The sequence below is a fragment of the Callospermophilus lateralis genome, chromosome 7 (assembly GCF_048772815.1).
Source record: "Callospermophilus lateralis isolate mCalLat2 chromosome 7, mCalLat2.hap1, whole genome shotgun sequence".
Taxonomy (NCBI): Eukaryota; Metazoa; Chordata; class Mammalia; order Rodentia; family Sciuridae; genus Callospermophilus; species Callospermophilus lateralis.
In genome coordinates, this window is record NC_135311.1 from 126,574,157 (window position 1) to 126,643,740 (window position 69,584).

General features: G+C 53.7%; 1 protein-coding gene across 2 annotated transcripts; it reads left to right on the forward strand.

Annotated features, from left to right (window-relative positions):
- The first annotated feature begins 1,014 nt into the window (after positions 1-1,014).
- Syf2 (SYF2 pre-mRNA splicing factor) lies at positions 1,015-8,305 on the forward strand. Of its 2 annotated transcripts, none has more exons than XM_076863196.1 (7): positions 1,015-1,111; positions 1,318-1,428; positions 3,963-4,088; positions 4,805-4,922; positions 5,256-5,346; positions 6,585-6,683; positions 7,849-8,305. In XM_076863196.1, the coding sequence occupies exons 1-7, from the start codon at positions 1,085-1,087 to the stop codon at positions 8,012-8,014; spliced, it is 738 nt and encodes a 245-aa protein (XP_076719311.1). In that variant the 5' UTR covers positions 1,015-1,084; the 3' UTR covers positions 8,015-8,305. The 2 variants fall into 2 exon arrangements, with proteins under 2 accessions (XP_076719311.1, XP_076719312.1); XM_076863197.1 differs by having other exon boundaries at positions 1,028-1,111; positions 1,321-1,428.
- Positions 8,306-69,584: the final 61,279 nt, after the last annotated feature.

Here is a 69,584-nt window from a genome sequence, read left to right on the forward strand (position 1 = left end):
ATTGATATTGTGGTATTGTCTTCTAACTCTCAAGGGGTTGGACCAATTTTCAGTTTTACCACCAAGGTATATAGCATTCATATTTCTCAGTGGTTTTGAACTTCTAGGTTTTTGTTTTCCCCTACTATGTTGGGAATCCAATCTAGGACTTCACACATGCAAGGCAAGTGCCCTCCACAGAGCTACACATTTTGCCACATCTTTTCCAGAACCAAAATTTAAAAACATCTCTCAAGATTCTCATGGGAGTAACATATTTATAAACTCACTTTGGCGATTTTTTTTGTGATAGTCTTCTAACTCGAAAAGATTATCTTTCATTTATTGAGATTTAACTTTGCCTACTTAGAATTTTTTTTATGTTACTGTTAGATATTTTTTTCATTTGGGAGATCACATTTTCATTTCTACATGTAATTAGCAGTTGTCAGGAAACAATAATTCATACATTTCTCTTGTACACTCAGCACCTCTTTTTGCTTCATCTTAACTTTAGCACTGTTATTAATTATACTCCATTGGGCATGTTAAGAGAACAAGACTGGATGGGCCCCAACAGTCAAAAAAAACTTTAAAGACTTGGGCTGGGGATGTGGCTCAAGCGGTAACGCCCTCGCCTGGCATTTGCGGGGCGCTGGGTTCGATCCTCAGCATCATACTAAAAAACAAAAACAAAAAACCCCCCAAAATTCTCTTTCTCTCAAAAATTTAAGACTATGGAAGGGACTTTAAAACAAGTATCAATCATGTCTCTACTGAGACAGGGCAGTCAGGAAGAACTTGATGTTCTAGGGAACAGCACGTAGGCTAGGAGATTTCCTACCTTTCTAGCCTTCCTCTTCAGAGGACTTTCCAATCCTTTTTTCCCCTGCGTCACTTCCTGCCCTCGACTCTGCAGCCTTCTGCGGCTGCGCAGAGCCTTGACCAATTTTATCAACTCGCTGTTAAAAGGGGCAGGGATTGGTCCTAAGTTCCTGAGGCCGCCCGGAAGGGGCGTGGCCTGTAGACAGGGCTTAGGAGGGCTGTCCAGAGGCTGACGGAAGTGCTCAGTGTTGTTGCCGGAAATAGGAAAAATAAGGCTGTAATGGCGGCTGCGGCTGAAGTCGAACAGGTAGGTACTGTCCGCCTTACTTGGGAAGGTTTTGTTGGTGAGTTTCGGTGAGAGGTCGGGGTGAGTGATGGAGGCGGAGCCCTGGGCGTGGGGCCAGGAAGGCGCAGACTCCGCGGGGTCTGTCGCCAGTGGGGTCGTGGCCGGGCTGACGACTCGCCGGGACTTGGCCTGGAACCGAGCCCGGCCTGAAGCCGGATTCCTCACAGCAGGTGCCGGTGGACCGCGCTGAGGAGGGGCTCCGCACAGCGGCGGAGGAACTGGCCGCCCAGAAGCGCGAACAGAGGCTGCGCAAATTCCGGGAGCTGCATCTGAAGCGAGTGAGTAGCCCGAGGCCCCTTTCCGACCTGCCCCCGTCCGGCCCCGCACTCGTTAGTCAGACCACAGAGAAGGATCTTCCCCCGAAACGAGAGGCCCGTCCCCATGGGGGCTCCTGACCCTAAAGCGCGTTGAGATGGCTCGCTCCCCGTCCCGCCCACTGGATTTAACTTGCCTGGGCTGAGTTTGGGAGCCTGGTACTCGTGGCCTCCCTGCTCTGTGGTTCTAACAAGCGCTGCATTTTACTTAAGGAAATATGTAGAGTTAGAAATTGGAAGAAACCTGTGTCGTGTCATTAAGAGCTTTTTAATTTGACTAACAATCAACAAACCGCTGAAACTCTACAGTGTTTCAGCTTCATCTAGTTCAGCTAGATGAAGGCCTCTTCTGAAGTAGAGAACCAACCTTATTTATTTATTTAAGGACAAAACCTTATAACCAGAAATTATACTGCAGTAAATGCAGTTTTGAGGTAGGAATAAAGTGCCTTGGGAGTGCAGAGGAGAGATTAGTGTGGCTTTAGGGGCTCCAATGAGGTGACACTAAACCACTGTTTGAAAGAATAGGACATCGGACAAGTAAAGGGGATGGAGGAAGAGATACTCAGCGGAGGGAGCACATGCAGAGGAGGAGAATTCATATTAGGGATAAGAGTCCAGCAAACAGCTGGCTACAGTTGGAACTGGGAAAGGAAAAAATCCCCTGACTTTGATCTTGGAGTGGCCTGCCTGACAGCTAGGCCATGTTTCCACAAAACCTCGGCATCACTCCAAATATTGTAGTGAGACAAAATCAAGAAGACTGTTTAGGTCGTAGAAGTGACCAAACACCACTGACTATATTACCATACATATATATACTATATATACATACATTACCATACATACAAATACTATAGTCTTACTCTGTTCCTCCTGTCTCCTATCTAAAAATTGAAGCTACTTCATCCTAGAATGCCCCTGCCTTTGACAATGCCCAAATCAAAGCCTGAATTTGAACTGTAGTCATCTGATACAAACTCATATTTTGTAAATATCTCTTTTAACATCTTCTTACTGAAACGTTCCCCTTGGTTTGTGCTCTCCTTCAATGCAACAAATACAACTTTGTTTGATGGCAAACCAGAGGGCATTGCCAGAGCTAAGAGTGTATGAGAGGTGGAAATTGAGACCAGTGTCTCTCTTGGCACTTGTTCTATTTTGGTGGTGTTGGGGATTGAACCCAGGGCCTTGTGTACACTAAGCAAGTGTCCTGCTACTCAACTGCACTGCCAGCCCCAGGAGTATCTCTCTGTGTCCAGAAAAAGTTGATTTGATAAACACATAAACATGCTTAAGTATTTACTTGGATTGATTAATGAAAGCTTATCTGGAATCTATAGGAAATATGGCTTTCTGGACTACCTGCCACCATCCTGTGACCTAAGAAACATCCAACTTCAGTTTTGTATAAGAAAATGTACTTATTTTGTTTTATGCATTTATTTTTGTTTTAAAAATCGATTCTTCACTAGTACTTCAAATGGGAAGTTCCTTTTATTGTTTTCAATGTAAATAAACTTTTAAAATGTTTCAAAAGTAGGGGAGTCTTAGAAATGATTAGGATATTAAGAGAGGTATTAAAGTTCTTAAGCCCCAAATTAAGTCTTTTTCTTTGAACTAATCAGAATTTCGAGGTTTAAAAGTAGAATATTTTCCAGTGCTCCTGTGGTATAGGTCTCCCACTTTGTAAAACCTTGTTCTGATCCAACTTAAGGGACCACAGGGCTAAACAGGGGCAAATCTGATATTAACCTCTAGGCTCTGGAATGGAAAACCAGTGCATCCAGATGCATTTTTCTTGATGATATGCCTCACTAGGCTGTTGTTCCCTTGCTTAAGATCATTTGGTGGCTGTTGTGGTTTGGATTTGAAAATGTCACCCAAAGAGCTCATTTGTTAGGCAATATAGCAATACTCTGAGGTAAGAAGATTGGATTATAAAAGCTGTGACCTCATCAGTGATCATTTGATGGGTTAATCATTTGAATGGACTGCTGAGTGGTAAGCATAGGGGGCGGGTATACCCTTAGAGGATTTGTCTTGTCTCTAGCTTCTTTCTCTCACCTTCCTGAGTGAACTGAACAGATTTCCTCCTTCACACCCTTCTGCCCCTTTCCTTGGGCCCAGAGCCCTGGAGTGACTGCCATGGACTGACCCTCAGAAATTGAGCCCCAAGTACACTTCCTCTCTGAGTTGTTCTTGTCAGGACTTTTGGTCACATCAACAAAAAGCTGACTAACGTGTAATGGCTGTCTGTTGCGCCTGGGGTAGAAAGGGAGTGTCAACGTGTCTTTCCTGAATTTCCTCAAAAAAGGCAAGATCTATTTGGATTTCTTTTCATATATATTTTTTAAGATTAGTTGTAGATGAACAAAATACCTTTATTTTATTTATATTTTTGTGATGCTGAGGATTGAACCCAGTGCCTCTACCGCTGAGCTACAACTTTAGTGCCTTGTTTTCGTATTTCTGATAAACTTTTTTTATGGTTTTAGAATGAAGCTCGTAAATTGAATCACCAGGAAGTTGTGGAAGAAGATAAAAGACTTAAGTTGCCTGCAAACTGGGAAGCCAAAAAGGCTCGTTTAGAATGGGAACTGCAGGAAGAAGAAAAGAAAAAGGTCAGGAACTACTCCACTGTCTTCATGAGCTACATCTTCCATCATTCTCTTGCATTGAGACAGGAACATGGTCATTGATAGTCTGGCTCCGCAGCCAATGTTTTGGAATTGAAAGCTTAGCTCTGCTCTTCAGTGGCTGCCACACTTTGAGCGAGTTATTTAACCTTGAGTTAATTGTAAATTAAATGAGTTAACGTATGCAAAACGTTCAAGATAGGGTCTGATACCTGTTTAAACACTAAAAGGTATCATATGCTCCCTTATATACCACATCAAATTCCTAGATTTCTTTCATATAGCAGTCATTTTTAAAAAAGTATTGCTTAATGTCTTTTTTCTGTTGGTCATCTGTGGACGCCCTTTTTTTTTTTTTCTTTTTTTTGGGTACTGGGAATTGAACCCAGGAGCCTTTAGCCACTGAGCCACATCCCCAGCCCTTTTTTTATATCGTATTTAGAGAGAGGGCGTTGCTGAGTTGCTTAGGACCTCACTGATTGCTGAGGCTGGCTTTGAGCTCATGATCTTCCTGCCTCAGCCTCCCATCCTGCTGGGTTTCAGGCACATGCCACTGTGTCCATCTTGTGGACACCTTTCCACACTTGTGGACAGGAACTTCCTTCCTAGCTTTACTTAATGTCTTTATTCAAACTTTGTTGATTTAGATTAAGTAATTGCTTGAATTATAATTGAGGGAACCAGTTTGTTCTTCTTTTTAGGAGTGTGCAGCAAGAGGGGAAGACTATGAGAAGGTGAAGTTGCTGGAGATCAGTGCAGAAGATGCAGAAAGGTGGGAGAGGAAAAAGAAAAGGAAAAATCCTGACCTGGGATTTTCAGGTAAAATTGACCTTTCTGAATAAGCCTGTCAGACAGCATTGGCCTCAGCCTTCTGCTTTACTGAGCGGAGGCTCGAGCTTCCTTCCTCCGTGGAATGTTTGCTGAGAGGCCTAAACCCCAGGGAAATGCACGTGCATCTTAGAGGATGGAGCTAAAAAAGGCTCTGCGCCGTCAGCCCGGTTCTTCTTTGTGGTGTCTATACCAGCATATTCCGGATAAGGGACCATGGATTAGTGTCTGTGCACATGTTGCTTAATGACAATTTGATTTTTTTCTGAATAGTAACGGCCAAACAAGGACACATGTCATCTCTGATTCTCATTTCATTTTTAGATTATGCTGCTGCCCAGTTACGCCAATATCATCGGTTGACAAAGCAAATCAAACCTGACATGGAAACCTATGAGCGACTGAGGGAAAAACAGTAAGTCCATAGGTTTTATGATGTTGTTTTCTCATCTTGGGGGCTGCGTGTATTTATGTGGGTATACGTGCACATACCTACACATACAAGGGTGTAAATATTGGCACACTTTATGCTGAGCTGTGGGTTATTAGCAGCTCCTAGGAATGGTCTCTGTTTTTTCAGCACTATTTATGATTCAGTTGATAGCAGTTAAGCCTTGTCATCCATCCCCCCCACCCCCAACACAAACACTGTGGGCTAGAACCCAGGCAAACGGTACCACTAAGTTGCATCCCTATTCTTTTTTTTGGAGACAGAATTTTACTAAGTTGCCGAGGCTGGCCTTGAACTTGCAATCCTGCCTCTGCCTTCCCAGTCTCTGAGGTTGTGGTATGTGCCACCCACACTCACAGGGCCTGGCAGTTGTTCACTTTGTTGCAGTTAAACTAACCACTTGTTTCTCTTTCAAGCTGGCATTCTGAGTGTTGATAGCTAAGACACAGATTAGCACAGGCAGATATTATTTATGAGGCAGAAAGCTTTAGTGCTGGGGTGGGTGAATTTTTTTTTAATTTTTTTGGTTTGAAGGATTAGACCCAGGGACTCTGTACTACTGAGCTATATCCTCAACCATTTTTATTTTGAGTCAGGATTTCACTAAGTTGCTCAGGGTCTCAGTAAGTTTCTGAGGCTAGCCTCAAATTTGCGATCCTCTGCTTCAGCCTCCTGAGTCTCTGGAGTTACAAGTATGAGTTACCATACCTCAGGTGGGGTTTTTGTTTTTTTAAATAAAGGACCAGATAGTAGATATTTGGAGCTTTTCGGGCCATGTGGTCTCGTTCATAGCTGCTCACCTGTGCAAGTGCAATGTGAAAGCAGCCATAGAGATCTGTGAATGACTGAATGTGTCCCAGTAGAACTGTTTTCAAAAACATGTGATGACTGTAGCTTGAAGGCTGCTGCTTTAGTGGAAAGAGACCCAGAGCTCAGAGCTCTAATCCCAACTCTGCAGCCTTTGATGAGCCCTTTCACCTGGGGCCGTTGCCTTGTGCATCTGAAGGATGAAGGTGTTGGAGTAGGTGATTTCTTAGGTCCTTTCTAATTCTGTATCTTTTTTTTTAATTTAAAAGTAGAATGCCACAGTAAGTGTATGCATATATCTTGTCATACCGTGAGATCGTGAGTGGTAATTTAGTTCGAAATTTGAAAGTGAAAATCTGTGGTGTTGTTTTAAGTCCATTTTGCTGTCTTTTTAGTGGAGAAGAGTTTTTTCCAACGTCCAACAGCCTCCTTCATGGGACACACGTGCCTTCCACAGAGGAGATTGACAGAATGGTCATGGACCTGGAGAAACAGTGAGTCCTCAGAGCAGCTGCCTGTTCGCTGCTGAGTGACAGGGTGGGCTGGTGTGTGTCTCAGGCCATTGTGCTTTGAGAGAGTTAAATAGGCAGAAACGACACTTGCTCTGGCCTCGGGTCCGCAGTGGTTTTGAGGATGGGCAGCTATGTGGATTCAGTTCCCAGGATCCGGAATAGAGATGCGCACGTTGATGGAATGGGACCATCATGTGTCGGCTCTCCATCACTGGGACAAAAAGTTGAGACAAGTTACAAGGAGGAAAGGTTTATTTTGGTTCACGTTTCCGAGGTTTTAGTCCACGGTTGCTGGCCTGTTGCTCTGGGTTGTGGCAGATGGTGATGATGGAGGCCCATGTGATGATGGAGGCCCATATGATGCAGGAGCCTCTTCACCTCATGGGGGAGGCAGCGAGGTGCAAGTGAGAAGGAAAGGGCTGGGATCTTGGTGTCCCTTCAAGGGCACACCAAGTGACCTGACTTTTCCAGCTAAGCCCCACCCTTGTGAGAGATTTCACTTCCTCCCAGAAGCACTGTAGGCGGAGCCCAGCCCGGCCCAATTTCCTGTTTTATTTTTTTTTAATACGGGGGATTGAATCCAACGGCGCGTAGCCACTTACCTGTGTTTCTTAACACTGATGGAAATGAATACCAGGTAGAGCAGAGTACGTTTTAATTTTAGGAACTGTATATGTAAAGTCTTATTGTCATGTCTGGCACATAGCAATGCACCGGGTTAACCGGGGTCATTGTTACTAACAAATAATATTATAATAATTACCTTATTTTAAGTCATAAGGTATCTGTTCAGTTCCTAACCCTGGGTCATTGCTCATTTAGACGGAGTCTAAGGAGGAGTTTGTATTAATGAATTTCATGGTTCCTACCTGAGGTTGTGCTGCTGGTTAGCAATTTCAGCTTGAAGTTGGTGGAGACTGACTTGCTCCTGACCAGTGCCAGGCACTGAGCCCCCCCCCTCGCCACCCCCAGCATTGAGCCCCGCCCCCCCCCACTGAGCGCCCCCAGGCACTGAGCGCTGGTTCTGCTCTTCACCGTCTGCCTGTGGGGGTCCGCAGCAGAGCCCCATCTGTGAATGTGCCTGCCAGTCGTTACTCAGATCAAAACAGAAGGTGGTTTTGAACTTTAAAAATGTTTTTTTCCCCAGAATTGAAAAACGAGACAAATACAGCCGGAGACGTCCCTACAACGATGACGCGGACATCGACTACATCAACGAGAGGAATGCCAAGTTCAACAAGAAGGCTGAGCGGTTCTACGGGAAGTACACGGCCGAGACCAAGCAGAACCTGGAAAGAGGGACGGCTGTCTGATCCCTTCAGGAACTGCGTTGGACGATGGAGGACGGAGTGAGAATTTCCGCTGGCAAATGGAAAGTCTCTTCCCAGCTGTCCCAGTAAACCAGAGCTCGGCCTCCGCCTCCCCACTCAGCCTCCGCCTCCCCACTCAGCCTTCCACAATAAACGTCTTTCTTCCCTGTGCACTTCCACGTAGACTTCACGTTTTTGTGCTTGGATATGAGATGTATTTCTTGTATTGAAGTTGTTTTGTAAAAATCTACTTTGTATAAATCCTAATTATATTATTTTTCTATGTATCTTAAACGTGTATGATGGTCTAATCTTTGAAGGATTTTGAGCTCGATGCCGGCAGCGCCCCGTTGCAGTCCGAGGTGTGAATATCATGGTGGATTTGACAGGATCTAGAGCTCGGCTGTGGGGCCGCTGGGGCTGAGAACTCTGAAGCCGAGGACAGTGCAGGTGGCAGTCGGCTTGGGAGGGCTGCCCAGGACCAAGTGCAGGGACAGCGCTGTCCTCCCACGAGTGTCAACCATGTGTAGTTAGTTCCCTTTTAAAAGAGCAATTAACTGCTGTGGAATAGAATTCCTCCTTTATCATGTAGAACAAATACCTGCCTATGTACACTTGGGTGTGTGGTAACGCACATGCACTCCCTCCCACAAACGCCGGCCACTTCTGTTAGTAGCGGGCACTTCAGAGTTTAGAAAGGAGAGCGTCGCCCAGGGCGGAGTGCTCGCTGAGGCCTGCAGGTCCAGGCGGCCCAGAGGGAAAGGGGAGCTGTGCGTCCAAACGCCTGGGCCAGTCTTGCCCTTCGTGCCTTCTGTGGAAGCTTCTCTGGAGCTCCCCTGTCGTTTTAAAGCGGTCCCAGATGTGTTGGTGGGAGCTTCGCAGCATGTGTCCCTGAAAGGCAGCACAGCAACCACTCCATTTTCACCCAGCCAGGCACTGTTGTTTGTATGTTGATCACAGCACTAAATTCCTAATGAGTCCGAAACAAATCTTTACCAACGCTTTAGAGTTCAAAGTCGGTTTCACACTCAAAGCCCCTGCGAGCCCTCCCTGCTCGATTGTGCATTCGCTGCCTGGGGTCTTCTTTCTCTGCTGAGGGCAGGTCTGTCCGGCTTTGATGCTTCTGAGAATTTGTTGATCATGTCTCAATCTTTCTGTTCCCATTTCTACTACCTTAGTTCAAGTCCTTAGATCTGAATATTAGAAAAGCCCTAAAAAGCTTTCAAGTGGGGCTGGGGTGTGGCTCAGCGATAGAGCGCTCACCTAGCGAGTGCGAGGTGCTGGGTTCAATCCTGAGCACCACATAAAAATAAATAAAATAAAATAAATAAAGGTATTTAAAAAAAAGCTTTCAAAATATTGTCAAATAGAACGTGGTATGTATTTAAAAGAACAGTTCAAAGACGGGTGTGGTGGTGCGAGCTGGAAATCCCAGCTACTCAGGAGGCCAAGGCAGTAGGATCCAAAGTTTGAGGGCAGCTTTTATTAAAAAAAAAAAAAATAATAATAATAAAAGGCCTGGGGATGTGGCTCAGTCACAGAGTACCCCAGGTTCCATCTGCAGTACCAGAAAAACAACCAGTTCATCATGGCTCAGGTTCATTCCAAGAACACAAGACTAGCTCATAGAGCACGTCAGTATCCTGCCCAGTGTTATTTCTCCTTTATCACCAACAGGCCCTGAAACTTTGTGAATTTGTGGTAATATTTCCAGTTAAACACTTGCTTTCCCAGACTGACTTGTTGTGGTAGGTGTTCATATGTCATTAGTTCTGGCTAATAAATGAAATTTTATTTTGAGAAATCTTTTGCTTTCCTGATTTTTTTTTTTTTTTTTAATTTTCTTGATTTGGGAAAGCTGGTTCCTGCTTTCCTCTTCCTTCCTTCCCTTTTCTTCTTCCTGCTTGGATCACATACATGAGGCCTGGAGTTGTGGCAGCCATTTTGTGCCATGAAGTAATAAGCATAAAGACAAGAATGTGCAGAGGAGGATGAGATGGTCCATGTTTGCATTGCTCAGCTTCTGCTCTAGTCTTAAGCATCTACCTGTCACTTTCCTATGTACACTTTGGTGTGTGGTAACACACACGTGCACTCCCTCCCACAAATGCTAGCCACTTCTATTAGTAGCAGACCCTTCAGAGTTTAGAAAGGGGAGGGTGCCCAGGGCGGAGCGCTTGGGGAGGCCTGCAGACCCTGGGCGCCCTCCCCAGTGGCTCAGAGGGAAATGACTAGAGGGAAATTACTGTTGAATAAATTTATGACTTCTGCATGGTTTAACTTCAGGATTGATGTCAGTAGATTAAATGATTAAATGCAAATACCCATAGTTTTTTTCTCTAGAAATAAGTGACTACAAAAGAGACCTAGGAAATAGTCTAGTTGTGCTATTAGCAAAAATTATATTTAGTATAAACTTAATGAGAAAAACATAGGATTTATGAAGAAAATTATAAAATCTAATTGAAGCCAGGCACGGTGGCGCATACCTGTAATCCCAGCAGCTCGGGAGGCTGAGGCAGGAGGATCGCAAGTTCAAAGCCAGCCTCAGCAAAAGCGAGGCACTAAGCAATTCAGTGAGACCCTGTGTCTAAACAAAATGCAAAATAGGGCTGGGGACGTGGCTCAGTGGTTGAGTGCCCCTGAATTCAATCCCCAGTACCCAAGGGAAAAAAAATAAACAGGAGACTTCTGCTTCTAACCCAAATGGAGAAACAGATTTCCTTTCCTGCAACAACAAAAGATAGCTTACATGAAACTGAAAGGTTAATAAAATAGGTACTTGTCACTCCGTTTTTCTGTATGCTTAACAAAACACTGTTGAAATCTCGAGAACTGTTTGCTAATCTTGTTCCCAGAATGTGCTGTTCCCAACTGCCAAACTGCAGAATGTAACTTCCCTCCCTGCCCTCTCCAAGGAAAGTATAAAGCTCTGCTTAAGCTGTTCTCAGGGCTCTTTGCTCTATTCAAGTGAGCTCTGAGCCCCAGCATGCTGGACCCCCAATAAACCCTTTGCTGTTGCATGAGACAGTCTCTTGGTGGTCTCTTCCTCCAACGCTCGCCCAACCTTTACAAAACAAGAGTTTTCAAAATGCCGGAAATGAGACAGAAGGACAGTGATTCCTGAGGAGAGCCGCAGCTTCTTTTCTTTGGAGAGCTTCCAGGCTGTGGCACACAGAAGCCGGTGGAGTCCCTTAGTTGAGATAGAGCTAGAAAGTCTAGGAAGACCAGGGTGGTGAGAGCTAAGTGCAGGCCAGCTGCAGGGGGCAACGCAGAGAACCCACAGAAGGCCCCTGTGTATAGGCAGAATATGGATCTGCTGTGTATAAAAGGAGTTTTCTCTCCTGAGAAAGAACCACTTGAAAGGATCAGAGGGATTAGAACTTGGCATTTGTGAGGGGCCAGGAATAGTGTTTTTTCCATCAGACGAAATAGAAAATTTCATAATTCAATGGGTGTGTGAGGCCAATTCCATTACTGTAACAAGATACCTGAGACAATCAGCTTATAAAGAGGAGAGGTTTATTTTGGTTCACAGTTTGGAGGTTTCAGTACATGGTTGTGGACCCATTGCTTTTGGGCTCATGGTGGCTGGACAGTGCAGGAGAGGGAGAGAAAGAGGAAGACGCCAGGGTTCCACAAACATCTTGTAGGGCACATCCCCCGTGACCTAGGGTCCTATTAGGTCCTACCTCTTGGCGGTTCCACCCAGTCCCACCACGGGCAGCAGACAGGCCTTTCACACGCGGGCTTATGGGGGACACGTATCCAATCCGTAGCAACGTGGCATTGAGTGACCAGTGAGAGGTTCCTGCCTCAGTCTGGAGAACAATGAACCCGGTGAACTCTGCTTGGGTCTTGCAAAAGACAAATCTTAACAGTCACACCCGGAAGAACCAAACCGTTCCCAGGCAAGTCAGTGCACGGCAGAACAAGGATCAGATGACAGAGAAACCCAGAGACGGTCAGTATGTGATGCACGAAATCCTCCACGCCCAAACGGGAAAGAGGAAGCATACAGAGAAGAAAAATAACCCTTCAATCTAATCTAACCAGAACTGACACAGACACTAGAACCCATCGACAGGAATCCAAAATTATAACTGTACCCGACGTTATCGAGGGTTCGAGGAGTCAGGCACAGTGGGTCACACCTGCAATCCCAGTGACTTGGGAGGACGAGGCAGGAGGATCGCAAATTGAAGGCCAGCCTCTGCAACTTAACAAGGTCCCAAGTAATTCAGCAAGAACCTGTTGTCAAAGTCAAAAAAAAAAATTATATATATATATATAAAAGACCCACATTAAACTTCTAGATGAGGCAGTCCCAGTGTGTGAGATGGAAAACCCACTGCCCGCTGGACGGACCCAAACAGGTGACACACACACCACAGGGCGAGGCCGGTGGGGGGGCAAGGCCGGTGGAGACACAGAGACAGGAGGCAGAATGGAAACCCAGACGGGGGCGGTGGGGCTCCGCACAGAAGCGGGGCTTCGCTCTTGCTTGGCTCGACCTTGGCGTCTCTGTGGAGGGACAGTCCACGGTGTCTGGCCAGGCGGAAGGGCCTCCGTCCCCCAGCTGTGGAGCTGGCCGGGGAGCCCAGGGGCTGGGGCTCTGGGGGACTCTCCCAGGGCCCGGGTGAGACGCGCTGGTCCTGCTGACCCCACGGGCTGCTGGTGGTGCCCGGGTCACTCCAGGGCCAGCACCGGGAGCCGTGCATGTTGGCAGTTCCTGTGGTCACTGCCGTGTCCCCAGGAGGACTCCGTCCTACCCGTCCTTTTGCTGGGTGACAGCTAGTCAAAGCACAGACGCAGGTGCCCTGTGGCCGGGATGCCAACCAGCTTCCGTTGCCTGGGGAGGGCTCGCACCACACCCAGAGTGGCCGCAGGTCCAGCTGCTAGTCAAGGTCCAGGTGCTGGCCCGAGGGTCAGCGAGGCCTCCCTGTCCGTCCAGAGGTGGCTGCCTCCTCTCCGTGTCCCGTGTCCTCGTGTGGCCTTTCTCAGTGCTTTTACACCCCTGGTGACTCTTGGTCCTCCTGTAAGGACACCGGCTCTGCTGGTCAGGGCCCCACCCACGACTTCCCTCACCCTCTCTGAGCCTCCACCCTTACGGGAAGGCTCTGTTTCCTGGTGCGGCCACGCGGGGGGTTAAGGTGGCACAGGACTTTGAGGAGGACACAGAGAATTACAACTGGTCAGATGTCCGTATCAGCCCCAGGAACCCTTCCCATCCTGGGCCTGCGCCCTCCTCCCCTCCAGACCAAGGTCACACCAAACTGAATTTCCCTGAGCCACACCCCAGGCCACTCTGACTTTCTATTTTGAGACAGGTTCTCCCTAAGTCATCAAAGACCTCTCTAAGTTTCTGAGGCTGGCCTTGAACTTGAGATCCTCCTGCCTCAGCCTCCCAAGTCCTGGATTACAGGCCTGTGCCTGTGGGGGAGTGGACCATTGAGCACAGATGCAAAAATACTCAGCAATCTCAGAAATACACCCTAGAATGTGTGGAAGATGTTCATTTTACACCCTGAAATGTAAAAGGACCACATTTTAGGAAGAATCCTGACTTGGCACTTCTTCTTATTGATATAATAAAAGCCCTCAAATAGGACCAGCCTGTCCTCACCTGTTATTGAGAGCTGGTGTGCTCCGGGAGGGACAGGACGGAACAGGGTGGGAGGGAAACCAGGAACCGTTGACAGAGGCCAGGGCAGGTGTTCAGCGCCCCCTTGTGTCATCCCAGGAGCGTGATTTCAAAATCAGTTTTATAAGCCAGAGGCTTTGTTATGGAGATTTAATAATAATAATAATAATAATAATAATAATAATAATAATTTTTCTTAGTTGTATTATGAGTCCACAGTTATTGTAGAAATTGCATCCTCCAATTTGGTGGTGGTAAGGGGTGGGAAGTATGGAATCTTTTTGTGTGTGGTGTTGGGGATGGAAACCAGAGGCGATCAATTCCTGAGCCACCTCCCCAGTCCCTTTTAATTTTTATTTTGAGACAGGTCTTGTTAAGTGGCCCATGCTGGCCTCAAACCTGCCATCCTCCTGCCTCAGCCTCCTGAGTTGCTGGGATCACAGGCAGGAGCCACGGAACCCTGCACCACATATTCTCACAGTTCTGCCATCTTCTGCGGGTGGGTGGCTGCCGGTACCGCATGGCGGCTCATGACTGCACAGAAGAAATTAGTCTCCCTTACCATACGTAATTAAGAGAAAAAAAAGAAATATTAAAAAAACATTTAGAATTTAAACTTTTCACTAATTCTGAATACACTTTTGCTCAACCTGGACTGGTTCTTTTTTCTGCCAGATGGACCAGGAATACCAGATTATGGGGCACCTTTCCCTTGTAGTGGATGCAGGTGTTCTACAACAGTGGCCTATGGCTTAGTCAGGGTTTTTTTTTTTTCTTTTTTTGCAATGCAAAAATTTACACTAAGTTAAACTTTAAAGTAAGATTAAACTGATGTCTGCACATTTTTCTAAGGAAGATATTTGACCAATGAACCATAAGAAGATGCTCAACAGCATTAGCCCTTTGGGAAATGCAGAGTTAAACTATAAAGAGATTCTGGCTGTAATAAAAAAGATGGAGGCTCAGGGTAGGGAGGGTGTGGAGAACCGTGCGGCTGCCCTGGGAAGCAGCCTGGCCACTCCTCAGAGGTTACACAGAGAGTGACCATGTGCTGGGGATTGAACCCAGGGCCTCATGCACACTAGGCAAGTGTGCTACCCCTCAGCTGCACCCCCCACCCATTCTATTCCTCCATGTGCACCCAAGAACACTGAAGACGTGATTTCATTAAAAACTAGAAAATGATTGTTCATGGCAACACAATGTATCACACCAAAAAGTGTAAGATGCCCATCGTCAGTTGATGAACGGATAAATAAAATGTGGTACATCCATTCTGTGGCATATTATTCAGCCATAAAAAGGAATGCAGCTATGACATGGATGAACATGGAAACCATTTTGCTAAGTGAGAGAATTCAGGCACAGAAGACCACACATACTGCATGATTCCATGGATAGGAAATGTCCCAGAACAGGTAAATCCAGAAAGACAGACAGTAGATTAGAGGTTGCCAGGGGCTGGGTGAGGTGGGTGAGGGAGGGTGAGGCCTGACTGCGAGGGGGCATGGCGTTTCCTTTTGGGGCGATGGAAACATTCTAGAATCATGCTGTGATGACAGTCGCACAACTCCGTGAACACTAAAAACCACTGAACCGCGTGCTTTAGAAGTTTCGATTTTATGGTCAGTGAATTATATCTCAACAAAGCTGCGGTGGCTTCTGTTTGTAACTAAATCACGAAAAGACTTCCGAGGGGTGTGGAAGGTCTGTTTGGTGTGCAGGCTGTGTGGCCTTCACAAACCCCCAGCCAGAGAGGCTGAGGCAGGAGGGTTGCAAGTTCAGAGCCGGCCTCAGCAACTTGGTGAGGTCCTAGGCTCCTTAGAGAGACCTGGTCTCAAAATAAGAAAAAGAGCTGGGGGTGTGGCCCAGTGTAAGCGCCTCTGGGTTCAATCTTTAGTAACAAAACAGACACCCCAGGCTGGTGTGAGTTCCAGGAAGCCCCTGGAAAAAGCAAAGCAGATAAAACAGATTCCCCAGAGACACAGGCAGTTAACCCCCTGGGGGGACAGTGGTCACCTCCATTCTCACCTGGCAGGCTTCAGGGAACACCATGTGGTGGCAGAAGCGTTGGAGACCTGGTTCTGTCTATGAAACCCGCCCCTGGTCTTCAGGGACATTGGAGCAGACAGAAGCAAACAAGAGATGAGCACAATAAACAACCCACTTATAGACCATGGCAGGAGTTTCTAGACACTGGACAAAACAAAAAAGTAGGCCAAGATGAGGCACTGCAGGTTTGTGGGGGGGGTCAGGGTGGCCATCTCCCGGAGGGGGGCATCCCTGGGGCCGGGAGCTGGCTGTATCCGTTAGCCCCCCGTCACCATAACAAACCCTGGGAAGCCAAGAGGGGTTCATTTTGGCTCGTGGTTCTGGAAGCTGAGTCCAAGGCTGGGCAGCTCCGTGGGTTGGAGCTTCGGTGAGGGCAGCGCAACATGGAGAACGTCTGGAGCCAAGAAGCTGGGGAGGAGGAAGGAGGGAGAGAGGAGACAAACTGGGTCCCACGGCGCCCGCAGGACACACCTCCAATGACCCAAGGCTCTGCTTCCTGAAGGCCCCAGTCCCTCCCCAGAGTGCCACCCCAGGGACACTGCCCGCAATCCAACCTGACAGCATGTGGGGAGCACGGGAGGAGGAGGCACGGGGGCAGCCCAGCGCCCAGAGGTGGAGCCGGGCGGGGAGTCAGGAGCGGCTGGAGGCCAGGGGCCGAGCGGTGGAGGAGCAGGGAGCACAGAGCCCAGGAGCTGATTCCAGTGAAGCTGCTTCCCACATGGGCAGCTCTGCCCTGCCCCGTCCAGGGAGAGGGCCACAGTGCCATGACCGGTATGAGCAAGGACCACGAGCTTCTGCCATCGGTGGTGGTGGCCAATTTAAATAAAAAGAGAGAGGAGCAGGTGTTCATTTATAAAGTTTTTTTTTTTTTTTTTTTTTTTTTTTAGGAAAGCCAGCAGCCACTGGCGATGGCTTTGACTGTGACCCACAGGATCCCCGGGCTGCAGCGGGAACAGAGAGAGATCGCTTTTTTTTTTTTTCTTTTTCTTTTTTTAAATAGAAAAGTGTGCAGGTGGCTGACTCAGTGGCCATCAGGGACTGTTTCTCGTTGGGCATCCTGAGTGGACTGACCTTTGTCTTTGTGCTTATGCTTGTACCCTGTGGTCACCAGGTGGTGCCAGCACCAGGTACGGTGTCCCCACACCAGTGTCCATGGAACAGGAGGGGGCAGGGCAGGGACACTTCTCCTCTGAGGCTCCACATATTCTGGAAGGTTCCCTGGTGTCCCACGGCCTGGAACAGTGTCATGGGCGGGATGTGCTCATGAAGGCAGGGGGTGGATCTCAGGTCCAGCTTGGGTCCACCCACGTCCTGGGGCATTTATAGCACAGGCAGGTTCAAACCTCTACTTGAGCCACCGTGAACCATTGGCCAAAGCTAGTCCCACGGCCAAGCCCAAAGTCAAGGGGCCAGGACTCACGTTAGTCCACCATGAAGTCACGCTCCGGGTTCAGGTGGAGTGGGATTGTAATTCCAGTCACCCTCCAGGGAACTGAAGGTCACACGTCCACTCTTCCCTAGACCACATTCTTGGTGGCCCTGGATGGCGGAGGACAAGCACGGCCCAGAACTCGAGTGCGGCAGTTAAAGCAGGGACTCCAGAGTGGGTCTTCTCGGATCACTTTATGTCCCTGAGTGTTAGACGCGTCACCTGTGAAGGAAGGAGCAGGGTGCCATGGCCCGTTAGCGCAGTCCTCTGTGGCTCTCTGTGCTGCTGCGGTCCCTGAGAGCTGGGACACTGGAGCCATCAAGGAAGGAGGGAGAGGGGACAGGGAGATGGGAGGAGGCCACCCGCCTGCCTCCCTGCGTGTCCCCTCTCGGCCCCAGGCTCCCGACCTGCTCTGCTCTTCATTCCTTGCAGACAGCCCGGCAGCGAAGGCACCGCGATCGGATCGCTGTTTCATTAGCAGCCACCGAATCCACATCCAGTAGCTCTGACCACGGAGGTCGGCCTTAATGGTGGCCTCGGACTCTGAAACCTGAAGCTGATCAACCTGCTCCAGCCCCGTCAGGACGCCATCAGCCACTCCACTAAAGAATGTCACTTCATGACCTGTCCTGGGTCAGGCAGGAAGGAAAAAGACCATCTCTGGTCCACGTGCTGAGGCTCCAGAGTCCTCAGGGGTCACCGGTGTGTTCATTCAGAGAGTCCTCAATCAGACAGACGCGTTGTCACACCAGCGTGGCCACAGCACGTGTGGAGGGCAGGGGTCTGTGAAGATCTAAGTCAGACTAATTAGCCGTCAGCTGCCTCACATCTGGAGATCAAATAGACACTGCTGGCATCAAAAACCATTCCGGTCCCTGTCATTTCCGTTCTCCTGGTACATCCTCGTCCTCGTAGCAGGGTCCTAATACATTTCTCCACGCGAAAAGAAATCCAGCTGCCCGCCAAGCATGGAATGCGAGTCATCTGCAACCGGGGACCACGGTCCCCTTTATTTTGTGCTGCATGGAGTTGGCGACCCAGGTCTTTCCCTGGGATGGGTAGGTGGGAGTGGGCGATGGCGCTTGGGGCACATCAGGGTGCATGGAGCTGGGGCTGGGGCTCAGCGGTAGAGTGCTTGCCTGACCTGTGGGAGGCCCTGGGTTCGATCCTCAGCACCGCATAGAAATAAATGCATAAAAGAAAGGTCCATCAACAACTAAAGTAAAATGAAAAAAAAAAAGTGCGTATGTGGAAATACTGGGCAGTGGGAATGGGCGACAAATTTGGGTAAATATAAATAAGGCACAAGAAGTGAAATCTAGAGAGAGATCTCGATTTCGAGAGGAGCCTTTTGCTTTCCCTGCCACGTGGCAAGTGTTCATAAGGCTGCCTATGAGCAGGGACCGCTGTCACCGCTATGGTTCTGTGTGTGCCGAGATCAAAAGCTGCAGCTCATTTCCACTGGTCTCCTGCTGGATTTCATCGGCCACACCAGGTCAGGGTGGTCAGCCAAAGCGGGTTGGAGGGCCGGGGCATGGATTTGCTTTTCAGAAGAGGTATGTGCATCTGGCAGTGGGAGAGTGGCCAGAGAACAGAGCCAGCAGCAGTTCTATTCTATTTAGATATTTAAAGTGTTTTTCCCCTGGTGGAAAATAATCTGTTTCTAGTTTAGGTTGATTTAAAAATCACTGCCATGTTATTGTAAATAATGTGACACCTCATTTCTTGAAAGAAGCTTGGAGTATGGTTATGGAATCCCAAGTACACAAATGACAAATTGGCTTTGTGAATCTGATTCTTCTCCGTGACAAAGGATGTGTCATTTTTGTACACTTTAGAATTGAAGGGATGGTAGACGTAGGGCAGTACCAGGAACTGCCCACTAGGTGGCAGTACATCTTTAGATTTTTTTTTTTTTTTTTAAACGTGCAGCCCAGGGGTTCTCAAAGGGTGGTCCTGGGGCCGCAGCTTAGCACCATCTGGGGGGATTTGATAGAAATGGGAACTCTTTGGCTCCACACCATAACCCCTGAATCAGAATCCCTGGGAGCGGGCCCCAGCGCCCTGTATTAACAAGCTCTCTGGGAGACTCTGCAGCACTCTCAGGCTTGAGGGATCCTGATGCAGTCAAAGCGAGAGGACTTTCCACAATCTGCCAGCGTCGTAGGTGGCCCTGTGTGGTGGCCCTGTGTGGTGACGGAGAGACATCAGAAGACACCACGTCTCAGGTAGCTGTTCCTCCGGAATGTCCCCAGTGTCTAACATGTCCCTCATTAACCCTGTCTGGGGGTAAAGTAGGGAAAGCCTCGGCCAGAACAGCAGTGAGCCTCCAGATGCAGGAGATTCACCGTTATGGGGCACAAAGTCCTGAGAGCTAACGGACTCTCGGCCCAAATCCGACTCATCACTGTGTTTGTAAATAAAGTTTTATTGATACACAGCCACACTCGTCCCATGCTACCCGTGGCTGCTTTCATGATACAGCGGCAGAGTCTAGAGGTTCCACGGAGACGGTGTGGCCTATAAAACCAGATAGTTCCTGTCTGGTCCTTTGCAGAAGAAGGTGTGGCCATAGATGAAGGGATTATCTAGCAAGGCCTTGAGGGATTGAGAACCAGGCCCAGGACACCCGAGGGACCCAGGTGGGAGACCCAGAGTAGGGAAATGGCCAAGAGATTCCGGGGAGGGGGAAGGGAAAAGGAGGGGTACGGGGAGAGGCTTGGCCTCCTGGGGCAGGGGAGGCACCGAGAGGCTTGCAGCCATCATTGAAGATGCTAATGTCCAGGGCTGGGGTGTGGCTCAGCGTAGAGCACTTGCCTAGCAGGTGCAAGGCCCTGGGTTCAATCCTCAGCACCACATAAAAATAAACAAATAAAATAAAGGTATGGTGTCAACTAGAACTAGAAAATATTTTAAAAAGATGCACCAGCAACTCTACTGACCAGAGTCACCTTGATGCATTTGTCATTTACTCATCTGCAAAGCCCAACTCTTATAATGAACCAAGACTGTGCTTGTTGGGGTTTTAATGTACATTTGCTTAAAATTTTGAGCACTCGCTTTCAGAAGACTGGAGGTGGGGTGCAGAGGGAAAGTGCAGAGGGTCAAGCCTGTGATCCCAGCGACTCTGGAGGCTGAGGCAGGAGGAGTTCAAGTTCAAGGTCGGCCTGGGCAACTTGGTGAACCTATGTCAGAATAAAACAAAAAGGGGGGCTGAAGATGTAGCTCAGTGGTAAAGCACCTCTGGGTTGGATCCCTAGCACCACCAAAAAAAAAAAAAAAAAAAAAAAAGAAAAGAAAAGAAAAGAAAAGAAAACAGTGCAGACAAGGAGACGACATTTGCTAATAAAACAGAAGGGGCTCCATTCGACAACGACAACGTTGTTTCCACCCTTAGCATGAGCGTCTGTGCCGGAATTTCTTGAGCAACATTTTCCATGTATTCTGAGTCTCTTTTGTCCCGGGCAATTTTCAGATATTGCATCTGTTGAGTTTCCACCACGTCCCGGACAAACACCCGTCAATCCTTCCACCAACGCAAGGGGGAAACGGTTCAGGGGCGCAGGTCGACCAGGTGGACCTTGGGCTTGGACCCCCCCCTCCGCCCCCAGTGAAGCCTGGGGCTGGTCAGGGCGCCCCCACCCTGCGGGCTTCCTGTGCTATTCTCGGTGCTCTTTTTATGGCCTGGCAGCAGGGCCTCGCAGACGACTTAAGTAGTTATATTATTATCCTTCCTCGTAGGACCCTGATTAATTAATCATATAGAAATGGTTCCCCATTTAGTCCATTAGGTTAAATTGAGGGGTTTCGCCAGAAGTGCCAGAAGCCGTGGTCAGGCCGTGGCGGTCCCCAGACTGTGGGCTCTGAGGAGCACCTGGGAGACGCGGGGCTGAGGGACCAAGGTGCAAGGGCTCTTTACCTGTTGAACTGGAAGGGTCCTGAGAGCCAGCTGCCTGGGTGACGGTGACGCGGAAGCTGGCACGGCTGCGGTGGCAGGGGTGTCCATGGGGCGGGCAGGTCCGAGGGGTCTGGGGCCACGCACAGGACAGTGACAGGAATGAGCAACAATTCTGACAGCGGAAGGGACATGGCTGGGGAAGATGGGAAGGGGGGAGCGAGGGAGAGGCTCTAGCTCTGCCCAAGCCCTCGCCCTGCAGAGAGCTGCTCAGGAGGAGCCCAGGTGCACACAGAGCCCTGAGTGGGGGGACCCTGGGGGTCCCTGTGCCCTCCAGACAAGAAGCACAGCCTGGAGGTGTCTGTTCCCAGCCGCGTGGCCCCCATGGGAGCAGAGAGAGGGCTGGGGTGGGAAAGCTCAGGCCTCCCCCGTCCCTGCTGAGGTTCTCCCTGGGCCCCGGGGCCGCCATATGCTCTCCTTGTGCCTGAGCCACTCGGGATTTCCCCTCTAAGAGGCTTGACTGCGACAGGCCCGGCCCAGATGGGCAGCCTTTGCCAGCCTCGCTGGGCCCTGAAGTGCCCCCGGCCCACGGTGTCCTGTGTGCCTGCTGCCCTTGGCCCCGCCCTGGAGACTCTGGAGCCCGCGGAGAGCAGGCCGGGGTCCTTGGGCTGGGGCTGGAGCTGGGCCCTGCGCCTGCTGCCTGCCAGGTGGTGGGGGAAGGAAGTTGTGCCCAACAGCTGCAGAAGCCAAGCTCCTCAGAAGGGCTCAGCACACAGAGGCAAATTGCTCTCGAAAGAAACAATCTGCGGAGGACTCATGATGATAGGAGGAGGGCCCTGCTGGCTTAGCTCGGGGTTTGGCGAAATGTCTCAAGATGTCTTCCCAAAGCCCTGGACTGGGCCAAACTGGACACGGTCTTTGCCTTCACTTTTGAGCTCAAGCTGGCTTCCAAGATCCTTGGCTGCTTTGGATCCATCTGCTCTCGAGATCCCAGGGCGGCTGGGTGGTTTAGATGAGCAGGTTCAGGAGCCAGAGGCTGAAGCAGGGCCCGTCCCACGGGATCCCAGCCCCCGTCCCCCTGAGCCCCCTCGTTTTGTTCTGATCTTGGATTCTCGAGGTGCTCCAGACCCCAAAGCCGCAGACTCCTGGAGGCCAATAATGCGGTGGGCAGAGAGCCTGGGCTTCAGGGTCGACGGGGGTCTCTCCTCCCCCCCAGCTCCCCATCTCGGAGGGTCTCGCTGTGGAGCTGACCCAGGAGCTCCCAGCTCTGTCATTAGGTCCAGAGCCCCGGCCCTCAGCTCTGCTGAGGATGCAGAAATGGGATCTCAGAGGCTCTGGCTCCTGGTCTCCAGCTGCCCCTGGACTCGCCGGGGCTCCGGATCCCTGCTGGAAGGGCAGACAGGGCGCCTTCGGCTGGTCTGCACCCCGCGGCGGTGGCTCCGCGTCAGAGCTGGGATCGTCACAGAGGGGCCTGCTCCTGCACAGTCAGGGGCTCCAGACGCCCAGGGCCGCCTCTCCAACACGTCCCGACTCTTTATTTCAGCCTCATTGGAAAAATGTGCAACGATCCCTTCCTTCTGAGCCAATTCCACTGGGGCCCTGGTGACAAACCACTCTGGCCGTGTCTCGTGGTTTTCCGTGTCATCAGAGCCCTTTGACGGAATGATGGCTGCTGCTCGGGGCCCTGGCTGTCTCCCTGGACGTAGAAGGAGCTGGAACCGAGCTGGAATGTGGCTTGCTGCCCTCGGCCCTGGTGCCCACATGCCGCCGAGCCCTGGCAACGGGGCAGTGAGCCTGGGCAGAGCCAGGCGTGAGCGGGTGATCGCTGCTGCTCATTTTCTGGGTTCCACATTCATTACTTAATTAAAGGACGTTCACAGCCCCCTAGGCCAGGGGGTGCCAGAGCTTTCTTCCTGGGCCAGTGGGAGGGCCAGTGGGGGGGCCAAACGTTGTCGCCTATTTTTTTTTTGGGGGGGGGACTGGGGATTCAGGTCAGGGGCATTGACCACTGAGCCACATCCCCAGCCCTATTTTGTACTTTATTTAGAGACAGGGTCTCACTGAGGTGCTCAGCGCCTCGCCATTGCTGAGGCTGGCTTTGAACGCGTGATCCTCCTGCCTCAGCCTCCCGAGTCGCTGGGATGTCAGGCGTGCACCTGGCCAGTGTCGCCTTTTACCCTCGGTTCTGTCTCTCTCCGTCCCTCTCTGTCTGTCTTCTCTCGCGCACACACAGCCTGAGGTGAACCGAGAGCCCCAGCTTTGGGGACGCTGGGATGACTTCTTGGTCAGGACTCAGAGTTTGGGCTAAGCCCGAGTCAAGAGGGCGAGTCCGGGTCTTCCCCTCGGTGGCCATTTCGTGGCTTGAGGCTGGGGTGCGGAGGGAGGGGGCTGGTGGCTCCGGCCCCACTGTGGCTGGCAGGGGTGGCAGGGGCAGGAGTGATCCAGACCTCCCACGGTCCCAGCGGGGCACTGGCCCTGCGCGGCCTTCCCTGCCCGGCCTCACCGCCACCCAGGCCCCTGGACGTCCCCTCTCCTTCTGCCTGACCCTGAGATGAGCAGGAGCTTCGGAGCCGGGAGACCATTGTCCTAAAGACAATAAAGGAGATGGGGAAATGTGGCTGCGGTGGCTCCCCAGTGCCCCGAGTTAGTAGGGCCGTGGCCAGGTCTCCGGGGGACACATCAGGATCAGGAGAGGCTCAGGCACCCCGAGGAGCAGATGAGCAGCAGCCCCTCCCCACTTCTGTGACGGATTCCAGCTTCATGAGTGGTCACCGGGGGCCTCCACAGCCAGTGTCCATCGGCACGGCCATTAACAAGAGTGCAAACTGCCCACCAAGGACCTCGACCTGCCATGGGCTGTCCAGCTGCTTTATGGCCTGTGCGCCTCTCTTCCCTGCTCGCAGTCAACCTGGACTTTGTGGGTCCAGCGGGCTTCCCGGGGGCCGGCCGGCGTCTTGGAGGCTCGGGGGAGGCTTTTTGGGCTGAGTCACAGGTTACAGGTGGGCATTCAGCCACAGGTGCTCCCATGGGTGGCCTGAGCTCCAGCTCGAGGGCGGGAGGGTGAGGCTTCCATGGGACGGGTGGCTTCTTACCAGGCTCTGGCTGCCCGCTCCCTAGTCTTCCTGCCCTCGGCATGTCCGGTCGGGTCAGCACCTGGAGTCCGCAGCTGCCGGATGGTCCACTCCCTGGTGGCCTCTGCTCCCTCTTGGATTGGCTTTGCCCACTTGGAACTACCCCTGGCTGTTGGTAGCAGCAGAGAGATGGATTCTCATGACTCCCAACGGGCAGAGCTGGGGGCCTTGCCTCTCCAGCCAGATTCCACCTGCTCTGTACAGCCTTCCCCAGGCCCCTGATAGCCTCATCTCAGCCCTCCCAATCCCTGTCCGTCCTTGCTAGTGTCCATTCATGTTCTGGGGCCAGGCTGCTCCCTTCAAACCCTTGCTCTGTCACTTTGACCAGCTGTGTGATTTTGGACACATTACTTAACCTCTCTGGGCCCTGTTGCTCCTCTGTAAAATAGAGGTTCTTAGAGCAAGCCTGCTTCACGGGTGGTGGGGAGAACCAAGTGACATACCTGGGGTCTGAGGCTGGCCCTCAGGAGACAGCTGATGGAGGATTTTAATAGGATTTTCACGGTCCCACTGACCCATCCCACACCACCTGCCCATCCTGTGGCCACCCAGCTTGCCTGGGTCTCACTGTGTGTGAGTCCAGCTCCTTCCTGGGAGCTCTGAGTCACTGAGGCCCGTGGTCCCTAGACAGGCAGCGCAGGTAGGCACAGGTACGATTTCAAGGTCACATTGCCCACTTGTTGGCCCCCAGGTCTTGAAGTGTTTTGGGTCTCCTGGGACTTGAGGCCACACGGGAAAAGCTTTGCCTGATACTGTCAGGGTGGCTTGCAGGTGGCACCCGAGGGTCCCTGCTGCCTGTCCTTCTGGGGCACCTTGGAGTCCTTCCTGGGCCAGCCTGTGTGCCCTGTCCACCCCCCTCTGTCCTGGGGAGGGAGCCGCCCCTCCTGGAGGCTGGCCAGCCCTCTGTGGCGGCTTGGGGACCTTGCTGGCGGCCCCTGCCCTGCACGTTGAAAGGAGCCGTCTAAGGTGTGCCGCGTCCCCCACCCTCAGGCCTGTCCCACTCCGTTCCTGGCCCGCGGTCAGCTCCCCATGTGTGTTCGCCAGTGGATCAGCCTCTGCTGGAGTTTGGGAGAACATTTGCTACCCAGATGCAGAGCTCCAGGCTTGGCTGTTCTTCCCAGCGACCCAGGAACCTCCAGGACGTTTCACTCCACAAATCTTAACTGTCTCCCACCGGGTTCACAGGTGGCCTGCACCTCGGGCTGGGCTGGCTTGCCTCGCCCACCACGGTGGCCTTGATTCATTCCAATGAATGGGTTACTAGGTGACTGACTCATCCAGGGCTCTGGCGACATTTTTGGTGCTGGGGATGGAACCTGGGGCCCTGCACGTGCTCTACCACTCAGCTGCACCCCAGCCTGGCCTAATCACCATCCCAGCCACCATTCAATTTCTACGTGAGCCCTGCAGGGGACATTCAGATTATAGCAATATGCCAAGGAAATGAAATTGGCCTGTTCAAGAGATTGCACTCTCTGGGCAGAACAATTCATAGTAGCCAACATAAGAACCGAACTAAGTGTGCGGATGAACAGATAAAGAAAACGTGGTACGTGTGCACTGGGAATACTATACAGCCCCCCAAAAGAAGGAATTTGTGACAGGATGGATGGAATTGGAGAAGGTTATAAGCCAGGCCCAGGAAGACAGGCGCTGCGCGCTCTCCCCCATCTGAGGATCTAAGATACTTGATCTCAAGGAACAGAGTAGAACGGGGCTGGAAAGCAGGAGGAGGGATGGAGAAAAGGAAGACGTGGGTCAAGGGGCACAAAGTTCCCGTCAAAGTGCAGGGGTGCGTTTTTTAGAGGTGCAACGCGCTGCGCGTGACCACAGATACCAACAACGCACTGGTGTGTGTTTCAAAATTGGAAATGAATAGATTGGCTGGGCTCTGGGCCCTGGGGACCCCGACTGCCTGGAGGGGGGAGTGTGAGCCTGGGCCCGAGTGTGACTGGCACCGTGTGCGTGTGCAGAGTGGGGGGCAGGGCTGTGTGGGAGCCCAGGGGGCGCTGGGCTCTGTCCCCGGCCTTGCCCTGAGCTTGGGGTGCACGGTTTTCAGACAGAGGTGCCAGGGCCCATCCTGGCCTCCTTCAGGCTGAGGCTGCATCTGCCCCCTGCCTGGCCAGAGTGAGCTAGAGTCCCCTCCCCAGCAGGGCTGTCTCTGGTGAGCAGCAGAGGCCCCCAGGGGGCACCAGGGGATCTGCAGGGCGTGTCCCCAGCCAAGGGTGGCACTGGGTGTCCCCCACCTTTGGGCTTTCATGGATGAGACCCAGTATCTTGTTCCACACCTTGGGACAATCTGAGGTGACAACCTTCCCTCACCAGCTGAGGATGTTAGAACATGGCCAGAAATAGACCCTGCACCGGGCGGCATGAAAAAAGGACGTTTTAAAAAAGGAAGTGGCATCTCTCCCGCTGAAGGACATTATTTCCAAGAAAGGATGGTTGGCAACCTCACTAGGGTCTTTTCTTTTTGCCTCAGACCCGTGAAAATGTCCCCGGGAGCGCGGAGCAATGCGCTGGGACCCGGAGCTGGGAATCACCAAGGTGACAGCCCAGGATGCAGGGACAGCCCTGAGCTCTCCTCCCTCCAGGCCTCCTGCTTCCGGGTTGTGCAAGTGGAGGGGAACCGGGTGCAGTACCCAAAACCGCCGCAGGAGGGGACTCGTGGGCCGGAGTGTGCCTCCGCGTAGGTCCTGGGGCCACGGCTCGGTGACTAGCTGTGTTACTTGGAGAAGTTACTCAACCTCTCTGGGTTTTCAGTTTTCACTTGCATACAGACGGTACCGTCTTCCAGGGTTATTAAATTACATAGATTAATACGGGGGGCCTCGGAGCAGTCCCCAGTGACACACAGAATTGGATCTGTGCTAGTGATTGTCATTATGATTATTAAGAAGATGGCTTCCGCTTTTCTGGAGAGCTTTCAAGAGCAAATGAGTCACAATTTGTGTGGCTTGGAAGGGCAGAGCAAGGACCCCATGAACACTTGCAGCGAGCCAGGCTCCCCACCCGAGACCTAGGGCTCAGAGGCAGCTCCGGTTCCTCCCTGAGGTCCCCAGGGAGGAGCCGACCAGTTCCTTTTCAGTGCAAAGCCAGGGCCCCCACCTTCACCCCACTCAGAGCCCCAACTCCATCAGGGCCTGAAGGTGGCTTCTGTCACCCTCCTCTGACACCCAGCTCTGGTTGCCACTGCCAACCCCAGGTCGCTGGGACACTTGGGGACTTGGCTGGCCACCCCCTCCTATCTCTGCCCAGTGTGCGCTGGAGCAGGTCAGCTCGGCTGTTTCCAATTGTTAAAACTTGGGGAATTTTATGAGCCATCGTCATTAACAATCAAATTACAGGAGCTCACAATTAGATTAGATGGAAGAAGACAATGGCTATTCAAAACTCCCACTTCCTAATTATTTCCCTCCAGTTGCTGTTACTTATGCTCTGGAGGGTACTGGCGGTGACTGTGTCTGTGTGGGGGACTCTGGCTAGTGACTCCACACCAGGAGCTCAGATTGGCGGAGGTGGAAGCGTTTACACCACAGAGTTGGCAGAGCCGGGTAGGGGTGCCAACGGCGGGACTGCACCCTAACCTCTTTCTGAGCTCCCCATTTTCCTGCTGGGCCTTCCTCTTTGTCTTGTCCCCCTCTCCTATTTACAATTGAAAAACTGCCCTGTTCACATGTCAGTAGGAATGCTTAACAATTTGTTTTTTCGTTTGCCTGTTTATGAACATTTGAGTTATTTCCAGGTTTGGGCTATTATGAATAAAACTGCTATAAATATTTAGTTTAGTCTTGATATATATATATATATATATATATATATATATATATATATATATATATATATATTTTTTTTTTTTTTTTTTGGTAAATACCTAGGAGAGGAATGACTGGGTGGCATATCAGAAGTGTTTTAAATTTTAAGAAACTGCCAATTTTAGTATATTTTATTTGTTTACTGTGCTGTGTGACTCTGGAGAAATGATTTAAGCTCTCTGGGCCTCACCCTTGTTACAGAACTCGGTGATGCAGCTCTCATCAAATTCTACCCTTGTAGAACTGTAACAGGACAGCCTCGGGGCACAGTTCTTTGGAAGAGAGGAGACCCCCAGAGCGCAGGCATACACCCTTGGGCACTTATTTAAGGGAAGGAATCCTCCTGTGATAAGTGATCGGGTTCCATACCCCCCAAGTCAGTGGGTGACCCTTACCTTCAGAATCAAAGACTACCGGCAACATTAAAAATCTGCTCCCCGCCCCCCTAAGCCCCTCTCAAGTCCGAACAGCTTAGCGGCTGCAGTCCTTGGAGAGGGTTGGGGGGGGGCGGAGGGCGGGGCTTCCTTGCCGGGGCCACCCGGCGGTGTCCGGCTTCACTGGGGGCTGGCTGCTCTTGACATTTCTGGAAGATGGTGGGGGCTATCAGTGAGGGTGTGCGGTGGGCCGTCAGGGGTCCCCCTGTCTCCGTGGGGAGGGGGAGTGGCCAGGGATGGGGTCGGGACCTCAGGGGACCTCGGGAGGGACTGGCCCAGCTGGTGCCCAGCACCGACCAGCGGGGGGCGGGTGCCCGCAGCCTCCGGTCCCCACTGCGTGGCAGAGGGGACCTTCCGCGGGGTTGGTCCCATCTGCCTGCCTCCAGGGCGCAGCGGTTCCTGCGGGTCCTGGGCGGGGCGCAGGGGCAGCCGGAGGGCGCTGCGGGCCGTGGAGGAGGAAGGCGGAAAGGAAAGGAAAAGATGGTGTCAGCAAAACGCAGAGCCGAGGTTTTCCCGGGGACATCCAACAGGGTGTGCAGAGCTCACGCTTGACTGTGGATCAAGGCGGCGGCTGGGGACGGGCTGGGCAGGCTGGGACTCGGAGCCAGGCCGGCCACCACCTCCTGGCACCAGGTACAGGGCCTGCAGGCCATCAGGGCCGGCCAGTGAGGATCAGCCCGGCCGCCCGCAGGGCCGCGGTCCAGCCCGGGGCTGCTTTTGACTTCCCCTCACGCGGGGGTCCGAGTTCAAGTCCAAGGTCTTAGCTGCAGGCAGTAAGGCTGCCAGGTGGAGTGGGCGGAGGTTGGTGAGACGGGGGCCTGGGAGGAGAGGCAGGGAGGTCGTAGGCGGGGAAGTCTGCAGCAGGAGGGGGTTGGCAGTCTCCCCTGACCGCTGCAGGCCAGAGGCGCTCTGGGAGGTGCTGGGATGCGGCTGGACAGCTGGGCTGGGGCGGGAGGGGGCCTTTGAACTGCCCCCTGGCAGGGCTTTTCTTTAAAAACTGGCACAGCTGGGAAACCTCCCCTGGCCGATTGGAACCCCGCCCACCCCCTACCCTGGGGGGCTGCGCATCCCCCCAGGATCTCAGGGAGGTTTTGAGGTCTGAACCCTCTGGGTTTCCTTACGAGGTGGAGGTGCTCCTCGCCTGGCTGCTGCACGGTCTCAACAGAAACTCCTTCATCCACCGCCTGCCCTGCAAGGGGGTGGGGTCGGGGGGAGGGCTCCAGGCAGGTGGACCCGGAGGGCCAACGGGCCCCACCACCTGCGGAGTCAGGTCAGTGGGTGTCTGGGATAAGGACTGACTGCCCTGAGGCCCTCAGGGTGGTGGGATTGAGACTTTCAAATAGATGGGAGGTTGGCTGGTCTGGGCAGAGGCCAGGGGCACTTCTGGAGGGCGGCTGAGGACATGCCTCATGGCGGGGCCCAGAGATCCAGCTGCGTGGTCTAATCCCAAGTGGGGGGCGTGAGCCCTGACTGGGTCTCCCCAGCCTCAGTTCTGATGTTGCGAAGTGGGGGTGCTCCTTCATCCACTGACCTCTGCGCGTCCCCCCCGGCCCCACCCCATGTCAGGAGGATCTGTGCTCAGCAGCCGGCCAGCACTCAGTCAGCCTCAGCTGTTAGCAAGACTAAGGGCCAACTGAGTCCCAGAGAGGTTGAGGCCTCACCCCAGGCCACACAGCACAGCAGCCCCATGGCTGGGTCCAGGGTGCAGGTGCGCTGGCCCTGGACGCTTGAGGCCTGCCCACCTCTCTCCTGGTCTCCCTTTGCCAGATGAAGACCATGGTCTGCAGTACCTTTGCTGGCTCAGGGAAGCCCACGTTTTCAGGTGGAGGGTCTCTGCAGGTGGCCCTGGACCCTTCTGAAAGCAGTACTAGTGGGAGCCCCTGCCTGTCCCCACCGTATCCCTCCACCTCAGACTCCTCTATCGAGCATCAGGAGGCCCCAGGGACACACACACACGCACATGTGTTTCACACATGCACACACACATGAGCACTGCACACGCACACACAACACCCCACTTCTCCTCCCGGGTCCCTGTGGGGCACAGCTGCAGCGGCTGGCCAGCTGTAGGTGAAGAGCTCTTCACAATAAGTGAGCCGGGCGGCTCGGGGCTGGACTGGGAGGCCCAGACAGGCTGCCCGAGAGTGAGAAGCTCTTTACTTCTGGTTGGTTCTGGAACCAGGGCAGTAATTGCAGATGCAGGCTGCTGTCCAGGGTGCAGGGCAGCAGGGCAGGGCTGGGCCCAGCTGCCAGGGGCCCCCGGGAGCCTTGCCCTGCAGAGACCTCTCGTGGTGTGTCCCGGCCTCCAAGCTGCCTCCGGTAGTAGCTTCTGCATTGAGATCCATGGAAGCCGGTCTCAGGAGGACCAGCAGGCCTGGGCATGAGAGAGGGGAAGAGGAGGGTGGGGTCCAGGAGGGCCTCTGCCTGGAATGGCGTTCTGAGGTCAGTGGAACAGAGTGGCCCGTAGAGACCCATTGGGCTTTGAGGCCATGGGGTCAAAGTCACTGCACCTTGCCAGGCCTCAGTTTCCCTCTGTAAAACAGGAAGACAAGACACCTACCTCACAGCGTTGTGAGGGCTTAGTGAGCGGTGCAGGCCGAGGCCCAGCGTGGCCCCTGGAACAGCAAGTGTGCGGCTAACTCCTTCGAAGGGAGGAGCCTGCTGTGGGCGGGAGCCTCTTGAAGAGTCCCAAAGCCGGTATTCGAGAAGGCAGGGTAATCACAGTCTGTGGTTGTACTTGAGGAAACTGAGGCCGGGCAACCTGTCCAAGGTCACCTGGGCCAGGCTGTGCCTCTGCTCCCTCATTAGGAGCTGGAGAGTCAGCTGGGGGCTCGTTGGCCTGAGCAGGTGCCCATAGATCTCCTCCTGGCCCTTGTCATTAGATGGCATATTCTACCACCTTCCGGAAATGTGGTGGGGGCCTGAGGCCCTGTGTCCTCCTGCCGGTGCACTGGGCTCCGGGAAGGGGGGATGCATAATGCTCCCCAGACCTCTCCCGAGGGCAGCTCCCTGGGCAGGCTGCACCATCTGCCACGGGGGTGGGGGGGTCAGCCGTCTTCCCCAGGATCCCCCCCTCTCCGCCCGGTGTCAGCTCTGCGAGTGGGTCTGAGCCAACAGCCCGATCTGCGTCCTATGGGCAGCTTGGCTCTCAGCAGTGCTGTCCCTCTGCCAGGCTGGACTCTGACTCGGGGACTGCCGTCCCCTGTGGATATCAGGGGCAGTCCCTGGCTTCCATCCTGCAGGTCACCAAGAGGCAGGTGTGACACAGGGAGTCTTTCTCTTCCAAAATGATTATTTTGGACCAAGACTCTAAGCCACCCTGTTTGGTATTATATGAATATAAGTGGGCAAATCATAGTTTCTGAATATTTCTAAAATTTATTTTCAGTGTTTCTAAAAGGGGTAAATTCTCGTTCTAGGCTCAGTGCGGATGTTCCAGACTGAAGAGGCCCCGTTCCTCCTCCTCTTAGGTACAGGGTGGTCCCCCGGAGCCCCAGCCCAGCGGTTTGTTGTTTCGTTTGAGGCAGGGTCTCGCTGAGCCGCGGAGGCGGGCTGCCAGCTAGCAAACCCCCTGCCTCAGCCCCCGGTTACAGGATTATAGCTGAGAGCCACCACACCCGGCTGCAGAGGTTTCTTTTTCTTTTCATTTACTTTTGAGGTTCCCAGACATTCACGTGGCGGGTTGGGAGTCGTGCTGGGGTCTCATGTGCCTTCGCCCAGTCCCTTCCCCAGGAGCATCTCACGGAGGCTGTGGCCAGCAGGATCCCCCTGGCCAGCTGGCCCGGGAGGTAGCCAGGGAGCCCTCTTCCTCAGGGCAGGTGCCCAGGCTCCACGGTGTCGGAACAGACCAACTGACTGGGGGCTCCCCGGCGTTGCCTTCTTTCCCAGGAGTGCCGGGTTGAGACGCGGTTCCTGCAGTCAGACCGTGTGTGTCCAAACCTGAGCCCGCAGGGCCTCCGTCCTCCCATCTGTGAAATGGGGCCACGGCAGTCCCTGCCCGGGGAGGGGTCCTCTGAGGGGGAGACCACAGGCATGAGGGGCCCAGAGCGGGGCCTGATGGCATCGAGAGTGACTCGCCTCAGCCTGCAACTGAGATGCAGAGCAGTGTGGTGGGTCCGGGTCCCTGGCGCTTGCCAGCTGGGACTCCGGCTCTGGGACCAGAGCGTGGCCTGGTAACGAGGACGTCGGCCTTGGGGGGCTCCTGTGGTCGATGCTCGAGACCCCCCTTCTTTCTCTTTCCTCTTTTTCTTCCTTCCATACATGGTGGTTGAGGGCTCCGTGGGCCCCGGGTGGGCTGCTGGGGACACTGTGGTGGACAGGGCCGCTGTTCCAGTCCACCCTGTGGCGAAGCGACAGAGCAGGCACGGCTGTCCCAACGGTTGGCAGCCCGTGAGGAAGCCCCCCGTTTCTGCTCTCCCCGGGCGAGGTGCTTGGCCGAGGCCCACAGACCACGCTGGATGCTTATCTGGGGAGAAGGCCCTGGTCTCCAAAGCAAGGTCAAGGCCAACCCCTGCCAGAAACAGTGTCCCTGGGTGACGTGTGCAGCCCTTCCGTCCAGCTTCTCCCCCATCACCCAGACACAGCCGCTGTGCGAGCTCACACAGCCCGAGGCAAACACAAGGGTCCCAGGGCCCCGGTCAGCGCTGCGGTCACTGCTGCATCCACCTCCTGACCAGAGATTTCACAGGTCGGGTGGCGGGTGGTGGGCAGGCCAGGCTCCTGGGCAGGAAACCCCGACCGTGACGACGTGAGTCACCAAGGGTGGCGGTCAGCACGTAGAGGGTTAACCCTGGAGGACTCCAGGAGGCCTCCAAGCAGAGGCGCCGTCCTCCGGCCTCCCTGTCCCTCACACCCTGGCCAAGGCACACAGAGGACTCTCCACACTTCCTCAGGTTCCCTGATTTCCACAGGGTCTCGGGGACAGTGGATTTTATGTGTGTTTCACTCACTGACCCCCAGGGGTGGGGGGTGTAGAAGGAACTTCTCCCAATGAACAGGAACCTGTGGACACTAAACCAGGCCCGGGTCTGTCCACCGCATCCTGCTGGGCCCAGAAAGGGCGTCTCATCCCACCATAGGGACGTGACCTTTTTCAGTCTGGACCGATACTTGACCTGACCTTGGCAAAACAAAGAAACAGACCCTGATCCAGCCAAGGCAGCCCCCTTGACAGGTGGCAGGTTCCTGTATCTCTGTCTCGGAACAGCTTTATTAAGTCCTAATTGGCATTTCATGAAATTTGCCCATTTTAAGTGCAGTTCAGTGCTTTTTGGCCAAATCACCCAGTCCTGCCACCATGAACACCGTCTAGTTTTGGAATATTTTTATCATCAGTGAGATCGATTGTGCCCATTTATAGTTAATCCTGGTTTCTATTCTCAGCCCCAAGCAACCAGCAATCTCCTTGTTTTCTTCATAGATGTCTTTTTGGACGTTTCACACACATAGGACCAGATAACATGTGGCCTTCCCGTCTGGCTTCTCCCACTCAGCATCATGGTTTTGAACTCTGGTCATGTTATGGCAGGTATTAGTACTCCATTCCTTTTGATGGCTACATACTATTCCACTGTATGGACGTACCACACTTTATCCATTCACCTCTGGACAGTTATCTCGGTTGTACCCAGTTTCTAGGTTAAAGTTGCTATGGACTTTATGTAGGAGTCTTTATGTGGACACAGGACTTCATTTCTCCTGGGTATCTACAATTGAAAGTGCTGGGTTTTTAGTAAATGCCTATTTAAGTTTTTCAAAATTGCCAAACTGTTTTCAAAGTACCTGCACCATTCTCCACCCCCACCAGCGAGGCATGAGAGCTGCAGCTTCTCCCCCTCCTCACTAGCCCTGGTTACTGAGTGTCCCTGCCAGCTGCTCTTCGTAAGGTAGACGATGACAGTTGCTATTTAAAGACTTCTGGCCTTGTCTGTTTCCTGTTGCTACGTGGAACATGGCAGAGGGCTTCATGCGGCAGGACCGAGCACCCTCCGGGACCCATGAAGCCACGTGCCCTGGGCTCCATCCCTTCCCAAAGGCCCCACCTCCAAATGCCTTAACAGGTGACTTTGGCATGTGAATTCCAGGGACACACGTAAACCCTCACATTACCCTGGGCCAGACCTGGGTGGCTGTTCTCTGGGCTTTGCACAATTCTAGGATTAGGTGTCCTCGTCACGGCCACCCAGGAGCTGAAGGAACTTTGGAGCAGGGTGGGGACCTGAACCTGTGGGAGCAGGGCCAGGGAGGCAGGGACACTGGGCACATCCTCGGGTCAGGAGGACACTGGCAGAAGGCTGGGCGGGGAGCGACCTCTGCGCACGGTCAGGAGGGCCACCCTCGCCCAGGGAAGGAGCTTGCCTTGGACTGACCAGCCGTGCCCCAGGCCAGGGCAGCAGGCTCTGGAGTTTCTGTCCCATGGGACAGAGGCCATCCTCCCTGGGCTGGGAGAGAGCCACAGGGTGGACGAGTCACAGAGTGGCACCCCCTTCTCCCCCGGGTGGGCTCTCGCAAGGCGCCTTGCTCCGGGTCCTTGGGCGTGAATCGCGACTCTGGGCAGGGAGAAGGCCCAGCCTGCCCGGGCCAGCGCCCTCCGTAAATCACAGGTGTCTGGCCGGATTGCAATTACGATCCTTCAGGCCCGACGCAAAATCACTGGCCGGTGAGAGGAGATACCTGGGTAATGCGTTTAGCCGAAGTTAACGCGGTTAGGCGCTCGCTCTGTTGAAGATGAGAAAGTGCCGAGCGGCCTAATCAATTCAGCCGCAGCCCAATTTGCTCGAGGCCGGCTTTGGGTTTCAGTTAAGTGGGCCGAGCCCGAAACCAGGGGCCCCGTTTTATTACATTACCCCCTGGATCCTGGAGCTCAGCTGGGGCTGGTGCGCAGGAGCTGGGCTTTGTGCACACGAGTGTCTGCAGGCCCCGGCGCCCGTGCACATGCCCCTCGCCCACTTGAGTGTGCAAACAATCCTTCCCAGGGCGAGAAGGGTTGGTCAGCGCCCCTCTCCCGGGAGCTGAAAGCATGGGTCTGAGCAAACGCTCATTTAGTCCTGCCCAGCCGTCCCGGTCCCCGTGGCCTCTTGGCAGATAAATGATGTTATTTGAAGGTATTCTTGAAGTTTCTGATGGAGACTGCTCCTTAAGTGCTTTTAGAGCAGGCCTATACTTTGTAATACTTGTCAAATTCTGGCTAGTAAACTCCTGGCCTTTAAGAGCCGGAACCTCACTCTATTTCCTGAATCCGAGGGAATAGGTCATTAACTGTGAATTTCAAATGAAGCAGATTTACAGTATAGATCACAGGGAGTCGCTGAGGAGACGGCAGATGCCTAGGAACCCATGGTGCAGAGAAGCACCCAGAGAGAGAGCAGCTGATGGTGGAGCAGGCGGTTCTTTTTTGGGGTTTTTTGTGGCTCCTTGGGCTGGGGTTCCTGATGGAAGGACTTTCTGGCCATTGAGCTTCCACAGCCTGCTGGGGGAGGAGGGCCCCTCGAAGGGTTGCTGGTGGGAATGCCACCCCTGGGGGTCTGGCTGGATAAGGATGGGGAGCTTGGGGGGTACAGCTGGGGAAACGGGGAGATCACAAAAGAAGCACTGAGCCAGGCTCAGCGGGCTCCAGGGTCAGTTTTTTTTTTTTTTTTTTAATGGTGTTGGGAATCAAACCCAGGGCCCGCCCCCTACCACTGAGCTGCCCCCCAGCCCTGATGGTTAACTTTTTAGCTTGGCGAGGCTGCAGGACCCTGTGGTTTAACCATCACAGTCTTGGTGTTGCTGGGAAGCTATGTGGTGGTGTGAGTCACATCTGCAGTTGGCTGTCTTTAAGACAACTGTCCATAAGGTGGCTGGCCCTCGTTCAATCAGGTGAAGACATTATGCCTTGGACTGTGTTGTTGTGAGAGGATGTAATGCCTGGAGCTGTGGCAGCCACATTGTTACTGTGAAGCCATAAAAATATGCACATCACGGCTAATTGCTCATTAGCTGAGGATGGCAGAGAAGAAGGGGGAAGGGGTGTAAGTCCTCTTGGAGCCACCAAATGTCCACTGGAACTGCCTTTTCCACTTCATTTGTTGCTAAGTCAACACAAATCTCTTCATGGCTTCAGCCACTTTCACTCAGGTTTTCCATTGCTGGAAGCCAAAGAGTTGAGACTGACCTTCCTGACACAGGTGTGGCCACCCCTGTTTCATGGGGACTTAGTTAAGCACCTTGACTCTGCCCCCTTTCTGAGGGTGCAGGCTCAGTGTGAAAGTGGGCTCACTGCTCTCCACAAGGCCAGGCAGCCAGTTCGGACCCTCACTCCTCCAGGAAACCAGGTGTCCCCTCCCACCCCGGGGTGCCCAAGTGTGGCTGTGACTCACCTGCCCCACCGAGCTCCCCCAGGACTGCGGTTGCACTTGGAGGGACGTCGTTTGGTCACGTGTCCCTCAGCGCCTCCTCTGGTGGACCATTCAGGCCCCGATCTCAGGGTGGTCTCTGCCTCGTGGGTGGCTGGAGCACGGAGGGTCACTGGTCAGACGATGGGCCTGCTGTGGGGAGAAGCCCTCGAGGGGCTGAGGAGGGGGGTGGCTGGGAAGGCCGTCCCTGGCAGCAGTGGTGTGAGCCTGGGGGGACTCGGGGTGCTGTGTCCCTCCAGAGCTCCCGTGTTGGAAACAGAGCTCAGGTTCATGCTGGTGCCTTTGGAGATCTCAGGAGGGTGGGGCCAGGAGGGTGGGTCCCGGGCGGCATTGGTGGCTTTGTGAGAAGCGCCCTGGGGCTGGCCTGCTGGTTCTGCAGGGTGGGAGGCCGTCCCCTGTGAGGGTGCAGAGAGGGGACCTCCCAGAGGCCTCTGCTGGGCTCCTGGGCTTCTTGGCCTCCAGAGCCATAGGCCAGAAGAACTCTTCTAGTTTGATAAATTACCTTGCCTCAGGTATTCTGTTTTAGCGTCAGAGAAGGTACTAAGATGTGGGGTCGGGTATTTTAGGCCGGGGGGGGGGGGGGGGGGCGGAGCACAGGGAGCAGAGCGGGAGGTGCTCAGATCACGCAGGGCCTAGGGGTCCGGCTTTGGCCCAGACGCTGAGCGAGGTGGGAGCTGCGCTGTGACCTCGGCCGACTGCCCTGTCAACATATCTCCTGCTGCTCTGCTGAGAAGGGAGGGGCAGCAGGGCATCCGGTCAGGAAATGGGTGAGAGGTGGGAGCCAGGGCTGAGCTGTGGTGGTGGATCCAGGAGACTTCTGGCCCTGGAGCTGCCTCGCCTGACTTCGGTTCTGTTCTGTACGTCACAGCCACTTCACCTCTCTGAACCTTAGTCCCCTCACTTGCAGAACCAGGAGAGGAGTACTTATTTCAAAGAGTCTGTGCAAAGATTGAGTAACTTCACATGGCAAGTGCTCAGCAGGGCACCTGGCACCCAGCACCTTGAGCAGTTTTGGGCAGAGGGGAGAGTGCAGGTCTTGCTGTCTTAGTCCGTTTGCTGATACTATAACAGGAGACCTGAGACTGGGTGGTTTATAAATAACAGAGGTTTATTCAGCTCACAATTCTGGAGGTTAAAATCCAAGGCTGAGTTGATCACTGCATCTCGTGATTTTGCTGCAGCATCATGTGGGGAGAGCCTACAGAGAGTCTGAAAATTGGGGGGAATTCATCTTTTTAGCAGAACCTACTCCAATGGCAATAGCGTCCACTCGTTCAGGAGGACTGAGCCCTTGTGACCCCATCACCCCCTAAAGCTTCTGCCTCTGAATGCAGCTGCACTTCAGTCCCAACAGGAGTTTTGGAGCCGTGGTGCCTGCTGACAGGACGTGGTAGAAGCTGGAGGGTCCAGGGGGCCCAGGGGGTCCAGGGTCTTGGTACTAACATCTGCCAGAACCCAGCTGCCCCGGCTATGGAGGGCGGCTGTGGAGGTGGACCTCTGCAAGCTGGGGATGGCCGCTGGTTCCTGGGTAGATGGAGGGCCAGCAGGAGGCACTGGGCCAGCGGGTGGTCAGTGCTGGGATTCGAGTGACCAAGATGTGACTTTGCCCCTTGGAGTCTGTGGGCCCCCAGCTCCCTGGAGTGGCACAGGGTCTCAGTGGTCTCCTGGGCTGGTCAGAGAGAGGGCCGCTCCCTAGGCCCTGCTTCTCCCTTGGGCCTGGCTGTGCTCACCAGGAGCTTCCAGCAGATTCGGGTCCAGACTCGGCACTGAGCCAAGATGCTCCGAGAGGTGACCTCGGGCTGCCCGTGGTTGGGCAGGAGCAAGACCCTTCTCAGGGTCTCGGGTGGGGGGCTCGTGGGTCAGAATGTCCTTCTGGGCCTCTGTGCTGGTCCTCCTGAGGCCTGAGCCTCCAAGCTCCATCCTGACGTCTGCAGCTTCAGCCTCACTGGAAGCTGGACTGACCTCGGGAGCTTGTCAAGCAGAAACGAACTTTATTTTTAGAACACACACACTGCACCACACAGCTCTCCAGGAATTCCCTCAGAGCCCAACTGCCACCACTGGCTTCCCACAAGCCTCTCAACCCCCACTCCTCCTGCTCTTGAGGCCGATTGGCTGGGTCATGTGGGTGGAGCTAAAAGAGTCCCCCAATGAGCAGCTCCATGGTCTGAAAGGGCGGGGAAACAGCCCAATGAGCATCACCGCAGAGGAGCCAATCAGCTGGCAGCTGGAAGTTTGCTGGGTCCGTGGTGAGCCAATCAGCTGGAAGTTTGCTGGGGCCACTCCGGCTGTGGCTCTCAACATTATTCCCAGTTGGGAAGGCAGCCTGGAGGCTATAATAGGCCAGAAATAAGTGTGGAATTAATGACTTCTGTCCCTCTGGTGGTAGCCCCAAATGTCTGCGTGGGAGATCAGGATATGGAAGACGTATTTGGAATCTGTATATAGGGAGAGGGTTTTTCCCTCTGCCAGCTCGCATGCCCTTGTGGCAGCTATGAGTTCAGCTTGTTGGTTGGTGGTGTTGGGTGGGAGAGGTTTTGCCTCTATGATGGATGAGAGGGAAATGACAGCATACCCGGCCACTCTAATCCCTTCAAGGTCTGAAGAGGGCAGGGGTCCCTCAGAAATGGTGGTGGGGCAGTAACATCGTCTCTATTACCTCCAGGCATTTGTGGATGGGGATCTTATGAGGGAGAAGATGGGAGGAGGGAGACAGGGTTTAGAACCCTGGAAGGAGGAAGTGACTGTAGCCCCTTGTAAGTGAGGAAATCCTTTAGATGGTGAGGAGATGAGATGGTTAGCGGGGACCCAAAGGTAAGATGTGGGCTTCTTTCTGGAGGTCATGGGCCGCTGCTAGGGCTCTGAGGCATGGGGGCAGCCCCTGACAGTGGGATTGAGCTGTTTGGATAGGTCGGCCACTAGTGCAAATGTGGGGCTGTATTCCTGACCCAGAACACCCAGACTTTGTCCCTGTTTTTCATGTACATAAAGGGTGAAGGGTCGGGAGAGGTCGGGGAGATGCAGGGTGGGTGCCCAGAAGAGTGTCTTTTTGTAAAGGGCTTCTCTACTGCTGAGGGTAGGGGTTCATCCTGGGGGCCCTTGGCTAAATTATATACTGGCCTGCCGAGGAGGGAGAAATTCAAAATTAATCCAGGCCCTGAAATACCCAGCCAAACCCAAGAAGGAGAGTCATCTTTGGTCTTTGGTGTAGGTATAGACACAATAAGCTGTTTTCTGTCTACTGTAATGGACTTTTTCCCTTGAGAGATAGAGAACCCTAGATACATGCTATTTGGGCCTTTTGTGGAGAGGCCCGATATCCCTTTAAGGCCAAGAAATTAAGTAGGAGAACTGTATCATCTGCTGAGTGCCCTTTGGACGGGCTAGAAGAATTTGTAGAGGTTTGCAAAGGGTGCAGAGAGCAGGATTGGATCGGAGCAAGAAGAAAGCCTGGAAGAGATCCCTTAGAATGGAGGGATCCAGGGACCCAAAAAGGGGCCATCTGCTTTCGTTGTCTAAGGGATAAGTGGGCCAGGCTGGGGTGCTATATTTGATCAAGAGGTGTTGTAGGGGAGAGTCGACGGGCAGAGAGGACACATTACCCATGTAAGGAGGAGGGAAGAGGACGCAGAGAGGAGGAAACTGATTTATTGGCAAAAGGGGTGTCCCCGCTAGAGCCAAAAAATCAGGAGTGCCTAAGTGGCAGGTTCGAGCTGCAGAGATTGGTCGTCACCGAATCCTGATAGTTGAAGCTCTCGTCCTGGATGGAGCTGGAGCTGTGGGAGACCTTGGCCAAGGCTTTTCGGGACCCCTCCTGGAGAGGCCGGATACTCCCAGGGCTGGAAAGAGGGGAGAGGAAGGGGTGGGTAAGCGTCTCTCTAGCGGCCGAGTCTTAAGGTGAGAGGACTAGGACTTTCGAATCTGCCCAAGGAAGGAGTCCCTGAGGGCCACCGTAGCCTTAAAGGCTGTGGTGGGGTGCTTTCCTCCCCGCAGGTGGGCAAAGAGATTTGCCGGACAATAATCAATATATTGCAAGAGGGTGGATTTGGAACACTGGGGGTGAAAATATTGGAGGTCGGAGGCCAAGGTTTGTCCAAAGAGGTGTGGACTATCTCGAAATCCCTGAGGAAGGACAGTCCAGGTTAAAGGCAAAAAGATATCCTTTAAATCTATGACCGAGAACTGGGTGGCAGTGTGGGGGATCTGAGACAGCAGAGTGTATGGGTTGGGAACCACAGGATGTATGGGCCTAACGGAGGTGTTGATGAGTCGTAGGTAGGACCCATTGGGCTTTTCTACCGCTAGTATGGGAGTATTATAAGGGGAATGAGCAGGATGGAGGTACCCCTTGCTAAGAAGGTCCTGAAAAATAGGTTGTAGGCCCAGAAGAGATTTTGTGGACAGGGGGTATTGGGCCTGATTTGGGAAGGTGTTAGGATCTTTGAGATGAATGTTAACTGGTGGGCAGGAAACGGTGGAGGGGGTGTGGGTATCCCATACAATCAAGTCAACCAGGTTCGTAGGTAAGGAGTCCTTTTTAGTATGGTATTTCATGTCAGCCTCACAAGTGGAGCAGAATGGCCAGTCTTCTGCCAAAAAGGCCAGAAAAGATGAACAGGCCAATTCTAGGGCCTGACTGATGCCAGGAGCCCGTATGTTGATTGTTATATTGAATTTAGAGAGAATATCTCGGCCGAGCAAAGGAACTGGACATTGGGGCATAACTAGGAACGTCTGAGAGAATGGGAAGTTGTCTATGGAACAGAGTATTAGGGTAGTCTTTCTTGGATAGATGGTCTTTCCTCCTACCCCAATAATAGGAGAGGTGGACGGCACTGTTTGCCCCCAGAATTCTGTCAGGACTGAGAAGGTAGCCCTGGTGTCAAAGAGAAAGTCAACCTTGCGTCCATCCACCTGAATCCGCACCCTGGGTTCCTGTCTATTGATCATTATGGCTGGGGACAAGGACTCAAGGCACTGTCAATCAATTGCCATGCCCAGAAGGTCAGAGGGTTCCCTGGCCATAGGCCTCCTATGGGATCTAGGACAGTCAGAGCCCCAATGACCTTGTTGTTGACATTTAGGGCATGGGTTACGTGGAGTGCATGGTGCGGGGCATGCCCTGGCTCAATGTCCCTCCTTGCCACACTTGAAGCAGGCACGGGGGAGGGGGGGGCGGTGTTCGGTGATGGGCGGTGACCCGAGGAAGCACCCTGCAGGGCCTGGGTGAGCATCTGAAATTTCTCAGTCTTGGGGGTGGCAGGGCCACGTTCAAGCTTTTTTAGTTTGGCCCAGATGTCGGGGTAGCTCTGCAAGAGGAAATATGTCATAAGGACATGACGGCCGTCTGGGGTTTCAGGATCTAGGTTACTGCTGAAGGGCTTTCATAAGCCGATCCAGAAATTCCAATGGGGTCTCTTGAAATTTTTGGAAATTGACGGCCTTATGTGCCGCTTTTTTGAACCCAACAATAATACATGCGGAGAATGGGTCCCTACTCTGTGTGCCAGCTTGTGTATAATCCCAGTTGGGAGTTTGATCTGGGGCAGCAAGTGGCCCTGGAGGGTGATTGGGATTAACTCGGTGAGTTTCGTCTGCACGGGCTCTGGCAGAGTATTAGCCAATAACATACAAGTGAGGCTATAAGCCTGGAGGACCCATAGAAACTCTCTTCTGTAGTGAATGAGCCCAACCTTTGCTTGAGTTGCATGAGGTCATTCATAGAGAACGGGAAATGTACCCGGATAATGCCCTCAGGTCTGGCAACCTCTCTTAAAGGGGCCATGGTTTGTGGGACTGGGGGGGACCTAGTTTGGGGGGAACTAAATGTGTCAGCCTAGTCAGGGGGAGCACCTGAGGGGCTGGACGGAGCCGAAGGGGGAGGTCGGTAGGGAGGGGGTTCATCTGCCAGATAGGTCAGGGTGAGAACAAAGAAGAGAAAAAGCCTCAACATAGGGGAATCCTTCCACTTTTTCGAGCGCTTGCAGGAGTTAAACAGATCTCTGAGAATTGCGGGGTCTAGGGATCCTCCTGGGGGCCATTGACTTTGATTGTCTAATTGATAGTAAGGCCAATGTTGTGTGCAGAATTTAATAAGGGGGAGTCTGCAGGGAGGGAAGAAGAGGCCCCCATAGGTCAGGAGAGGGACAAGGGTGGTTAGGAGAGGGACAAGGGTAGTTAAGAGAGGGGGGGGAGTGCCTGTTCTTCCACCCCTTAGGACCTCCTGCTCATAAATCGGGTTCCAGAGAGTCCACCGTGACAGTGAAGGTCGTGGTGGGGTGCGTTCTCTCCTCCAGATTGGGCGTCAGAGGTTTGCCAGACGATCAGGGTCAAAGCCCCTGCATAGCCCATCTGAAGTTGGATACCCAATAGGGGAACTCACCTACTGAAGATCTGGTGTTGTAAACAGCACTCGAAAGAGTGGATCAGGACGGCAAGCCTGAGAGGGGGCCCTCGAGCAGTGAGGCATTCTGCCTCCTGGGTTTCGGCACCGATGAAAGAACGAACAAGGCTTGTCGTCGGAGCAAATGCCCGTTTATTGAGAAACAGCTCTGTATATTTATAGAGCCAGAGGTGGTTTTACAGTTGGCAAGGGGGTGCTTTTTGATTGGAGGGTAAGGATCAGGTGAGCCAGCAGGGCTAGTCTGATTGGTGGGTAGGATCAGGTGAGCCAGCAGGGCTCTGATTGGTGGGTAAGGATCATGTGAGCCAGCAGGGCTCTGATTGGTGGGTAAGGATCATGTGAACCAGCAGGGCTCACCATTGGATGGTTCTTCTTGGGGGATAGGGAAGTTAGTCTTTAGAGCTGGGGCGACTCCCAATAATTCTTTTAGTCATTACTCCAGAAAAATGAATCTACCCACTTGTTATTTGATCAAGTTCTAAAATTAACAGCCATCATTGAAAGAACGAACAAGGCTCGTCATTGGAGAAAATGTCAGTTTATTGAGGAACAGCTCTGCATATTTACAGAGCCACGGGTGGTTTGACAGTTATGACAGTTTAATGGTTGAATGGTTTGACAGTTGGCTGGGATGCTTTCTGATTGGTGGGTAAGGATCATGTGAGCCAGCAGGGCTAGTCTGATTGGTGGGTAAGGATCATGTGAGCCAGCAGGACTAATCTGATTGGTGGGTAAGGATCATGTGAGCCAGCAGGGATAGTCTGATTGGTGGGTAAGGATCATGTGAGCCAGCGGGGCTCACCATTGGATGGCTCTTCTGGGGGATGGGAAAATTAGTCTTTGGAGCCCGGCAACTCCCAACAATCATCATTTTCTCCCAGATGTAAGAATCATATAAAATCCCATCATCCCTCTTCCATTTTATTGTTGCACACATTTTATTTTAAAGAATTTTTTTTTAGTTGTAGATGGACGTAATACCTTTATTTTATGTATTTATTTTTATGTGGCGCTGAGGAGGGAACCCAGGGCCTCACACATGCTCGGTGAGCACTGCCCCGCTGAGCGCCAGCCCCAGCCCCACCTTGGCGTTTCACTCCCGCTGGGGTTCAGGGTTTGCTCGGCCTGCAGTGCTCAGATTCAGCCTCAGACTTCAGCTCCCCTGGTTTCCAGTCCTCTTACTTCTCTGACCCCCATCTGGCTCACTTTTCTCCGGCTGAGGGCAGCAATTTCTTTTAAAAATGAGAATGTGCTTTCGGCAAACTCGTTCCATTGCTATTTGTTTGAACAAGTCTCCACTCGAGGCTCATTTCAACAGATATCCTCTTGTTATGGAATTTGGGCTGTTTTCTTCCAACACATTGAAGCCATTACTCCCCTGACCTCGGCCACTCTTGGGAAGTCAGCGCTTGTCCGCATCATCATTGGGAGGCCACCTGTCTTCCCCTTGGCTGCTTTTACCAAGGTCTCTTCTCTCTTGGGTGTTTGGCAGCTTCGCTTGGAGATGTCTAGGTGTTGGAGGTGCCGGGATCAACAAAACCCCCAAACGAGACGCCCTGTTAAATTTGAATTTCAGATAAATGACAAATATATTCTTAGTATAAGTATGTTCCAAACATTGCATGGGGTATACTTATACTAAAAAAAAAAAAAAAAAAAAACAACTTAATTTTTTTATGTAAATTCAAGTTTAACTGAGGATCTTTTAAGTCACTAAATTGGGGAGCCCTGTGAAGTGTTCATTTCTTGTAATTTATCCTGATTGGGTTTTTTTTTTTTTTTAGGTTCTTAAACTTGTGACTATTTACTTTTATTATTCAGGGATTATTCTTGAAGTCATGGATAATTCTCAGAGGTGTCAGCTGATTCGATCATCAGAAAGTACCACTGTCCTGTGCGTCCCCTGTCTCCGTCTGACCCCAGGATTAGGTATCCGTTATCACATTCCATACTCTTCTCCCTGGGTCTTAATCTCCTGTTAATTTTCCGTCTCTAGTTTTCTGTGTTTCATTCTATTTCAACTGTGCCTAATGTATTGTAAACCTCATTTACTGAGTTTTAATTTCTTTTTTTTTGCCGTTGGACCCGGGACTTGGAGCAGGCTGGGCCCAGCCCTGAGGTCCCCCTGGTCTTACACCGACTGAGTTTTAAATGCTAGTTATGATGTTTTTCATTTCTAGAAGTTCTCTCCTTTAACCTGCACGGCCACTTTAGTAGATGCTTCTCTTTGCTGACATCTTTGGAAACGTCACTGAATGTGTTGAAGTCACTCGCGTCTGTGCCTGATGAGCTGGAGGTCATTGTGGGTCTGAACCGATGCCCGGCTCCCTTGTGTCCTTGGGAGTTGTGGCCCTGAGCTCACAAATCAGAACTTCGCCTCGTGCGGCCGTCTCTGCGACCTTGGTGAAGGTGGGTTCCTGCGCAGGGGATTTGCAAGGGCTTCAGCCAGGAGCCTGTGGTCATTACCAACTTGGGACCACTTTAGACTAAATTCTTGGCTTGGTGTTTGGGGACCACCCAAGTTGAGTGGATTCGGGCTGCAAACCTCTTATTAAGGTTGGCTTCAGCTGCACATTGGAAGCGAGGGTCCCCCCTCCATCCTTGCCAAGTTCAGTGGAAGCCATTTTCCTGGGAGTCTCCAGGGAGCGCAGGAGCAGTGACTTTGCTCTGCTCACCTCGACACCAGCGCAGCTCTGTGGGGCCCTGGCCGTAGGCAGAGGGGGTGTCTGAGTCTTCTCCCTGGGTGGGCTCTGGGCTCCCCCCCAGTCCCCCCTCTGTGTGGCTTTCGTAGCAGGAACATCTCTGAGCTCCCCTCCTCGCTCCCTTTTGGGTCTGAATGTGCTTTCTGTTTTTGAGAATGTCCCGCTGCAGTTAAAGCCTGTTTTTTCACAGCTGGTGCATTGGTGGTTTTTGACTGGGTCTAGGAGTAGTTGGTGCAGTGTCCTGCCCGGGCACCAGCTGCCCTTGCCCCTGCCAGCAGATCTTAGTGAAAGCAATAGACTTCTGTGTTTATCTCTTGTTTTCCCCCCTGTGTATTTTTTGTAAGTGCACAAGAGACGGTCACAATGGCGGGTTTGCCATCGTGCCTCGTGCCTGCACACGGTGTGACAAGATGATCTGACCAGTACTGTTCCCGCAGCTCCCTTCCCCTCTCCCCCTCCCCGCTCCCTGCTCCCTGCGGTTGAGGACCCTGTGAGCTCAGGATCCCAGCTCGGATCCCCGCCTGGGCCCCCGTTCATTCATTCACTCATTTATTCATTCAGTCACCAACTTCAATGGCGCCCCTGGGGAGGGCCAGGCTTTGTCCTGTCCTGGGATTCAGGATGGATGAGGGGGTGGCTCAGGCACTTGGGCTTGTGCCTTAGGAAGAGAAGGTGCCGAGCGATTACCTAAGTCCCCAAGAGGCTCCTTGTAGGAGCTCGGCAGAGACTGGAACCCAGGTCTGGCCGGCTGAAGGCTCTGTCCTTCTCCATATGCGGTGGTTGTGCAGCAAGAGGGCACTTTGGGTATGCCAGGAAGGGCGGGCCTTTCTTTCTTGCATAGGCAGAGGGTGTGCCAGGAGGAGCCATTGTGAGTCTTCTCAGGGTGATCTGGAAGGCCAATGTGTGGTCAGTTCTGAGTTCCCAGGTACATGACTGAGGAAGACAAGGCCCAGTTTTCAGATCTCAGTAGGTGTTTGTGGGACATCATAGCACTGTCTCAGACACATGGAAGGTAACCAGGAAGAAGGAAGTAGGACCCTCCAGAGCAGTACCATGGAGTTGTGGTGCTGCTGTTGGTGCTGCTTCTAGGAAATATACTGTGCAGAACTCTAGTACCGGAAGCCAAGTCTGCCTGTGAGTGTAGCCTAGCAGGTTCCCTGGAAAGAAAGTCAGGGGACCTTGCAGGCAAGACCTTTCTCCTTACTGGGCCTCAGTTTCCTTTTTTTTTGTATAGTGAGGACTTTTGACACCATGGTCTCCAAGGGACATTTCTACCTCTACTACTATACGGTCCTGTGATGCTCTGAGACGCAGAGTGGGACCATTTTATGTGCTGTGCGAGAGGAGCAGGTGGTAGGAAGTCAGGGCGTGGAGACTTGGCTTTTCCTGTCCCCAACTCATGTCCTAGTTCTGGAGTCTGCAGCAGGAGCACGGGCCTCTGGTCCCAGCTGGTCGGGAGGCTGAGGCAGGAGGATTGCGAGTTCAATGCTTGGGCAACTTTTTTATCTTTGCACTGGGGATTGAACCCAGGCTGCTCCACCTCGGAGCCACATCCCCAGCCCTTTTTAATATTTCATTTAGAGACAGGGTCTTGATGGATGCTTAGGGCCTCCCTAAATTGCTGAGGCTGGCTTTGAACTCGCGATCCTAACGTGTCCTGAACACTTCTGTTGAGAGGTCCAGATTTAAAGATTAGTGGCGTCCTACGTTACACGTTCACAGAAACATTTTATAGTGTGTAGCACGCACCTGTGGGAAGCATCTCTATGGTCTTGGATGTCCACGGTGGGAATCTCAGGAACGCAGTGGTGATGATAAGGACCTCTCCCCACACCCTGCGCCCTCCATCTCGGTGCCCAGGGAAAGCCATTGCTGGGTTTTGGTGGATTTCATTCCAGTCTTTTCCCCCCAGTGTGTGGCCACACTGGCTCCTGCTGTGCATGTGGTTAGCCTCTCTGTGCTGAGCACTCAGGGGTCTTTGGGAGGTTTTCCCTATTTATTTATTTGTTATTTATTGCAATACTGGAGCGGGGGGGATTGGGCCCACGGTCACTTTTCCACTGAGCTACGTCCCTGGCCATTTTTATTTTGTATTTTGAAGTAGAGTCTCATTGAGAAGCTGAGGCTGGCCTCAAACTTGCTATCCTCCTGCCTCAGCCTCCTGAGTCACTGGGATTACAGGCTTGTGCCACTGCACCTGGCCTCATATTTTATTATTCTTAGAGAACCCGAATCCTGGTTGTGAGGTGTACTTCAAAATGACTGGGCTCTGAGCTGGGAAGAGCGGAACAGCCCAGGGTCCTGCTCAGCTTTTCTTGTGGAGAGGCTTGTGGGTCTCTTGAGGTTGGACGTGGACTGTGTCCATCTACTCTGTGGTGGCCTGTCACCCCTCTGTACCCGGTGACGTGTGGTGCCTCTTCCAGTCCTAGTAGCTCGATGGGGGAAGGTTCTCTAGAGACAGAAACTCTGGGCAGCTCAGAGAGGGGAAGTGGCTTTTTAGAGGTGGATGGTCAGCAAACAATGATGAAGATGCCCATTCCCAGGTCTCCTGCTGTTATGTTGGCAGACACACCAGGAAGAAGGAAATAGGATCATCTGAGGCAGTACCCTGTGGTTGAGCTGTGGCTGTGATGCGGCCAGCACTCCCCTGAGAAGGGGAATTGGAACCTCCTTCAGTTCAGGGCTTTGGCTTCCAGGACCCCAGCTCCTGGGCCATCCGCTGCCTGCTCCGCCTGCTCGGGCTCCAGAAGCCGCCTGGAATGCGGCTCAGCACATTAGCTGTGAAGTTAACTGGCTCGGGATCACAGCTTCAGGGCTCCCTTCCAGGGTGGCAGAGGAACCTCGTCTGGTGGCCAGAACCCAGGGGCGGGGGCGCGAGGGAGCCAGACAGGAACGCACCCGCCAGCGCCTGGTCTTAACGAGTGAGTCTTCAGTGGTTCATTAGCGGCCAAGGGGACAATTAGTGGCTAATTATGAAGAGGGGAGGGGGGCGGGGACGGAGCTATCTGGTGGCATCAATGCAGTTCCTGGAGAGCTTGGGACCCGGGAACTGGGACCTGTCCTCCCCAAGACCCTTGCTCCAGAGACTCCCCTGTGTGGTAAAGGCTCCTCTCCTGCCATTTGTCACCCTCAGCAACAGCCAAGGACACTCGGTGGGGGGTGCGGGCGGCTTTCCACCCTCGCCTCAGAGCTTCCTGCTGTAATTGGAACCGTTTCCAGCGGCTCTGGCGCTCGCAGGGGGCCGAGGGGCGGGGAGCAGGGCTGGCCGGCCTGGTGGCTCGTCCCGGGGCTGGAGTCCCTGGACCGTGGCCGGGACGTCCCCCTCCGTCAGCCAGGTGTCCTGAGTCTTCCTTCTGCCCGGAACCGGGCGAGGGCTGCTCTAGCCGACCCACGAGGGGCCTGAATTGTGATGGCCAAGGGGACTTGAGAGGCCACCTGTGCACCTCCTGGAGGGGCCTCCCCGGGCGCAGGGAGTCCGACTCTCAACCCCGTGGGTCTTTTGAAAAGGGATCTCGGGGGCTTTCCTTTCTCCCTTTTTAAAAAAAAATTGGGATGATTATAGAGTCACATGCAGTTGTAAGAAAACAATGGGGGGATGGTATGTCCCCCTGTGGTGACATCTTACACGACCATAGTGCAGAACTGCATCCCGGATACCAAACGACAGTCGACACATGGCGTCATGTCTGCGGCCCTCAGAGCCCGTATCTGCTTCACTCCTGCCCCTGCCCCTCCTTAGCCCGGGTGACCACTGGTCTGCTGTCCCTTTCTATATCTATTATTGTCACTGCAAGAATATTATGTAAGTGGAAGCACGCAGGATTATCATTATCAGTTATTATTATTGTGTGGTGCTGGGGTGAGGCCCAGGGCCTCGGGGATGCTAGGCAAGGACTCACCACTGAGCCTCACCCGGTCCTGAAGCACCCAGGGTATTTGGTCTTTCAAGATTGACTTGATTCATTGGGCCTAAGTCTCTGGAGAGCAGTTCAGGTTGTTCTTTGCATCAGCAGTGTGTTCCTTTTCATTACCGAGTTGTATTCCATTGTATGGATATACCACAGTTGGTTTAACCGTCTGTCTGCTGAAGGACATCGGGAGAGTTTCCAGACTTTGGCTGTTACACATAAAACTGCTGTCGTCTTTCTTTCCAACATTTTTGTGAATGAAGGTGCATTTTCCTTTCTATGGGAGAGCTGCCCAGGAGTGCCGTTAAGTGTTCAAGAAACCCACAGACTCTTCCACAGCAGCCACGCCGTGTCCCACAGCCATGGCTGAGCCATCCCGTTCCTCCATCTCACCGGGGTTTCTCTTTGCTATTTTTTGATCTGAGCCCTTCTGCTGGGTGTGCGGTTGACATTTGGTGGGGTGTTCAGTTGTTCTGGAAACTCTCCATGTACTGATTGCCACCTGTATGTCCCCTTTGGTGACACCCCAGGTGGGGCTGGTCCCATGCCAGGCCTGCTCATCCCCCTGGTCGGTGCTCTGCCCAAGCCCTCTCCGCTGCAAGGGCTGGACATCTCCAGCTTAGGTCAACTTGATGCTGGGGCGGAGGCTCTGCTTTCGGGTGACGGCCACCCTGGGAAACAGTGGTTGTGTCGCCAGGCGCACTGGCTGGAGCTGGCTCAGAGGCCTGGGGGCCAGGACCCTGGGAGGGGAGCGGCTGCTCTGTGATTGTTGGAAACACGGCAAGCCAAACTGGGGACCGAGGACCTCAGCGCGGGTCAGCAGGGGCTCTGGGGACCGAGGACCTCAGCGCGGGTCAGCAGGGGGACTCTGAAACATGAGTTCACAGCGTGGCCTCAGCTGGAGGGGAGGAGGCTCCCCTGGTCCTTTCCTGGGGGGACACAGCCTCTGGTGACTGAGGGCAGTCTGCTTGCCACTGGCTCCCTTCCCTGTCCCTGGGACTTGTGCCTTGCTGACATGAGGCTGGTGACAACCAAGACCAAGTGGTGCCTTCCGACCAGGGGCCAAGCCCCCTTTGGGCTGCCGTCATTTCCCCACCCTCTGTCAAGGGGACCCTCCTTCCCCAGGGCTCGCAGTTCCAGGGCTGTGACAGGTCTGGGATGGGCGCCTGTGGCAGGCAGGTCTCCAGGAGCCCTCGGGGCTTCCTGATGGTCCCAGGAGCCAGGCTGGCCCAGCAGGAGGAGAGGGACCCGGGGGCGGAGGAGAGGGAAGGGGTGCCGGGAGCGGTTGGCTGAACCCCGTTTCATATCGCGTGCAGCTTTGTCTGTGACGACAAACCCCACCTCACGCACCACTACAACGCACCAACACAAGTGTGGAAAAGGCAGGAAGATGCCTTTGATTTTGGTATATCGGGAACTTTGCAGAGTAGATCAGACTTTAATCTTCACTTTCCAATAAAGAAACAGCAACATAAAAAATTTTCCAAAATTTTTGATTGCCAAAGTTGCTCACGGTTCTCTGAAAGCTGTATTTTTTTTAACCTTTTACAGATACACAGTTTCAACAGTCACAATCATGACATAAAATTTACTATATTTGTTTTACATGGCCACAAATACTTATTTACTTTTTTATATTTTTAAAGTATTACTACACTTAAAAAAAAAAAAAGACTGTGTGATCTCAGGAGAGTTACTCAACCTCTCTGGTCTTCCTTCCCCCTCGATGAAAAGGAGATAATGGCAGTGGCCCTGTACTTGGAGCAGTGTACACAGCCATTAGATGCGGTGTGATAAATGTCCACTTCATTACTATTTAAAGGTCTTCGGGGCTCATTAGATGCCCACTTCTTATTATTTTCAGCCTCAAACATTGAGGCGGGAGCCACACTCGGGAACTCGGCGCGCGTCTCTCCTTTAATCTGCCAGAGGTTTATGGAGTGTTGCTGCTCCGTGGTCAGTCGGGGAAATGGAGCTGTGATCAGGTGGCCAAGGAGGGCGGAGTGGTGACAGGCTCTGGGCTGGGTGGGGCACTTGGCCCCCAGGCCTGTGCTTGGTGGGGGAGGGGTGGTGAAGGGTGTCTGGGATTGAGCCAGGACCTCCCGGATGGAGGTCAGATCAGCAGCAGAACTGGAGTGGAAGGCAAGGGGGCTGCATGGTGGGAGGAAGGGAGCATTTCCTGAGCTGGCCCTGGAGAGGGAGGAGAGGGGGAGAGACGGCTGCAGGACTGGCTTGCTCCTGCCTGTTCTGGGGCCAGCAGCCCAGAGGTGAGACATGGAGGGACCCAGGCTGCAGCTGGGGTGACCCAGAGCTGCCGCTTCACCAGCCCCTGGGTACAACCAGCCCCGCGTATTTCCTCTGGACAGTGTTTCCTCTGGCCGGGGTTCTGTTCCCAGTCCCCTTGGCACCCCGCCTGCCCATCCCATTATTTAATTTAGAGCCGTCATCTAATTAGCGTCTGTCGGGAAGGTTCTGCTGTGGCTTTGCCTGGAAGGACTGGCCGCGCCGGGTGCCCCGCGGGTTCCCTCCCGGCCAGCACTCCACTGTGGGCTTCCCACGTTTACTTTGGCCTGAGAACCTTCCGAGGAGGAGTTGGGACCGGGAATCTGGGAGCCTCTGCTGTCTCTGGGGCTGTGGGACGGAGTCCTGTGTGTGGCCAGCCGTCCCTCCCCGGGGACGGGGCCAGCCCTAGGTGCCCGCTTGGCTCAGGGAGCCGTAATGGGGTCAGGGGACCCGTGTGCCCTAACTCTCTGTCTGCCGTCCTTTCTAGAGTCCACGAGGAGGTGGACCAGGGGCATCTTCTCTCTGGCTCCTGTGGGTCCTCTTGTCGTGGTGACCCTATTTGATCTTCTCTGAGCCTTCACTCCCAAATTCACCCCAAAGGGTCAGCTCCACACCATCGCTGAAGAGAAGGGACCCAAAGGTCAAGTCCAGAGATGCTTTTGGTCTGGGACCTCTTGGGGACCTCTGTGTCTCCTGGGAAACCACTGTCCCTCCAAGCCTCAGTTTTCCCATCTGTAAAATGGAAGGTGGTAATGGTGACGGTGACGGTGACCGGCCCTGCCAGGCTGTGATGAGCATTATCGCTTCCATTGTAGAGACTCAGCAACTGAGTTAGAGATGACTTGATTTATCCAGCGTCACAGGGTGGCAGAGCCAGGGCCCGGCCCTGCGGTGCCTGTTGTTGAGCTTTGTAAGGATAAGTACTGTTTTTGGGGGGTGGTACGGGGGATTAAACTCAGGGGCCCCGACCCCTGAGCCACATTCCAGCCCTATTTTGCATTCTATTTAGAGACAGGGCTTCACTGAGTTGCTTAGGGCCTCACAGCATTGCTGAGGCTGACTTTGAATTTGTGAGCCTCCTGCCTCAGCCTCCTGAGCAGCTGGGATTACAGGTGTGCGCCACCATGTCCGGCAGATAAAGTGCTTTGGCTGCCAGGTAGTGACAGACCAACGGAAGGGATTGAGAAGACTGAAAAATTCGGTCCCAAGTCTCCGGCGTTGCTGTCCCTGGGTTCCACAGCCCAGTGCGGTGTGGATAGATACTGAGCATGAATGAGGACCAGAAGAAGGAAGCAGAGCAGACTGGAAGGCTCTACCCTGTGGTTGTTAGGCAGCGCGTGTTGGCTGGGCCAGCCTTTGACACCATCTGGAGCCTCATGGCGGGAGGATTCTTCGCAGGCTAATGCAGGGGCTGGGTCTGTTCCATTTCGAGGTTAGACTAATGGCCGTGGGTGAGTGTTTTCTGGGAATCCGATTTTTGGATTTGTTCTTCCTTTTAGGATCTCTGGAAGGGGGAGGTGAGTCTCTGGAAGAACCTCAAAGCTGTGGAGACCCTTGGGCCAGGAAGGCAAGCGGAAGAGGCTGGGACACCAGACAAGGGCTCTGTTGAATAAGAGGACGGTTGAGACCGAGTCGTCTTCTGACCACACTCTTCTCGAGAACCCTGCGGCTCCTAAGACTCCCCAACATGGAGCCTCTTCCAGCTGCTCTCGGCACGGGTGGCTGGGGGCCACTCTGGCCCCCAGCTTCTTCCTCTGCAGGGGGAGGGTCAGCTGTTGAGTTGCCCAGGAGGAAGGGTCACCCTGCAGGGGACTGTCTATTCAACGGACCAGGAGCCAGCCTTCTGGTGGAGGGGCCTGGGGACAGCCCAGGGACATGGGCCTTGTGGTCTTGCTGGGTCTGAAGAGGGGGCCATGGCCCGGAGGACAGAGAGGACTGTGACCAGAACCTGGCTGGGCTGGGCTTTGAGAAGGTCCATTCACTGGACTGAGTGCTTGGGACAAAATTGAATTTCTGGCCTCGAATCCTTGGGGCACCAGCCCCGTGTGGCCATCAGAGAGAGCGAGAAGTGCGGGGCCGGGCTGAGGGGACCAGGGCACCGGAGTCCTTATCAAAGGCTCTTTTTTTTCCTTAATGGGGGTGAGGCTTGAACTCTGCCAGGAAGGATGGTCACGTTGTGGCCCCTGGCCACCTTCCTATTCAGGCTTCAGTGCCCAACGCCCCTCCCTCAGGCCCCGGGAAAGGGCCCAGAATGACTCTCCCTGAACCAGAGTGTGTGGGAGCAGCTCGGTGTCAGCCAGGGACCCCAGGGACCCCAGGGCTGGCCGCCAGGCCCCCAGCTCCTTGACCCCAGGGACACAGTCACCTGCTCACCTACAGCATTTGCAGCCTAGGGGTGGAGTGGCTTGGTCCCTCCTGAGACAGAACGGAGCGCTCTTCTGCCCAGCGCCCCACTGCAGGGATTCTGGGGTTCTGGGTGGGCAGGAGACCCCGGTCCCCAGTAGAGCCCCAGCCACTCTGGACAAGAGGGACCCAAACCTGCCCGTGCCTCAAAAGGATCCTGGGCAGCCTTAGAGGAGACAGGGACCCTCCACAGGCAGGCAGGGGAGTCGGAATCTCTGGGGTGGATCCTGGGCTCTGCAGCCAGGTCATCTGGAGGTGGGCGCAAGGCTCTGCGTCTGGGGGACCCTGTTGTGGGCCATTTGACCCACGCGTAGGATGTGGCCTGGATCTGCTGGATTCCCACCCATGTCTGCATCCAGGGGGTCTTGCCTGGGCCGGTGGCTGGGCTGCGATCGGAGCCCTGAGTGTCCCCTCTCCCTACACTCGTGTGGGGTCCCCAGCGCCACGTCCCCACATCTCGGAGGGAAGCAGGCCCCTCGGTGAAGCAGAATTTGGCAGTGACACGTCCTCTGTCCTCCGTCACAGCAGGGAGAGACTGAGGCGTGGACAAGAGCAATTTTTCTCAGCTCGGGAGCCACAAGACAATTCCTCAGCATTCAGATGACTCTAACGAGCCCAGCTCCACTTCAAAGGGGTTTAATTTAATAAGAGGAAGAGCCGGGGCTCCCAGGGAACCTAATTAGTGTTTTTTCCACTCCCCTGCGTCTTGCGTCTGCTTCTGAAGAGGGGCCAGGCCCCCGACTGTGCTGTGTTTGGGTCCAGAGTGGAGGGACAGGCAGCCAGGCCCCGCCGGAGGACATGCCTCCGCCTCAAGACTGACAGCACAGACCCTGTCCCCAGCAGGAGAGGCCGGCCACCCCGAAAGTCCCTAGCTGTATGTCCTTAGCATGTCACTTAACCTCTCTGAGCCTCTGATCAGCCATAAAGTGAGTGGACCACAGTGGGCGGGGCGCAGAGTCCCTTCCAACAAAATAAAGACCTACGTGCTTTTCATGCAGCTCAGGGCCGGGAGGACTTGACAACGGCTCCCGTCCATCTAGAAGCAGACAGGAGCCGGCGAGGCCCTTGGGGACACCAGGGAGCAACTGGCTTTCAGAATTGGGTCCGTGAAGGGCGAATGGAGAGCAAAGCCCACACTTCCAGCAAGCAGGTGTGCTGGATCTAGGGACTCCTCAGCGTGTCCTCCTGTCCCTGGGAGCACCTGGGAGGGGGGCCACTCTGGGGGCAGCTGGGGCCCTGGGAGGACTAGGATGGCGCCAGTTTGTTTGGCAGATCCCCTGTGCCAGCCCTGTCCACTCACCCCCTGGCGGAGGCAGCCGCTCCGCGGGGCTGTGGATGCACCTTCTCCTGCTGGGCGCGGCCCCTCCCTGCCAGCAGGTCCTGGGCCACAGGTGGCCATAGCACGCAGGGCTGCCCGAGGCCTCCGGGACGCCAGGCCCTGCGCCACACTGAAGGCACACAGCGGCTCTGTCACCAGGGCCACACGGAGCAGGCGCCATGCCAAGCCCTGACGGGCGCCACCTCATTTGGTGCACAGGAGGCAGGTGGGTTAGGACCAGGACTTGTCCCCAGGAGGACGTGGGTTCGGATCACACAACCTCAGGAAGTCACTTAAACCATATCCGCCCAGTTTGTCCATCTGAGGTGCAGATAATCGTGGGGTTGTCCCAGAGGGTCACGGAGACCAAACCACACGTGGGACGTGCTTGATCAACACCGGTCACTGGGTTAAAAACAGCCCACCTGGCGTTGTCCTCTACAGAGATGAGATCAGAACCTAAGGAGGAGAGAGGACCTGTCTACAGCCACGCAGTGAGCAGCTGACTAGGCCAGTTTACAAAGCCAGGGCCAGCTGACATCCACACCTGTCCCCTTTACTCTGTTCTGCTGCCTCCTCAGTGGCCAGTTCTGGAGGGCAGGCCTTCTAAGACAGTGTCCCAGAGATCCCAGCCAGAGAATGGAAGGCAGTGGTTAGGCTGTGGGATATGGAGTCAGCCTGACACCCCCTGACTGTGTGACTTTGGGCAGGTGACCTGACCTCTCTGGGCTTCTGTTTTCTTATGGGTAAAATGATGATGGTGGTGATGGCAATGAAGATTAAATGAATTAAGGTCTGTAAAATGCTCGTGTTCAGCCTCCTTGTGTGTCAAGAGCTCAGAATTGGAGCCTCCCAGAAGTAACTTATCATCTTGGTTACCATTATCACCCTGGGGCCACCATTCACGGCACCCCCCACCCCAATTCCATGCCTTTGGATGGAGAGCGTGGCCTGAACCAGCAGGGCCTTCGGGAGCATGAGGACTCTCAGGGCCATAGCTGTTTCCTGGGCAGGGCTCCGGCCGCCATTGCTGGCACAGGCTGGAGCTTCATCAGTGGGGAGGCTGGGTTCTGTCACCCGTACTCCTGGCAGGAAGGCGCGTGATGCCCGATGGCCATCTGGGGACACTGCCTTAAAGTGTTCCTTCTCAAGGTGTTGTCTTCAGATGCCTCTGCCCTGCCCCAGGTCTGAGCACAGGCCCCGGGCGGCCTCTCCACACTTCTGCCCTCCGGGAGGCCAAGGCAGGGACACCTGAGCAGGGACACCTGAGCAGGAACGGAGCGGGAGGGCCCGGGCGGGGCCGGCAAAGAGGAGCATTCTGAGGCTCTTTGCCTGTTTTTTTGAGGCTGGAACATAAGCACAGGCCAGTTTTCCCTTGTTGAATTGGACATAAGAGAAAAGCTCTCCGTGAACCTGCTCCCTGGGAATCGTCCTTTATTTACGGCTTTCTCCTTCTGTCTGTTTCTATGAGCAGCTGCACAGTCTTCAGAATGTCCTTGAGAACAGAAGCTTTCTCTGTGGGACCTGCTTCCAACGTACCCAGGAGGCCAGCTGAGCACGCCCGCCGTCCCAGCTGCTCGGGAGGCTGAGGCAGGGCGATCCCTCGAGCCCAGGGGTTCAAAGCCAGCCTGGGCCACACAGTGAGATCCTGCCTAAAACCAAATAAATAAATGGATAAATCAATCAATAAATAAGCAAGCCTGGGGTGTGACCCAGTAAGGAGCACTTGCCTAGCACGGCCCTGGGTCAGATTCCCAACACTACAAAGGAAAAAATTAATACCCAGTACACAGCAAGTGCTTAATCATTGTCAACTCTCACTACTATTATTTCCCCGTTTTTTTTTTTTTTTTTGGGGGGGGGTGCCTCACCACTGAACTATACTCCTAGCCCTTATTATTTCCATTTTACTCTTATTTTCTTTTGTAAATGGAATTTCAGCTCCATGAGAGTTTAGTTTGCCTTAGTGACCTCTGTAATCTAGTGTGTAGCTTGCAGTAGGTGCTTAATAAGTGCACCTTGTGTGCACAGGTGAAGAAACGCTCCTCCACCGTGTTGGGTGCCTCATCTGTAACATTTGGTGGCAGCACGGTGACGCGCTGTTGAACTCATTTCTAAATCTGTGGCTCTTCCTTGGTTCACGAAGCCTCCGAACCTCCTCAGTCACCGGCCCCTCCACGCTGGGGTCCCCAGAGCCTTGCAGACAGAGCGTCACTTCAGAGAAGCCAGCAGCCAGCCTTTGGCTTGCAGAGCCAAGCAGCCATCGACTTAAACCGTCTGGGTAGCGCGCAGACGAGTTAAGCACCAACCTCTGCATTTTTGATGAAGCTGAGTTGGGCCAGCGGCGGCGCACTCGGTCAGCGGCGATCGATAGGAGCAGGAGCGGGGGGTGGAACACGCAGGGCGTGGGCGAGGCAGGCCGCTGGGGTCAGGTCCAGTAGCTCAGGCCGGCAGTGCCTTCCGCCAGGTGGCCAGGCAGGGAGGTGGCTGGGCCCCGCGTGCAGAATGTCTTTGATTCCCGAAGGCCGTGTGACTTGTCGGGAAGCCTCCAGGCCCAGGCTGGCAGCCCAGGGACACGGGGACAGCATTACCGCTGTGGCCCCGGGGTGGGTTGGTTCTTGCCTGTCTGCCTCTCTTGGGACATAGATCCCTGACCATGAGCATGGACTTGGGAGCACGTGGGGTCCCTGTATGGAGGCTAAGAGCCATCCGGGGCCATCGGGAGATGCGCCCCTGGGCCCTCGGTCCCCTCCTCCTTCGTGCAGACTCTCGGCCTCGGCTCCTGAGAACCGCCTTCCTCAGTCGGCACAGGGTGCTGGGCAGGGCGGCCCTGGCCCTCCATCCCTGTCCCACCTGGGGCTGTCAAAGACCCTCAAGTTTGGAAGAGGAATCTGTCTCCTCCCCAAAGAGCAAGAGGCTGGGACCAGGGAGGGAGGGGAACAGGTGGGAGGAGCCGTGGGTGGCTCAGCGGCCAGCAGGGGCTCTGGGTCCCGGAGGGCATGCCTTGGCCTGCTGCTCGCTGGACCATCAGGCGGCTCCCACTGTGACCTGCTGGAGCAGACCCTGCGGCCTCAGGCTGGGGCCGGACACCCTGTTGGGGTGTGACCACCCGGGGGACCAGGGTCGTGTGCTGGGTTCACAGAGGGTGGAGGTTCCAGTTCACCCCATCCAGCTCGCCTGGTCCTCTGGCCTCCAGCTGCAGGCCTCTGGGTGGCAGGGACCCTCTGGAAGTGCCTTTGCTCAGAGACGGTTTATTTATGCTGGTTTTGGAAACCAGATTGAGTCAAAGGACGGGTAGAACTTTTGCCTGTTGGTTTAATGGTGTTGCAAAGGAATTCCCCACGCTACCCTTCCTGTTGTGTGAGTAAAAATAACAAAGTAGGAAAGCTCACTGGGGGCCCTGGGGAGGGGCGTCTGGGCCTCCCTGGTGCAGCCTCCCCAGGCCCAGGTGGATGCCCACGCGGCATCTAGTCGTAGAAGTGACTCTGTAGACCTGGACGTTGACTCTCTGACCTTCATTAACCACAGCAGAGCCACCTGCTGGCCCAGGGGCCCCTCGGAGTGTCCGATTCCTAAGACTGAGTCAGAAAAAGCTTCTGTGGGCATCTCTGATTCTCAACTTGAGGCCACTAAAAACGTCGCTTTGTAACAAGGTCTGACTCAGTCACTTCCTGCGGCGGACACTGCTGGCCCTGTGGATGAATTCTCCTTTTCATGGGCACAGAGCTGGACCACAAGTCCCAGCCTCCCTTGGGCTCGAGAGGGTCATGTGACTGGTGTGGTGGAGGCGAGGCCTTGACAAAGTGGCTGGGTCTTCTCTAGGAGACCACCCACTCCCACCAGCTGAGACCTGGACAGGGCTGGTGACAACGAGATCCCGAGGAATGGCAGAGCCGCAGAGTGGAAGGAGCCTGGGCCCCTGTATCCCCCTGTGGAGCTGAGATACCCACCAGCTGTGGACACTCTCCCTGGGATATGGATGAGGGACAGACGCGCTGAGTTTGTTCTTAGAGTCAATGGATTTTCAGGGTCTTCTTGCTTCGCGGTAGCTGGCCTTACTCTAACAGTTCCTTCTGTCCTACTCGCTGTCCCTAAGTGCGTTTTGCCACAGGTTCAGAATTCAAGACTTGGCCTGAGACCATGAGACTCATGTTATTTGGGAGTGGACAGAGCTTTTGCTTAGTGTAGCCTGACCCTCAGGAGAGAATCAGGACCCTCTGGGCCTCGTTCTGGTTTGTCTCTTGCTGGAGCAGGGAGGTTTGTAAGAATTGAGTTTCATAGCTTCTCTTTTTTCCTTAGAGGTCGTCCAAAGAACAAAGAGAAGTTGTGCTAGTTCTTTTTGAAATAGAATAAAAAAGCTGCTTTATTTTGAAATCACCACGTGGCCCCCGGGCACTTTCACGGATCTAAGGTATGTTATGGAATTGTTGATCTCCTTTTCCCTCCTCTCAGCCAGTGGCTCTTTTTTCTTCCCAGGACGATTCCATCGTTATCACCAACTCTGCTAAAAGGACTTAAAGGAAAACAAGACGGGGAGGGCTCACCTAGGAGGACCTTGCAGTAGTGACACCAGCGGTCACTGTTTTCTCATCCTGTGGTTTTCCGGTTGGGTTGCTGAGGTGGGCAGGATAATGGACTCCCAGAGATGTCCCCCCCCCATCCCTCAGAGGGAAAGTGGCTTTGAAGAGAAGATGTCCTGAAGGACCTTTGGGAGGGAGACGGTCCTAGGTTCTCTAGGTGACCCAGGGTAGTCACCGGGTCCCTGAAGGATCCACAGAAGGAGTGAGTCACGAGAGCAGAGAGCCAGAGTGACCAGCACAGGAAGACGTGGCCGGCTGCTGCTGGCTTTGACATGGAGCCATGGGGCCGCCAGCCAAGGAGCTCGCGTGGCCTCTCCAAGCCAGAAGAGGCCTGGGAAGGATTCTGTCCTAGAGTCCCCAGGAGGAAGGCTGCTGCCGTCAGCCCGAATTTGACCCAGTGAGGGCCACTCTCTGACCTCCACAACTGTGACACCTGTGATGTTTAAAGTCACCAAGTTTGTGTCGATGATGACGACGATGATTTTTTACAGAGCAATAGGAAGCCAGTCCATCGTTCCAAACACCGACTGTCAGAAGGTAGACGAAGGAGACGGCAGAACCGTCTTGGGGTCTGTTTTGCTTTCATCAAGCACAATCAAGGAATCGGGATTTTCTTCCTTTTCCCTCCATAATGATATAGAGAAGAAAATTGGCAGAAGGAGGGGGTTCGTAATCATTGAAGGACTCAGGGGAGAAACGTAGAGATGGCGCAGCACTTTTGGCCCGTTGATCGGGGTGGCGGACTGATCCCGGCAGGGAAATCTCAGACCACGAGTCTTCAGATGACAGGTCCTAGGTGACTCTTGTCCGACTCAAGAATCAATGAGTAAATAAGGAATTTCTAGGGGGAAAAAGGGAGAGTGGTGTTCTCGTCCAAGTGGCCCTTCTACAGGAAGGGCTTCATCATGCAGGATTTGGGGGTGAGAACCTGGGTGTCCTGTCTTCCTGAAGGATGTGTCATGGGTCTCTCATCTTTTGCATTTCTTGTGCATCAAAATTCACCGAACTTCACAGGTGGGCTTACGCAAAGACAGGTGCTGAGTGTAGGTGATGGGAAGAAAGTAGCTGATGAAGAAATTTAGACATCCTGAGGGGCGGGGCTGGGGCTCAGCGGTGGAGTGCTCGCCTGTCACGTGCGAGGCCCTGGGTTTGATCCTCAGCACCACATAAAAATAAGTAAAATAAAGGTATAGTGTCCAACTACCACAAAAAAAGAAACATTAAAAAGAAGGCATCATGGGCTCCCTCATTCTAAGTGGTATTTATAAATCTAAAAATACAATTCTTTTGCAATTGTGAGGCAGAGAAGATGACGGTCCTGTCTTCAAAAAGATCATGAGCAATAAAGGCCTCAAAAGTGTCTCCAAGTACTGAGTTTTGAATGTGCAACTGCAAGAAGAAATCAGAGATGATGAGCAGAGAGGTGTTTGGATTCCGAAATCATCATTTATAAGATGCCTGTGTTTTAGCTCTTGCAGGACAATCAATGAACATTTTGAGGTGTTTGGGGAATGGTGCCCATTTCAGGTATGTACACCTTCAAACCCAGGAAAATGTGGAGTGAAAATCTAGGTTTTCTGTGTTTAGGTTGGTACGAGAACATCTGATAGAGCTGGTCTTCCTTCTCCCTTGATTCTTAGTTTTGCCAACTTTTCAAAGAAAGGATTGAGGTACTTAAAGTGGTCCATCAGTCCTGGATGGTGAAGGAGGTGAAGACCCAGACAATCTGTTCTCCCTTCCTTTGGTTCTAACAATGTCACAGGGGGCCCCGGGGATCCTCGAGCTGGGGTTCCCTGGGGTGTGCTCACGTCTCCCGGGCACCTCCGAAGGCGCAGTCCACACCAGCTCACGTGCCCAACGGCCTGTGGGGCCTGGGCCAGACCAGAGCCCTGAACAGAGCTGTCTACAAAGTTCTGTCCAGCTGCTACCCGGGGCGCTCAGGTGATTCAAACAGCCCGGCTGAAATAGGGCTGCCCTGTCTCTTCTCCTTTGCTTCATTCATTCATCTGATCCTTCACTCAACAAAGACGGTGCAGCTCTTCCACTGTTGGGTGTGGACTGGCCTGTGACCCCCATGGGGTCTCCAAGACCCTTGCGGGAGATCTACGAAGTCAAAGGTACTTCAGTGATATAGCGCTAAGAGGTGATTTACCGCGTCACTTTGGTGACATTTGCGCTGATATTGCAAAGGCAGCGGTGGGTAAAACTGCTGATGCCTACCCTGGTCCAGCGCTGGCTCCCCGTGGTGCCAGGACGGCTGACTTCTTCATAGCCGTTATGATTGGAATCTGAGGTGTCCCTCAAACACTCGGGAGACAATGTTCAGAGGCAAAAAGATTAGACGAGGACCTGTGGAACCTGATGGTGGATTAATTCATTTGATGGAGGAATAATTTGAACGGACACCTGGGTGGTCACTGCAGGCACCTGGGCTGTGGTTGGGGGACATAGGTCATGGGGGCACGGCTTCAGGGTTTTGTCCTGGTACCTCCAGCCCTCCCCCTGCCTCCAGCTGCCAGGAGGTGGTGAGCTGTCCTCTGCCTCACCCTCTGCCAGGACGTTCTGCCTCCCCTGGGGCCCAGAGCAGTGGAGCCGCTGACCACAGACGGAGCCTCTGGAATGTAAGGCTAATGTAAGGCCCCCCGCCCCGCCCCGCTTTCCAAATACATATTGTGAAAGCTGGATTTTCTTTATATATTTCAACCAAAATGACCTATTGAAACATACTGACTGCAGAAGTAGATATGGAAATTGTCCTGACTTCTATTCAGCTAGACTTTAAAGAGACTTGCAGAATGAAGCAATGCACTCTTTTTATAGATGTTTTAGTTTTTTAAAAAGTCATTCATATTAATATATAAAGAATTCATTATAACAATAATTATTTTTTTACTAGTGACTGAACCCAGAGATGCTTTACCATTGAGCTAATTTCCATTTTTTTAATATTTATTTTCTAGTTGTACACAACACCTTTATTTTGTTTTTTTATTTTTATGTGGTGCTGAGGATTGAACCCAGGGTCGCGCATGTGCTAGGCAAGCGCTCTACTGCTGAGCCACAATTTCCATTTTTTAAAAGTTTTATTTGGAGACAGGGTCTTGTCTCCCAAGTTGCTGGGATTACAGGCATGGGCCATTGTGCCAAGTTTATCATTATTTTTTAATATGTTAATAAATATTTAAGCTTGTTCTCAGATTTTTTTTCTAGCATAGCGATTTTCTAGAGCAAGGTTTCTCCACCTTGGCACTATTGACATTTGAGGCGTAGATCTTTGTTGGGGGGCATCATGTGCCTTGGAGGACTTCGGCAGCATCTCTCTTCTCTACCCTTGGATGCAGGTGTCACTGATCCCAGAGAGCCGTGACAGCTGTCTCCAGACGTGGCCACGCCATCCCAGGGGGCACCACTGACCTTTGGATACATGCAGTGTGAACAGGGGTCTTCTGGGGTCTTTCACCATCTGTCAGAATGGAAAGGGGTTCTAAGGCGAAGAAGCCGGAGCACCTGACGCGAGGTGCCCTGGGGACAGCTCACGGTGCCGACCTCAGAGAGCTTCCGTCTTCTGTAGTGTTTGCGGCTGCTGCTGGCGATGCCCCGAGGCCTTCTGGCCCTGACCTGCCCCATGTCGGCTTCCCCACCAAGGCTCCTGCACGCGGGTCTGTTCTACTGGACCCCGAGGCCTCCCTGGCCCTCTGCCAGGGCTGGTCAAGGACCCTTGGTGCAGACGGGATGGGACTCGGGGATTTGGGGAGGGAAGAGTCAGTTTTTAAATCAGTGCCCTCATTTGCCACGTTGGAGACTGAGATGCACGAAAGTCAGGGCGCACCTCCTCAGGAGCACCGCTTCTCACGAGTGTCCTGGGGTCTGGACCATCAGGGTGGGGTGGGGGTCCGACCCTGAATTAGGCGGTGACTGGTTCTGCTGGTAGAGACCCCTGCGCTTTCATTCACTCCCTCCGTGTGTGTTTATTTGCGTGCCCAAGAGGAGTAAGGACCAACAGGGACAGAGCCCCTGCCTTCTGGAGTTCATGTTCATGTGTGTTGGGGGTGTGTTGGGGGTGTGTTGAGGGTGTGTGTTGGGGGTGTGTGTTGGGGGTGTGTGTTGGGGGTGTGTTGGGGTGTGTTGGGGGTGTGTGTTGGGGGTGTGTTGGGGTGTGTTGGGGGGTATTGGGGGTGTGTGTTGGGGGTGTGTTGGGGTGTGTTGGGGGGTATTGGGGGTATGTGTTGGGGGTCTGTTGGGTGTGTGTTGGGGGTGTGTGTTGGGGTGTGTTGGGGTGTGTTGGGTGTGTGTTGGGGGTGTGTGTTGGGGTGTGTTGGGGTGTGTTGGGTGTGTGTTGGGGTGTGTTGGGTGTGTGTTGGGTGTGTGTTGGGGGTGTGTGTTGGGGTGTGTTGGGGTGTGTTGGGGGTGTGTGTTGGGGGTGTGTGTTGGGGGTGTGTTGGGGTGTGTTGGGGGTGTGTGTTGGGGGTGTGTTGAGGGTGTGTGTTGGGGGTGTGTTGGGGTGTGTTGGGGGGTATGTGTTGGGGGTGTGTTGAGGGTGTGTGTTGGGGGTGTGTTGGGGGTGTGTGTTGGGGGTGTGTTGGGGTGTGTTGGGGGTGTGTGTTGGGGGTGTGTGTTGGGGGTGTGTTGGGGTGTGTTGGGGGGTATTGGGGGTGTGTGTTGGGGGTGTGTTGGGGTGTGTTGGGGGGTATTGGGGGTATGTGTTGGGGGTGTGTTGGGTGTGTGTTGGGGGTGTGTGTTGGGGTGTGTTGGGGTGTGTTGGGTGTGTGTTGGGGGTGTGTGTTGGGGTGTGTTGGGGTGTGTTGGGTGTGTGTTGGGGTGTGTTGGGTGTGTGTTGGGTGTGTGTTGGGGGTGTGTTGGGGTGTGTTGGGGTGTGTTGGGGGCATTGGGGTATGTGTTGGGGGTGTGTTGGGGTGTGTTGGGGGGTATTGGGGGTGTGTGTTGGGGGTGTGTTGGGGTGTGTTGGGGGGTATTGGGGGTATGTGTTGGGGGTGTGTTGGGTGTGTGTTGGGGGTGTGTGTTGGGGGTGTGTTGGGGTGTGTTGGGTGTGTGTTGGGGGTGTGTGTTGGGGTGTGTTGGGGTGTGTTGGGGTGTGTTGGGGTGTATTGGGTGTGTGTTGGGGGTGTGTGTTGGGGTGTGTTGGGGTGTGTTGGGGGCATTGGGGTATGTGTTGGGGGTGTGTTGGGGTGTGTTGGGGGGTATTGGGGGTATGTGTTGGGGGTGTGTTGGGTGTGTGTTGGGCTGTGTGTGTTGGGGGTATGTTGGGGTGTGTGTTGGGTGTGTGTTGGGGGGTGTGTGTTGGGGGTGTGTTGGGGTGTGTTGGGGGGTATTGGGGGTGTGTGTTGGGGGTGTGTTGGGTGTGTGTTGGGGTGTGTGTTGGGGTGTGTTGGGGTGTGTGTTGGGGGGTGTGTTGGGGGATGTGTGTTGGGTGTGTGTGTTGGGGTGTGTTGGGGGCATTGGGGTATGTGTTGGGGGTGTGTTGGGGTGTGTTGGGGGGTATTGGGGGTGTGTGTTGGGGGTGTGTTGGGTGTGTGTTGGGGGTGTGTGTTGAGGGTGTGTGTTGGAGGTGTGTGTTGGGGTGTGTGTTGGGGGGTATTGGGGGTGTGTGTTGGGGGTGTGTTGGGTGTGTGTTGGGGTGTGTGTTGGGGTGTGTTGGGGTGTGTGTTGGGGGGTGTGTTGGGGGATGTGTGTTGGGTGTGTGTGTTGGGGTGTGTTGGGGGCATTGGGGTATGTGTTGGGGGTGTGTTGGGGTGTGTTGGGGGGTATTGGGGGTGTGTGTTGGGGGTGTGTTGGGTGTGTGTTGGGGGTGTGTGTTGAGGGTGTGTGTTGGAGGTGTGTGTTGAGGGTGTGTGTTGGGTGTGTGTTGGGTGTGTGTTGGGGGTGTGTGTTGGGGTGTGTTGGGGTGTGTTGGGGGCATTGGGGTATGTGTTGGGGGTGTGTTGGGGTGTGTTGGGGGGTATTGGGGGTGTGTGTTGGGGGTGTGTTGGGGGTGTGTGTTGGGGGTGTGTGTTGGGGGTGTGTTGGGGGTGTGTTGAGGGTGTGTGTTGGGGGTGTGTGTTGGGGGTGTGTGTTGGGGGTGTGTTGGGGGTGTGTGTTGGGGGTGTGTGTTGGGGGGTATTGGGGGTATGTGTTGGGGGTGTGTTGGGGTGTGTTGGGGGTGTGTGTTGGGGGTGTGTGTTGGATGTGTGTGTTGGGAGTGTGTGTTGGATGTGTGTGTTGGGAGTGTGTTGGGGGTGTGTGTTGGATGTGTGTGTTGGGGGTGTGTGTTGGGGGTGTGTGTTGGATGTGTGTTGGGGTGTGTGTGTTGGGGGTGTGTTGGGGTGTGTTGGGGGTGTGTGTTGGGGGTGTGTGTTGGATGTGTGTGTTGGGAGTGTGTGTTGGATGTGTGTGTTGGGAGTGTGTTGGGGGTGTGTGTTGGATGTGTGTGTTGGGGGTGTGTGTTGGGGGTGTGTGTTGGGTGTGTGTTGGGGTGTGTGTGTTGGGGGTATGTTGGGGTGTGTGTTGGGGGTGTGTTGGGGTGTGTGTTGGGGGTGTGTTGGGTGTGTGTTGGATGTGTGTGTTGGGGGTGTGTGTTGAGGGTGTGTGTTGGGGTGTGTTGGGGGCATTGGGGTATGTGTTGGGGGTGTGTTGGGGTGTGTTGGGGGGTATTGGGGGTGTGTGTTGGGTGTGTGTTGGATGTGTGTGTTGGGAGTGTGTGTTGGGGGTGTGTGTTTCGGGGGTAGATGAGTGACCTGAACGATCAATCAAATTCACCCAGACAGCAATCAAGGGCTGCGAGATGAGAGAAAGACTCTGGGGTCTGGCAGGGCCTCTGAGGGGCGCTTAACTGGAGGGATGAGGAGGCCACCACAAGGAGTGGCACATGGAAGACACCCCGGGTGGAGGAAGGCACAGCCAGGACCCTGCAGCAGGAAGGCCCTTGAAGCGTCCAAGGAACAGGGGGGAAAAAGGACAGGTGGGTCTGGGGGGAGTGAAGGAGCCCCAGGGGCTACGAGATGAGCTCGAGGAGGCTGGGGAGGGTCAGATCTGTTAGAAATCCGGGGTCCAGGGCTCAGGGTGCGGAAAGCCGCTGGAGGATCTGAAGCCTGGTCGGATTCATCACAGTTTACAGGCGGCGGGGGTGTGGGAAATGGGACGGGGAGAGGCCGCGGACTGGCTTGGTCACAGCGATCGCCGTCTCAGGGTGCTGGACAGGAGCCTCAGCTGGGGGTCAGCAGCAGGGGTCCCTCCTGGGCTGTGAGGACAGTGTCCAGGCCTCCCGCCTCTGGTGCTTGCTGGCCATCTGCTCCTCGGCCTGCTGGGGCACCGGCTCTCCCCTCTCCTCTCCCCTGGTGCTGTCCCCCGGGCCCCCCGCCTTCCTCAACCCCGGCCTTTGTCCCACGGGATTAGGACCCAGCCCAGACGTCTCCTCATCTCCGTCCTGCATTCGCCTGCGCTGGGGTCGGGGCTTCGACGCCTTCCAGCAGAGCGGGGCGTGACCCAGGCACTTGGCTCCTGAGCTCCAGCGGGCGAGAAGGAGCCGCTAGAGGAGGGGGCAAGCCCAAGGGTGGCTAGTGGCCTGGGTGCCCCCAGGGAAGTTTCCAGAAGGACTGGGAGGTCAGCGGCGTTGAGGGCTGATGAGCGTTTGAGTGACATGAGGAATGCATCACTGGCTGTCCCCAATGACGGGAATGTTACCATTGTGCTCCCTAAAAACCAATCAATCAATCAAACAAACAAAAATCCCCAAAACAAAAACAAAACCAATTTTTTTTTTGGCTGCAAGCAATAGAATAGAATTTTTTTTTTTTTAATCCTGGGGATTGAAGCTGGGGCGCTTTACCACTGAGCTACAATCCCAGTCCTTTTTAACATTCTCTATTTTGAGACTGGGTCTTGCTGAGTTGCTTAAGACCTTGCTAAATTGACAAGGCTGGCCTCAAATTTGTGATCCTCCTGCCTCAGGCTCCCCTGTTGCTGGGATTACAGGCGCGAGCCACTGTTCCTGGCCAATAGAATTGAAAAAGTGAAAAAAAAAAAAAAAAAAAAAGAGGATGATTTAAATGGGCACCAAGGTCCCTAGTAGACTCAAAAGAAGAGAGTTTTAGAAAAGAAAGGAAGGGACCAGGATATCCCAGGTCCAGAAGCCTGTTAAGTAACTTATTGTCAAGCTCCAAGAATATTTCTTCCAAGGTTTATTGAGAATCTGTTATGGCCTGGCACACTGTCTGGGCACCAGGGATGCAGGGAGAGGACCAGACAAAGTGCTCTGTGTTCCAGCATCCTAGCCCCAGAGGCTCCGAGTTGCTTCAGATGCCCAGGACAGAGAATCTGATTGGATCACCTTGGGTTAGGTGTGCATTTCCAACCAATCAGCTGAGGCTGGGGTGGAGTGGGGTGGAGTCATGCAGTTCCATGAGGCAGACAACTTTCTCTCCTCCTGGTGTGCACAGCCCTGCCAGGGACCAGAGGCTATCTCTGAGAAGGGGTTTTTAAAGTAATTCATTGCTTTACAGCTCAAGAGCACCATCGTGAGTACCAGATGAGCGGGAAAACAGACGGATGGCACCGACTTTCTCAGTGGACAAGGGAGAGAGAGAGAGAGGAAAGCGGTGGCTCCTTGAAGCTTGGATTTGATGAACTAAAATAAGTGGGATGTGTATGTCAGAACTTCCTCAGGGGAGAGGTAGTGTTATCATAGGTTTAGCAACTGGAACCCGAGAACCCACCAGCTGATCATGCTTCCCAAGAGGGCTGTGTCAGTCAGTTTTCAGGTACTGTGACAAAACACCTGAGGGAAAACAACTTAAAGGAGGAAAGATTTATTTTGGCTTGTGATTTCAGAGATTTCACCACATTGTCAGCCAGGGCTGTTGTTTCTCGGTTGGTGGTACATCATGGTGCAAGGACATGGCAGAGCAAAGATCCTTATAGTCCCCAAGGGCATGCCCCCAAGGACCTACTCCCTTCAACTGGAGTCCACTCCTGCATTCTCCATCTCTTCTTAATAGTCCATTCAGGTATGAATCCTCAGTGGATTAATCCACTGGTGAGGTTGGAGCCCCAGGATCCAATCACCTCCCCCGAATCCCACCTCTCAACATGGATAGGTCAGGGACCAAGCCTTCAACCCATGAGCCTTCTGGGGACATTTCACATCCAAACTTTGACAAGAACCCAGAGGAGCCCCACGAAGGCAGTCAG

What these genes read in the sequence shown, in the direction of transcription:
- Syf2 (XM_076863196.1), top strand. Translation starts at nt 1,085, where the DNA reads ATGGCGGCTGCGGCTGAAGTCGAACAG. An exon ending in CTGCGGCTGAAGTCGAACAG is followed by an intron (nt 1,112 to 1,317) that starts GTAGGTACTGTC and finishes GATTCCTCACAG; the next exon opens with CAGGTGCCGGTGGACCGCGC. An exon ending in TCCTGACCTGGGATTTTCAG is followed by an intron (nt 4,923 to 5,255) that starts GTAAAATTGACC and finishes TTTCATTTTTAG; the next exon opens with ATTATGCTGCTGCCCAGTTA.